This window comes from Mus musculus, chromosome X, assembly GCF_000001635.26.
Source record: "Mus musculus strain C57BL/6J chromosome X, GRCm38.p6 C57BL/6J".
NCBI lineage: Eukaryota > Metazoa > Chordata > Mammalia > Rodentia > Muridae > Mus > Mus musculus.
The window spans coordinates 141,688,399-141,760,487 of NC_000086.7; the positions used below are offsets into that span (position 1 = coordinate 141,688,399).

The 72,089-nt window shown below is 38.9% G+C and overlaps 2 protein-coding genes and 1 long non-coding RNA gene across 8 annotated transcripts in view; 2 read left to right on the plus strand and 1 right to left on the minus strand.

Annotated features, from left to right (window-relative positions):
• Col4a5 (collagen, type IV, alpha 5) overlaps nt 1-838 on the plus strand; it is a 213,867-nt gene extending 213,029 nt beyond the window's left edge. For 3 of the 5 annotated variants that reach the window (XM_006528696.3, XM_006528697.4, XM_017318372.2), the window contains one exon: nt 1-838. This exon is cut by the window's left edge and continues 356 nt beyond it. The gene's annotated coding sequence lies outside the window, so the exon portion shown is untranslated. The other 2 variants (NM_001163155.1, NM_007736.4) reach the window with 1 other exon arrangement.
• A 21,761-nt stretch (nt 839-22,599) lies between these two features.
• On the minus strand, nt 22,600-36,819 carry Irs4 (insulin receptor substrate 4). The gene is made up of 2 exons (NM_010572.2): nt 33,133-36,819; nt 22,600-25,160 (listed from the first exon to the last, which is right to left on the minus strand). Exon 1 carries the CDS (start codon nt 36,798-36,800, stop codon nt 33,150-33,152), a length of 3,651 nt encoding a protein of 1,216 aa, NP_034702.2. The 5' UTR covers nt 36,801-36,819; the 3' UTR covers nt 22,600-25,160; nt 33,133-33,149.
• Gm15295 lies at nt 34,472-39,746 on the plus strand. Of its 2 annotated transcripts, none has more exons than XR_003953074.1 (4): nt 34,472-34,544; nt 35,051-35,128; nt 35,408-37,050; nt 37,661-39,746. It is a non-coding gene; the product is annotated as a predicted gene 15295 (long non-coding RNA). The 2 variants fall into 2 exon arrangements; XR_003953073.1 differs by lacking the exon at nt 34,472-34,544 and adding an exon at nt 34,732-34,823.
• The last annotated feature ends 32,343 nt before the right edge of the window (nt 39,747-72,089 follow it).

The following is a 72,089-nucleotide window of genomic DNA, read 5'->3' on the forward strand; positions in this document are numbered from 1 at the left end:
AATTCCTTCAAGGATTGTAAGGCGAAGTTCATATGCTTTGCCTAGTTACTGAAATGGCACATCAAAAATTCAATGAAGAGAAGAGTTATACTGAGTAAAAGTACTGAGTGCGGTTTGAGGAAGTATTCTTTTTCATGGTGCTACTAATCCTAATGTACCACAGGATTTTAATAAAAGAGTGTTCATCTTACTTTGCTTTGTAAGTAAAAGAAATGTGTATATGCTGTAAACAACCTCTTAGTTCAAAATGTTGAGTCATTTAGATGTGATCTGGCATAAACCCTACTTTACTGAAAAATCTATGAAATCTTACTCTATAGACAGCAAGATATACATGTGAGAAAATGTATCCTTTCATCGAGTTATTACTGAAAGCAAATTAATTGGGAGTTTTTAAAAAAAAATTTAAGTAACTTTGACCAGAATTTTAGTGGTTCATATAAAACTTATCAAATTATCATATCCAATGAAGCAATCTCTTATTTTATGTCTTGTTTTACTTAATCCTGACAGTTTTGAGAAAAAAAATACCAAATTAATTAATAATTCTTATTATTCTGGTGCTATGCAAGAATTATTCTCCTGTGGGCTCATTTGTGTAAGAAGACAGTATTTGCTTAGTCTTCTCCCTTCAATTAGAAAAAGCCAATGGACTTTTAAAACCTTTATATTTTAAACATTTTTATTAAGAATAGTCATAGGATACCTTATTTTCTTAACTGTCATCTTCTCACTGAATTTTTTTTAATTTACCAGTATCAACTTAATTAAAGATATATGTTATAATTATGGTTCATTGTCTCTTTCTTTAGCATAAGAATAAAACCATGTTCATTTACATTGGTACATCAATTATTTCTTTCTCAGGCAATTGGTTCCTGTGTCTTTGTTCATTATAAAGCAGAAAACATATAGTAAGGGAAACTTTTTCCCACGGGGAAAAATAAACTAATGGAAGATGCTCTTGAAGTACAAAATTTCTTGATAATGTGGTATCGGTGGATATTAAAGAACAAGTTTGTGTTTAGGAAAGAGTTCATTAATAATGCTTAAATTAAATTAGTGAGCTAATATCCCTAATAAATAAGAATGAACCACATGTAGCTCCCAAAAACAAACACGGACTTGCTAAAAAATCAAAGGATTTTTAAAGCTTTTATAATAAAGTTTGTGTAATAGCAAAAAATACAGCAACTGAAACAATTTTTAAAATTTTATATCCCGATATGAACCTATGGGCAATCTGAAGCTTAGAGATTATAGTGGTAATTTTTAGAATCTAAGCAATAAGAACTATTTTAGTTTTATTTTTTTCATGTAGATCAACCCATGCAAACACTGACACGTAATTCTTTTTGTTTTATTATTAGCTATTTTCCCCGTTTACATTTTCAATGCTATCCCAAAGGTCCCCCATACCCACCCCCCAATCCCCTACCCACCCACTCCCCCTTTTTGGCCCTGGCGTTCCCCTGTACTGGGGCATATAAAGTTTGCAAGTCCAATGGGCCTCTCTTTGCAGTGATGGCCGACTAGGCCATCTTTTGATACATATGCAGCTAGAGATAAGAGCTCCGGGGTACTGGTTAGTTCATAATGTTGTTCCACCTATAGGGTTGCAGATCCCTTTAGCTCCTTGAGTACTTTCTCTAGCTCCTCCATTGGGGGCCCTGTGATCCATCCAATAGCTGACTGTGAGCATCCACTTCTGTGTTTGCTAGGCCCCGGCATAGTCTCACAAGAGAGAGCTATATCTGGGTCCTTTCAGCAAAATCTTATTAGTGTATGCAATGGTGTCAGCATTTGGAAGCTGATTATGGGATGGATCCCTGCATATGGCAATCACTAGATGGTCCATCCTTTCGTCACAGCTCCAAATTTTGACACGTAATTCTTACTGGACCCCTAAATCCATCCCCAAGATGATTTTCAACATGGGATACATTTCAAGGTTGTTCCTTGAGTTGCAAGAACAAATGTGGATTATATTCTTCACTCATATATGCTCCATGAACAGATAACATTTGTGTTTCTTAAAGCCTCTCCTGTTCTCCAGCCCTGTCGAGTTGAGCACACAAACCCATCCCAGTAAAGGACTCTGATGTTGTTCACTGTTCCTTGACAGTGATTACTCAAAAACTTTTATGCATCTAGGAATTATCTTTGCTAAGTGTTACAATTCATGGTTTTCCGATATGGGCCAAGAGTGAAAACATGGTTCTGCTGAACTGGCTCATTACTACCAAACATGTTTATGTACCAAATAGGGTTTTAAAAGTTACTAAATTTGTTTAATGATTCAAGTAGAGAAGGAGCAAGTCCAAATGTTCTACTGCTGTATGGAAGAATTGTTCCATGGATATCTCTAACTTTTGGAAGACTAGATAGTCAGAGACAGACAGTGTCAGAGAAGACAGTTGTCCCCCTTTCTTAGCTTGATCAGACCTAATATGCTGGTGTAGTATTCTTTGCATCCAACAGGTTTTTTTGTTTGTTTGTTTGGGTTTTTTTTTTTTTGACAGTTTGTGCTTCCAGAGTGTTTTCCCCTACCAATGAAATTTGAAAACCACTTTCCAGTTTTATGGTGCCAATGAGGTTCTTTGCCTCAATTAGCATGGTTAATTGAAAACTAAACTAGTCACTCCAAGCTAAGTTACCAGTTTATACAGAGGTTAACACAAGATGGCACTGTTGCCTGTCAAAATGCACCCGTGTGTGTAAAGAGGAGTTGAGCCCATTGTTTTGTTTGTTTGGTTGGTTGGTTGGTTTGTTTTGTTTTTATTACGTATTTTCCTCAATTACATTTCCAATGCTATCCCAAAAGTCCCCCATACCCTCCCCCCCCACTTCCCTACCCACCCATTCCCATTTTTTTGGCCCTGGCGTTCCCCTGTACTGAGGCATATAAAGTTTGTGTGTCCAATGGGCCTCTCTTTCCAGTGATGGCCAACTAGGCCATCTTTTGATACATATGTAGCTAGAGTCAAGAGCTCCGGGGTACTGCTTAGTTCATAATGTTGTTGCACCTACAGGGTTGCAGATCTCTTTAGCTCCTTGGATACTTTCTCTAGCTCCTCCATTGGGGACCCTGTGATCCATCCAATAGCTGACTGTGAGCATCCACTTCTGTGTTTGCTAGGCCCCGGCATAGTCTCACAAGAGACAGTTATATCTGGGTCCTTTCAGCAAAATCTTGCTAGCAAAATATGCAATGGTGTCAGCGTTTGTAAGCTGATTATGTGGTGGATCCCTAGATATGGCAGTCTCTAGATGGTCCATCATTTTGTCACAGCTCCAAACTTTGTCTCTGTAACTCCTTGCATGGGTGTTTTGTTCCCAATTCTAAGAAGGGGCACAGTGTCCACACTTTGGTCTTCATTCTTCTAGAGTTTCATGCATTTGGCAAATTGTATCTTTTTTTTCTTTTCTTTTTCCATTTTTTATTAGGTATTTAGCTCATTTACATTTCCAATGCTACACCAATTGTATCTTATATCTTGTGTATCCTAAGTTTTGGGCTAATATCCACTTATCAGTGAGTACATATTGTGTGAGTTCCTTTGTGATTGGGTTACCTCACTCAGGATGATGCCCTCCAGGTCCATCCATTTGCCTAGGAATTTCATAAATTCATTCTTTTTAATAGCTGAGTACTTACTTACTCCATTGTGTAAATATACCACATTTTCTGTATCCATTCCTCTGTTGAGGGGCATCTGGGTTCTTTCCAGCTTCTGGCTATTATAAATAAGGCTGCTATGAACATAGTGGAGCATGTGTCCTTCATACCAGTTGGGACATCTTCTGGATATATGCCCAGAAGAGGTATTGCTGGATCCTCCGGTAGTACTATGTCCAATTATCTGAGGAACCACCAGACTGATTTCCAGAGTGGTTGTACAAGCTTGCAATCCCACCAGCAATGGAGGAGTGTTCCTCTTTCTCCACATCCTCGCCAGCATCTGCTGTCACCTGAATTTTTTATCTTAGCCATTCTGAGTGGTGTGAGGTGGAATCTCAGGGTTGTTTTGATTTGCATTTCCCTGATGATTAAGGATGTTGAACATTTTTTCAGGTGCTTCTCTGCCATTCGGTATTCCTCAGGTGAGAATTCTTTGTTCAAATCTGAGCCCCATTTTTTAATGGGGTTATTTGATTTTCTGGAGTCCACCCTCTTCCGTTCTTTATATATATTGGATATTAATCCCCTATCTGATTTAGGATAGGTAAAGATCCTTTCCCAATCTGTTGGTGGTCTTTTTGTCTTATTGACAGTATCCTTTGCCTTGCAGTTTCATGAGGTCCCATTTGTCAATTCTCGATCTTACAGCGCAAGCCATTGCTGTTCTATTCAGGAATTTTCCCCCTATGCCCATATTTTTGAGGCTTTTACCCACTTTCTCCTCTATAAGTTTCATTGTCTCTGATTTTATATGAAGTTCCTTGATCCACTTAGATTTGACCTTAGTACAAGGAGATAGGAATGGATCGATTCGCATTCTTCTACATGATAACAACCAGTTGTGCCAGCTGTCCACTCTCTCCATACCTATTCAACATTGTACTTGAAGTCCTAGCCAGAGCAATTCGACAACAAAAGGAGATCAAGGGGATACAAATTGGAAAAGAGGAGCCCATTGTTAAAGATGGCAATGGGTTTGTATGAACCTCTATCTTCTTATCCCATGTTTTAAGCTTCATGTACTCTTTCATTGTCACAAAAATCAGTAGAAAATAGTTCTAAATATGTCTCAGTTTCTCACTATCTACATTTAAAATAAAAAAGGCATCTTCAATGTCAAAGGTTGCACTTCCTTAGCCTCTCAACACACAAGTAAAGAAACCGTTTTTGTTTTTGTTGTTGGTTTTTTTTTTTTTTTTTTTTTTGGTATGGCCAAGACTCCAGTTGGCTTTAGTGGGCAGAGGATCTGTTTTTCTCAGGCTGTGTTATTCAACCCATATTCACCTCTAAACAGCTTCAAAAATAAGCTGAATAGTGTTTTTAAAAATCACATGCCATTGTTGATTTAAGTGCAGTACTTTCATGGGTTTTGTTTGTTTGAAGGTTTCTGTAGTAGTAATAATTCATGCATTGATACAGTAAAGGACTTGAATCTAGATACTCCTGTCTGCCAAAATGTGTGATAACAAACTATCATTGGATGCTTATTAGCCATAATATACCACAATAGATAGCAATCCAGTATAAATCTAACCCAATGATATGTGGCCATCAGGATATGTACTAGGTAAAATAGTCATGCTACCTAGTCTTGGATTACCATCTCTTCTTAACTCTAGTACAAATCTCAGGTATTTTCCTGCAGTGGATATTCAGAAGAAGCTTGTTTGCAAACTTCTTCAATATAAGAACAGACAAAATCCCATTAATGTAATCTTACCTCTCTATCTCTCTGAGAAGACACTTGCCAAACCCCTGAACCTAAAGACAAGCAAGTTGCTGGTAGTTTACCTTTATTCTTGTTATCATTATTCACTACTTCTCATTCACATTACAACCTTCCCCCTGCTTTTTGCACACAGAGGATTCGAAAGCCCTCTACTGGATACTCAAGTAGAACAGCTAAGGGACAGGTGAGTGACACTGCTGGGATTAAGATATTCATTTTCAAAGCTTCTTCTCTGTGAGGTCACTTCAGGTTGTATTGTGCCCCTGAATGGACTGTCCAGATAGCTCTTGGGGAGACATGCTCTTCTTATCTCCTGCCTCATCCCAGTCATCACCTTCTAATAATTGTTGATGGTCTAGGTGTGTCTATAAGTTGGCTCATGCTATTCTGGTAGCCATAGATTCATTAATTGCTGTTTTTCTAATTAAACTCTTACCTAATTATTATAAGCGTATTGTCTGAATGCTATTAAAAATGTACTTATTACAGCACTGACTCTAGTTTTCAAAATGTAGAGCTGGTACCTATTGATGGTTAATTGCAATTAATTTATAACAAATATGCATATTCATGATTAAGGATCTTCCACTTGAATGAAAAGATAAGTCCACCATTTATTTTAAAACCTGGCATGGAAAAATGTATTGGGACACATTTCTTAGGGGAAATGGGAAAAAATGTGTTCATTATGGTGCAAAATTACTTACTTTTCCTAAACATTGGATCTTTGAATAATGTACTTTGACTTCTTTCTGTTGGCCATTTGGCTTGGATGGTCCTACTCCAAATGCAAATCAAAACAAAACAAAATTCCCATGTCCCATGAGCAGACTGGATTCTGATCTTTGGATGCTTACTAGCTTCTGATCTTCCTTCCTCAAAAGAAACTCTTGATAGTGTTATTTCCAAGAGAAAATCTGCCAAGTTAGGTCTACAAGCCTGCAAGCCAAGAAAATTACCAAAAATGTTACTAGCTGAGAAATGGGGAGTTTACTCCTGCTTTTCTTGCTTCAAAAGCATCTGTCTAATTTAAGTGTCCAGAAGCTCTTCCAATCTGCTGTCCTTGTGTCCATCTAAGGTGCCAGAGAAAACACTCCTGGTAAAAAATATGGAAAAAAAAAAGACTGAAATTGGAAGCCACAGGTTGTCTGAGACTACCTCCTTATTTCACCCAGGGACAGACATGTAGAACCTACCAAAAATACCATGCTTCATTTTAAAGTGAAATTGTTTTTCTAGTTCATTTCCTCAGGGTCAGTAAGGCATTTGCTAATGCCAATTCTGCCATAAGACACAGTTGGAAGCCCAGATTTCACATTTCTGTGTCTTCATTTGACACAATAGTATGACTGTTGCTCAGCATCTCCTAAAGTGACTCGGCAGCCAGCAGGGAGAGTAGAGCTTAATGTCTATAAGACTTCATTAAAGCTCCATTCTTCCCATATCTCACTTGATATCACTTCCCATATCTCTCTGGTGTACTCAAGTGATGGATCTCTAACTTACAGATACATAAGATAAGCCTTGGAATAGTTAACTACACTTCCCCAAATCCAAGACAAATTTATTTTTCACTCAAGATTTAATTATCAACCTTTTGCACTGAAGTTAACCTATTTTACACAATTCAGAATCCAGGGATGGAGATACTGTTGAGTTAGCATCCTTCTTGCTTAATACATGCTCAACCTCAGGATCCATTGCCAACATTACAACACCACACAGACACACAGACACACAACAAACAAACAAACAAACAAAACAAAACATAAGAATTCTAAGTGTGGTAGAAATTAATAAGGGTCTACTACAGGGCTTTTCTGCCTCATGAGAAGTGTGTTTTGGGAGTCTTGGTTCCCAAGTAAGAATGAATGTATTTTCAGTTGCACTTGCAGTACATGGGACTCTTTCAAATTACTCCTTAGAAATAGAGAGCTTGTAATGAGTCCACTCTAGCAGAGGGGATTAATGTCCATCCACTCTATCTCCATAGACACAGAAAACTGTGAATCTGTCTTGATTTCCATCTTGTAGCTTTCTTGAGGCATTTGAGTACAGATAAGCTACTGGAGTTTGAATTTTCTGTCCTGCAAAATCTCCAGTGTTACTAGAGCACAGGTAAGGACCACTTGTATAATTCTGAAACCAGGTACTACTGACAAAGCAGAAACTATTCTTGACTTCCAACTGGACAGTTCATTATATTTTATTGACACGGCATAAACACAGAGAAGAAACTCTGCTTTCTTACCTATAACCTAACTCACCTGTACCTTGACTTCCTCTTTTGAATCTCCTCAGCAGAAAATGAGACTGGGAGTCTAGGGAACAAAACAAGCCAAGTAGGTCACATGGTACATAGTTTATGAGATTAGAGAAACAGAAAAGGGTTAAAGATGAATAGAGAATCCGCATCAAAATAAAGCCATGCTTAACTTATGACTTTTCACTTTGCAAATCTATCTGGTTTTACTTCATCTACTTTGAAACTCTTTTTGCTAAGTACATAAGTATGTCTTTGTATTCTGTCTTTTTCATTAGATAATCTCCTTTTCAGCATGCTATTGGTGATGTAGTAAACAAAAGTTAGTATTTTGTAATAAATATTTGTATCTTTATATATATTAATTGGTTGTTATATTTATTTACATTTCAAATGTTATCCCTCTCCCCAGTTCCTCTACAGAAAACCCTATCCCATCTTCCTTCCCCCTGCTTCTATAAGGGTATTCCCCCACCCACCCATGCACTCACCCCGTCCCATCCTTGAATTCCACTACACTGGGGCATCAAGCCTTCACACGACCAAAAAGGCCTCTCCTCCCATTGATGCCAGATGAGACCATCCTCTGCTACATATGCAGGTGGAGCTGTGAGTCCCTCTCTGTGTGTCCTTTGGTTGGAAGTTTAGTCCCTGGGAGCTTTGCGGGGGGGTGGGGGGGTTCTGCTTGGTTGATATTGTTGTTCTTCCTATGGGATTACAAACCCTTCAGCTCCTTCAGTCCTTCCCCTAACTCCTCCATTGGGGTACCTGTGATCAGTACAATGGTTGGCTGCGCGCATTCGCATTTGTATTGGTCAGGCTTATTAATTAATTGATGAGTTAATTAATTAATTATATATTATTATATTTTGAAAAATACATTACATTGATACCAATATAGTCACCCAGCTTCCTTTATGTTAATATGATCAAGAGACTTTTTTCCATCATTTTACTTAACACTTGTTTCTGTATACTTAAAGTACATATCTAAAGGGTGTGTATAGATGAAAACACATATTTGTAGAACTAGGCAATATTGCTATAGAGCTTGTGTCTTTGTATCCTGGGCTGGCCTTGAACTAAGAATCTTGCTGCCTCAATTTCCCAAAGAGTTGCATTGCAGCAATGTGCCACCATGCCTGGTTTAATGAAATTTGCTATTGATCTAAGTAGAATTTTTCAGTTTTTGTGCCTTGGTTCAAATTAAATATGTTTTCTGATTCCATTTAATCACCTTCATAACATATTAGTTACCTTTCTTAGACTACAGTCTATAGTATATACCTTTTTATTTTTATTTTTTATTTTATTTTTTGTTTTTTTCAAGAAAGGGTTCTCTGTATAGCCCTGGCCGTCCTGGAACTCACTTTATAGACCAGGCTGGCCTTGAACTCAGAAATCTGCCTGCCTTGGCCTCCCAAGTGCTATGATTAAAGGTGTGTGCCACCACAGTGTGGCCTTAATATACTCCTTTAACTTCTAACAGTTTATTCTCACATCATATAATACCATCTCACACATGTAAGAACATTACATTAGCATACTTTCAATTTTCTGATCTTGAGGTTTGGTTGATTATTTTAATATACTGTACTTTCTACATATTGTAAGTCTACATGTCCTTGATATTATTTTGCTTAAATAATGTATTACCTTGTCATTATATAGAACTCAAATTATATTATTTTCAAAGTATAATTTAATGGTTTTACCATATTCATAACTTCAATCACTATTGTATTCTAATTCCAGAACATTTTTATCACCTGCTGAAGAAACTCTATGCCCATTAGCTGTTACACCCTGTTTCTCCATCTTCCACTCCTTCAGCTTGAGGAAAACACTAATACATATACATCTTTACAGATTATCTATTCCAGACATTTCATAGAAATGCAATCATATTGTCTATGATCTTTTGCCAATGCCTTCTTAAATTTACTGTTGTGCCATGTGCCAATAGCGCAATTCTTTGGTTTTTAAAATTGAGGTGTAATACATACACAGCTAAGCATTTAAGGCAAAATTTTAAGCAGTGTTTACTACATCCACAAAGTTTTCCAACTATCTCCACCTACTTGCAAAACATTTTCCTCAGCCCAAAAGAGAGCCCTATATCCATTAAGCAGTCTTAAGTCCTCTCTAAAGACCCTAATAGCCACTAATCTTTCTGTTTCTATGGATATACTAATTTTGGATGTTGCATATGAAGAAAGTCATGGAATACTCAAAGTTTCTCACTTAGTTTCTTGCATTTAGCATGTCCTCAAGCTTCATTCACATTAGAATATGTTTGAGTTCCTCATTTTGTGTGTGTGTGTGTGTGTGTGTGTGTGTGTGTGTGTTGCATAAGAATCAATTGTATGGATAAACCACTGTTGTTTATCTGTGACATTTTAAATACAGCTGACAGCTGTGTTGTTTCTGCTTTTTGGTGGTTGTGAATATTGCTTTGAAATCCAGTGTGCAAATATTTGTTTCAAATTTTCTTTATCCTATCAGATATATAGTGAAGAATAGCATTCTCTATGTATGTTCTTGAGAAACTACCAAACCACTTTCCCAGTAGCTACATTATTTTATATTCCTACTTACAATACCCTAGGGTTCCAGTTTTTCTACATTCTTACCCAAAATTACATCTTTCTTCTCTTCTCTCCTCTCCTCTCCTCTCCTCTCCTCTCCTCTCCTCTCCTCTCCTCTCCTCTCCTCTCCTCTCCTCTCCTCTCCTCTCCTCTCCTCTCCTCTCCTCTCCTCTCCTCTCCTCTCCTCCCTTCCCTTCCCTTCCCTTCCCTTCCCTTCCCTTCCCTTCCCTTCCCTTCCCTTCCCTTCCCTTCCCTTCCCTTCCCTTCCCTTCCCTTCCCTTCCCTTCCTCCTCCCTCACTCTCTTTTGAGTCTTATTATGTACTTCAGATTAGCCACAAAATTTGCCTCTATTCTTTTCTCTATTTTTTAAAGAATTTTAAAATATTTTACTTTGCATTCCACTCACTGCTCCCCTCCCAGTCACCCCCTCCCTCAATACTTCCCCATCCCCCCTTTCCTTCTCCACTTAGCAGGTGAGGCCCCTCTTGTGTATCCCCACTCACCCTTAGCCACAAACTTTAATTTTCTAATGACTTATCACATTTGTTGACAATTTGCATGTCTTCTTTAAAGAAATATGTAGTGAGATGCTCTACGGACTTTTAAATTGGGTTATTGGTCTACTGTTGGATGTAAGATTGCTTGTGATATGATATAGTCAAGTGCCATATAAGATAGGCAATTTCTATCTTCCTGCCTCATTCAGTGTCCTAAGTACAGAGACTGGGGTTCTGTGCTGCCATACCTTGTTTTGTTGGTGGTACTTTTAAAACCCAAGAGATTCACAGGACCAAAGACCTCTCCTACCAATGGGTGAGCAGGGGGAGGAGGAGGGTATAGGGGTTTTCAGAGGGGAAACCAGGAAAGGGGATAGCATTTGAAATGTAAATAAAGAAAACATCTAATAATAAAGAGACAATTTTTTTAAAAAGTTAAAAAAAAACAAGATATTTGAAATTTGTGGAAATCTTATTCAGCTATTTTTCTTCTTGTTTCTTTTCAATTGCTGTTATATCCGATCAATCCTTTCTTGGTCTTAGGGTATACATTCTTCTAAGAATTATATGAGTGTACATATTTTTTATTTTTTAATTTATTTTTTTAATTAGGTATTTTCTTCATTTACATTTCAAATGCTATCCCAAAAGTCCCCCAGATGCCCCCCACCCACTCCCCTCCCCACCCACTCCTACTTCTTGGCTCTGGTGTTACCCCATACTGAGGCATATAAAGTTTGCTAGACCAAGGGCTTCTCTTCCCAATGATGGCTGACTAGGCCATCTTCTGATACATATGCAGCTAGAGTCACGAGCTCTGGGGATACTGGTTAGTTCATATTGTTGTTCCACCTATAGGGTTGCAGATCCCTTTAGCTCCTTGGGTACTTTCTCTAGCTCCTCCATTGGGGGCCCTGTGATCCATCCAATAGCTGACTGTGAGCATCCACTTCTGTGTTTGCCAGGCCCCAGCAAACACAGCTGTATCACACACAAACACAGCTCAAAAGAGACAGCTGTATCGGGGTCCTTTCAGCAAAATCTTGTTGGTGTATGCAATGGTGTCTACATTTGGAGGCTGATTATGGGATGGATTCTCCGGGTATGGCAGTCTCTAGATGGTCCATCCTTTCGTCTCAGCTCCAAACTTTGTCTCTGTAACTCCTTCCATGGGTGTTTTGTTCCCAATTCTAAGAAGGGGCAAAGTGTCCACACTTTGGTCTTCGTTCCTCTTGAGTTTCATGTGTTTTGCAAATTGTATCTTGTATCTTGGGTATTCTAAGTTTCTGGGGTAATATCCACTTATCAATGAGTACATATCATGTGTGTTCTTTTGTGATTGGGTTACTTCACTCAGGATGATGCCCTCCAGGTCCATCCATTTGCCTAGGAATTTCATAAATTCATTCTTTTTAATAGTTGAGTAGTACTCCATTGTGTGAATGTACCACATTTTTCTGTATCCATTCCTCTGTTGAGGGACATTCCAGCTTCTGGCTATTATAAATAAGGCTGCTATGAACATAGTGGAGCACTAGAAAGGGCAATTTGCAAATTCATCTGGAATAACAAAAAAACCTAGGATAGCAAAAACTCTTCTCAAGGATAAAAGAACCTCTGGTGGAATCACCATGCCTGACCTAAAGTTGTACTACAGAGCAATTGTGATAAAAACTGCATGGTATTGGTATAGTGACAGACAAATATACCAAAGGAATAGAATTGAAGACCAAGAAATGAACCCACACACCTATGGTCACTTGATCTTTGACAAGGGAGCTAAAACTATCCAGTGGAAAAAAAGACAGCATTTTCAACAAATGGTCTTAGCACAACTGGCGGTTATCATGTAGAAGAATGCGAATTGCATTCCTATCTCCTTGTACTAAGGTCAAATCTAAGTGGATCAGAGAACTCCACATAAAACCAGAGACAGTGAAACTTATAGAGGAGAAAGTGGGGAAAAGCCTCGAAGATATGGGCAGAGGGGGGAAATTCCTGAATAGAACAGCAATGGCTTGTGCTGTAAGATCAAGAATCGACAAATGGGACCTCATAAAATTACAAAGCTTCTGCAAGGCAAAAGACACCATCAACAAGACAAAAAGACCACCAACAGATTGGGAAAGGATCTTTACCTATCCTAAATCAGATAGGGGACTAATATCCAATATATATATATAAAGAACTCAAGAAGGTGGACTCCAGAAAATCAAATAACCCCATTAAAAATGGGGCTCAGAGCTAAACAAAGAATTCTCACCTGAGGAATACCAAATGGCTGAGAAGCACCTGAAAAAATGTTCAGCATGCTTAATCATCAGAGAAGTGCAAATCAAAACAACCCTGAGAATCCACCTCACACCACTCAGAATGGCTAAGATAAAAAATTCAGGTGACAGCAGATGCTGGCGAGGATGTGGAGAAAGAGGAACACTCCTCCATTGTTGGTGGGATTGCAAGCTTGTACAACCACTCTGGAAATAAGTCTGGCGGTTCCTCAGAAAATCGGACATAGTACTACTGGAGGATCCCGCAATACCTCTCCTGGGCATATATCCAGAAGATGTTCCAACTGGTAAGAAGGACACATGAGTGTAACTCTTACACTTAGTTATTTACACTTAATTACACTTAGCTCAATTTTGCATTATTTTTTATGCATAGCATGAGATAAAGGTCTAACTTCTTTTACATTAACTATCTAGCCATCTCAATTGCAATTGTAGAAAAGGAGATTCTTCATCTAATTGTATCAGTGGCTATATAAAACTCAATTATTCATTGATACATGCATTTATCTCTGAACATGTATACCGTCTGATTTATCTACACATCTGCTTTGTGACAGGATCGTTCCATCTTGATTAGTGCAACTTTTTAGTCAGTTTTAGAACAATATATTGTAAATTTTCCAACTTTGTTTTTCATTTTCAAGACTTTTTGATGTTCAAGCCTCCTTGCAATTCTATATGAATGTTAGGCCTGGCTTATCAATTACTGAAAAAAAAAAAGAAAAAACAGAAGACAACTATAATTCTGATAGATCGCATTGAACCTGTTTATCACTTTGAGAAATGATGTCTTTTAACACTATTAAGTCTTTTGACCTCTGAACCTGTATTTTTCCATTTCTATAGTTTCTTTCATTTCCTAAATGACATTTTGTAGTTTTCACAGTCTTATTTGTGTATCAGTTTGTTCATAAGTATTTTATCCTTTTTGATGTTACTATAAATTGGATAGTTACCAATATCTTTTACAGATTTTTTTTCATTGCTACTGTTTAAGAATACAAGTTTGTTTGTCTGTCTGTCTCTCATATATTAGCAATGTATTCTGAAACTTTAGTCAACACGTTTATTAGCTCTAGCATTATTTTTTTATTTTTTGTGGTTTTCTTTATATAAGATTGTGTTATATGCAAATGGATCAATTTTTCTTCTTTTACATATATTATATTATATTATATTATATTTCCTTGATTGGACAGGCTGTAAAATCCAGTACACTATTAAATTGAAATGATGAGGACTGGAGATGTAATGTACTTGTCTGTCATGCCAAAGGATCCTGCTTTGATCCCTTATACCTCAGAGACATTGACACATTTTGCCTACTTTTTCATTTATTTCTATGGGTGAGACTCTTGTGAAGAACCACTGTTAATTGTCCTTTAGATGTAATATGACTTACCACTCAAACTATCTCTCTTGACCTATTAAGTATTGATCTGTCTTGTTATTTATTATGTTTGTACAGTTTCCATTTATTTGCATCAATTTTGGCAGTTCATATCCTTCTGTAATTTGGTCTATTTTATCCAATGCATTTAACTGATTAGCATACAATCTTTCATAGTGTTCTTTAGTAGCCATTATTATATCTTTAATATTAATAATATTACATTCATTCCTAATTTAAACAGAGATGTAACACTTGTTGACTTTTTTTTCAAGATCCAACTTTCAATGTTGTTAATTCTCTGTTATCTACATTGGTTTTTGCTCTATGTTTTATTATTTTCTTCAGCTTATTGCAGCTAAGTTGGTTTTTTCTTTACTAATTCTGTCTTTGTTTTTCAATTCTTCTATATCTTTAATTTCTTTTTTTATTTTTCTCTCCACCAGATCAACCCCCATCCTCCTCCCTTCAGAAAAGAGCAGAACACCCAGAGATATCAACCAAACATGGCATAAGAAGTTACAATAAGACTAGGCACAAACCCTCACATGGAAGCTGGACAGGGCAAGTCAGTAGGAGGAAAGGGGTCACACAAATAGGCAAAAGAGTCAGGGACAGTCTCTGCTCCACTGTTAGGAATCCTATAAGAACATGAAGTTACCCAGCCATAACATATATGCAGAGGACCTAGGTCATGCTCCTACAGCCTCTCTGAACTCTGTGAGTTCCGATGAGCTCCAGTTGGTTGATTCTGTGGACATTATTATTATTATTATTACTATTATTATTACTATTATGATCATTTCTTTTTTTACAGTCCAGTCGTTATCCCCTCCCAGTCTGCCCTTTGACTGTTCCTCAGCCCATACCTCCTCATCCCTCAGATTCCACCCTACCCGCCACCCCTCACCAGACCACCTCACTCCCTGGGGCCTCAAGTGTCTTGAGAGTTAGGTGCATCATCTCTGACTGAACCCAGACCCAGCAGTCCTCTGATGTATATGTGTCAGGGGCCTCATATTAGCAAGTGTATGCTGCCTGGTTGGTGGCTCAGTGGCTGAGAGATTAGATTAATTGAGACTACAGGGTCGCCCTTCTCCTCAGCTTCTTTCAGCCTTCCCTAATTCAACAGGGGTCAGCTGCTTCTGTCTATTGGTTGGATGTATATATCTGCATCTGACTCTTTCAGCTGCTTGTTGGGTCTTTTGAAGGGCAATCATGATAGATCCCTTTTTGTGAACACTCCAAAACAGTAACAGTGTCAGGCCTTGGGGCCTCCCCTTGAGCTGGATCCCACTTTGGGTCTGTCACTGGACCTTCTTTTCCTCAGGCTCCTTTCCTTTTCCATCCCCGTAATTCTTTCAGGCAGGAACAATTATGGATCAGAGTTTTGACTGTGGGATGGCAACCCTATCCCTCACTTTATGCCGTCTTTCTGCTGGAGTTGGGCCCTACAAATTCCCTCTCCCCACTGTAGGGCATTTAAGGTCCCTCCCTTTGAGTCCTGAAAGTCTCTCACCTCCCTGAAAGTCTCTTCAGTACACTCTAGAGGGTTCTTCCACCTCCTACCTCCCAAGGTTGCCTATTTCCATTCTTTCTGCTGGTCCCCAGGGCTTCAGTCCTATTCCCCTCCCCCAATACTTAATCATGTTCCCCTTTTCCCCTCCCTGTCCCCTCATGTACCCCCTCTCTCTGCCCCCACCCCCACCCCATGATTGCTTTCTTCTTTGTCCTAAGTGGGATTGAAGAATCTTCACTTGGGCCCTTCATCTTGTTAACCTTGAATTCTGTGGATTGTATCCTGGGTATTCTGTTTTGTTGTGTTGTTGTTGTTGTTTTTGTTTTTGTTTTTGTTTTTGGCTAATATCCACTTATTAGTGAGTACATAGCATGCATGCCCTTTTGGGTCTGTCTTACCTCACTCAGGATGATATTTTCTAGTTCCATCCATTTGCCTGCAAAACTCATGAGTAGTATGTCATTATGCAAATGAATCACCTTTTCTGTATCCATTCTTCTGACATGGGATATCTGGGTTGTTTCCAGCTTCTGGCTATAACAAATAAGGCAGCTATGAACATAGTGGTACATGTGCCCCTGTGGCCTGGTAGGGCATCTTTTGGGTATATGTATGGAGCCTATTTTTACAGTGTGTCCCTTACCCCTCTGGTTCCTCTGATCCTTCTTCCTCTTTCTCCTTCTTCTCCTCTTCTTTCTCCTCCTTTTCCTTCTGCTCCTCCTCAGGACTCCCCAAGCTCTGCATTGCTTCTAGGCCTTTTGGCTAAGATCAAGTGTAGTGTTCGTTCTTTACTAATTCTTTTTTTATTGGTTATTTTATTTATTTCAACTTCAAATGTTATCCCTCTTTCTGGTCACCATCCCATCCTCCCTCCCCCTGATTCTATGACAGTGCTCCTCCATCCGCCCACCACTGCCTCACAACCTTAGCATTCTATGCTGGGGCATCAATCCTCCACAGGACCAAAGGATTCTTCTCCCATTGATGTCCAACAAGGTCATCCTCTGCTACATATGCAGTTGGAGCCATGGGTCCCTCCATGTATACTCTTTGGTTGGTGGTTTAGTCCCTCGGAGCTCTGGGAAGTCTGGTTGGTTGATATTGTTGTCCCTCCTATGGGGTCTTTACTAATTCTTTAAAGTAAAATTTAGGTTTTTGATTTGAGTGCTTTCTGTCTTTACAGCATTTTAAAAGGTTTAGCATTATTATTATTATTATTATTATTATTATTATTATTATTATGCATATGAATATATGCCACTTGTATACATTCTCACAGAGGCCAGGGGAAGGTGTCAGATCTCTTGAAATTGGAGTTATAGGAGTTATGGGCAGTTGTGAGCCACCAGACATGTGTGCTGGGAACTGAACTCAGGTCCTCTGGAAGAAACCATTAAGGAACCTCTCTACCCACCTCTTGTTGCCTCAAAAATTTATGTCATTATTTGTGGTTGAGGGAGCATATGAGCATCACGGTTCACATGTGGAAATCAGAGGCCAGCTTATAGAAGTCTGATTTCTCCTTCCACCATGTGGGCCACAGGTGATGGAGTTTAAAATCGTCAGGCTTGGCAGCAAGTGCTATTACCACCTGAGCCCTTGCCTCATCTGTTCTTTCTGATTTTCAATTCAGACATTTATTTGTAAGTAATTCCCTCTAAATCATGGCTACTGGTACCTGTAAGCATTGGTCAGCTTTATTTGTATTTATTTACTTTAACGTGGAAACTTATTTTTTTCCTCATTTAAAAAAAACTCGTTGAGAATTTATTCTAATGTGTTTTTGTCATATTCACCCCTCCCCCAACTTATCCCAGATCCAATTGCCCTTCTTTATCCACCAACTTTATGTCCTCTTTAAAATATCAAGTCTAATTTGTATATATACTCTTGTATGTATGGTATTCCAACGGTAGAGAATAAGAGATGGTAGAATGCTCAGACTTAATTGGAACATTTATATCACTCCCCCACAAAAAAAGGTTCAGGGGTCATTGTAGAAAGGGGGACTGACAAAATCATTCTAAGAGTGAGATAGGGTATTACTAAAATAAAGCTGTTTTCCACACACAGCATGGCAGTTTCATGGCTGAAATCATATAAATTTTGATGGCATTCACAAGACCTGTGCAAACTCAAGCCAAACAAAATCCCAGCACTGAGACAGGGCACAAAGCTCCACCTCTAAGATTGGAGCTATTGGCAAATGACAGATGTTGGGGGAAGGAGAGTCAGTTTTCTTTAATGGCATGGCCCTTCATAGGGCAACAGATATTCTTATCCATTTGCAGGGAGGAAAGGAAAGGGAAATAATGTTATATTATAACAAAAAATAAAAGACGTAATTTTTTAGAACTCTATTGGGTCTCATTTGAACACAGTGTCGTTGAAATCTTCTGCTGTCTTTTTTAAACGATGCATTATTTTTAATTTTGTGTGAAAGTGTTTTGACTGCATGTATGTCTGTATGTATATCACCCATGTTCTTGGTCCCCTTGGCAACCAGAAGAAGATAACTGAACCCCTGGAGCTGGGGAGGGGGGTTGAGATGATGTTTTTTTTTTTTTTTTTTTTTTTAGCTACTATGTATGTGTTGGGAATTGAACGAAGGTCCTCTGCAAGTGCATCCAGTGCTCTTAACTCCTGAGCAGCTCTGCAGCCCCTCTTCTACTTTCTTGTTGATCTCTTCCCAGATGTTTTATCCATTACTGAAAGGTGGGTATTAAGTTCTTTAACTCTTATTGTTCAGTTGCATGTGTGTGTGTGTGTTATATTTTTATGGTTCAAAATACTTTTCTGTTTCTGTAGTAGCAACTTTTTCTCCAAAATCCCGGTTTTTGTTTGTTTACTCTTTGTCTTGTTTTTAGATTAAATACCACTCTGGGTATCTTGTTGGCTTGTGTTCATGACTTACTTTCTACTGTACTGTGACTATCCCTATGTTTAGGTTCTAAATGTATCTCTGCTAGATAACATATGATTAGATTGTTTTGTATACATTCTGCCTTTAAAATTAATTGTTCAAACCTTTCTAATGTAAAACTGGTGATTGCTTCATGTCCAACCTCTTTTGCACAGCTTTGATCCATATTTTCATCTCCTTGTTGAGGCAGGAGAATGAATATTCTCCAACTTTGCCAGAGTTGGAAGCCTTTTGAAAGCTTTTTATTTCTCAATCTTTTATCTCAGTTGCACTTTTAAAATTGGAGTTTCAATTAAGGCACTTTCCCAATTAACTATAGCAACACGGGGTATAGTTTCACTTTTTCCATCCATGTGAAAGGTAGAATTTTTTCTTTTTGATTGTTAAAAAATTACTTTTTAAACTAGTGTGCAAAATACTGGATTTCCTTGTGCCCTTTCATACATATATGCTGTTAGACTTGGATTTTACTCCTCCCCTATTCTACTCCCAGATTCCTCAGAACCCCTCCCGTTTTACACTTTCTCCCTACCCCTAGTATGTACCCTCTTTTTCTTGTTTTAAATTCTTTGAGTTTACAACTAAGAATGTCCTGAGTAACATATTTTTGTTCGGGTTCAGAGTCGTCAATGAAGAGAGGGAGAGAAAAACATCATTTTAGTTCCTATATGATGCTGGACATGGTGATTGATTACATCAAAGCCACACCTCCATAAAAAGATCTGGCTGGCTCGTAAAACAAGCTGTTTTTGGGTGACATGGGCTATATGTATTATGCCTAATACGTTTAGTTGTGACTCTAACTGAATACAACCTTCAACACTTTTGGTCTTAATATAAGAGGGAAGAGACAGAGCACAAAAGCAAGCTCATTCATATGTTTTCTAATTCACTGGTGAAAAGATGAAAACAGCAAAGACAGAATTCCAAACTAATATTTAAAGGTTGTGCACACACGTGTTCCCTGAAAATGAGATACACAATGCAAAATGTTGAAAATTTTCTTGGGGGTTGCTAGTTTTGAAATATAGAAAGAATTATATGCCTCTTTTTTTTTTCTGGTGACATCTAAGAATCTGCTTTCCATTTTAATATTTCCTTGGTCCCTTTGTTAGTTGAAATGCTAATCCAGAATGCTGCCAGTGACATAGAAGACACTTTAATTGATATTCTGAGATTGTAAACTCAGGGAGGTGATTGCTTCTAGTTCAGTTGTACGAACCCAAATGCTTAATATTAAGTGAAGTCAGTGGTTTCCTCCTAAATTCTGAAGACTTTGTGTAAGTTTACCCCATTTACATAGCACAGCACTGTGTGTTGCTGACAAATTCCAATGTAGCATGCAACAGTGGTTCCTAATTGCTTTAGCATTTATCATGCACAAGAGACGGAAGGGAAGTTGTCTCATTTTATACAGCTCAGTTGCATTCCTTATCTCTGAAGTACACTTAAGCAGCAAGCTGGGACTTAAGGTAGCTGCGTGAAAGCCAGCATCTATTAACATGCATATCTTGGAGGGAAAATGAATTGGATTTTCTAAAACAGAATTCAGCCCAACCTCATTCCATGCATTAATTTTGCATAATTTCACTTTTGCACATTTTGTAAATGAGGGGCCATGTTCTGACTTACCCGCATACATTCTCATGCTCACATTTATTTTCAGGTTATGACTTATGTCAGCTTTGTTTGCAAAACATTTCTTAAGCGCATTTTGGTGCTTTTCCAAGATGTCTTCTGAGGTCAATTAGCACCTATTAATGTTTTTCCAAACAGTCACTGGATGTGCTTAACCAGTGTGTACTTAGTCATCTTTTATCCGACAAGTGTTCTGAAAGGTTTTATGTTTTAAAGAAACAGTACTCATTTTCCTGGAAATGACACCTTTTGTTATGTTTTACAGCTGAATAAAACTCCATCGTGTAAGCATATCCCATGTTCTTATGTAATGCTCTATTAGTTGGTACCTGGGCTGACTCCATAACTTGTCAGTGTGAATAGGATGTGAAAGTAGAAGGAAAACCATCTGGGGGGATGAATGAGAATAAGAGGGTGCAGGAAACATAAGGTGAGGTAAATAGGGTCAAGGTACATGATACACATGTATGAGAATGCCTCTTAAAAGCCCATCACTACATCCAATGAATATATGTTCCCCAATTTTTATATTAAAAGTGCAAGAACCCCTTGACATCTCACAAAAACTATTTGGTTAGCACACATGAGACAAGAAGAGTGTGGAAGTTGAAGTTTTGTGCACTCTTATATACAGGTGCTTCCTGCAACAGAGTTGTGCTGATCGTCAGTAGTCTGTCCCTACTGTTTCAGGACTTCCAGTTGTTAAGAATTAACCCCTAAATGGGAATACAATAATCATGTAGGCTGAAAAGCACCAGTATGTGCATTTGTCTTTAAAAGTCCATTGGAGATGCATAATATATTTATATATAATATATAAAATTGTATGTATATAATCCCATGAAATGAAGATCACAAAACTATATATGTATGTATAGATATACATGCACACACGTATAAAAGTGTGTAAATTAGTATTTATACATGAAATTAGAGTAACTAACATTCTGTTATGGAGTCTGTAATGACAAAGGTACTTTTTATCTTTCCACCACAATATTTTTTTCATATATATCATCTGAGATGTACCCAGAAAGCACAAGCTGTAAAATCAACTTAATGGTTTGCCCATGGACTTGAGCTCCGCCTTTTTACCCTGTGACCCATTTGACCTGTGTGCAACCACTGGTCCCAGATTTGCTCTCATTGTTCTATGTGGCAAAGGTAACTTGGGAAAGACCAAATAGGTAAAGGGGTGGCCATTTTTTAATGTTTCTAAAAGCCTGAGGATTCAAAAAAGCCTGACATAATTTAAAATGAATTTATGATATCCAATCTATTCTTCCTTTTATAGTCCATCAGTGTGAAAATATTACCTGTTTATTGGTATATTTTTCATATACTAAAATTTTCTTTTTCCATGGTTAACAATAAGGCAATGAAAGGGAAGTCCTTCAAAGGAAAGTGTTAAGTGGCAAGTGAAGGAGAGAAAGCTGAATTATAAACAATCAGTTCACCCTTCTGGAGTAGGTGATTAGTAGTAGTCACCCATTGTTGAGATCAACATGTAAACTCTGGGCAGACATTCTGTAGATTTTTTTTATACTGCTCATTTTTATTAGATATTTTCTTTATTTGCATTTCAAATGTTATCCCCTTTCCTAGTTTCCCCTCTGAAAATCCTCTATCCTCTCCACCTCCCCCTGCTCCCCAACCCACCCACTCCCATTCCTGGTCCTGGCATTCCCCTACACTGGGGCATAGAACCTTCACAGGACCAAGGACCTCTCCTCCCATTGATGACTGGCTAGGCCATCCTTTGCTACAAATATAGCTAGAGCCACAAGTTCTACCATGTGTTTTCTTTGATTGGTGGTATAGTTCCAAGGGGCTCTGAGGGTACTGTAGATTGTTTTAAGCTAGTATCACCTCTACATTTGTAGACTTGAGAGTGAGTTGATTCCATTAACTCTATCAAAAAGCTTCATGTTTGTAGCCAATGTAACTGGCATGTTTTAATTACTCCAGCTGCTCCACTCTGGGAAATGGCTGGCAGTCAACTGTACAGGAGCAGTGAAATATACTTGTAATGAAGGTGAGACAACTAAGAAAAAATAAGACTTCACACAAATAACTTACATGAACACATTTATTGCAAGTAGCTCTAAGGAAAAAGCAAGTCAGATATATATATAAACACTATACAGAGTTGCACGGTCGTCTCCCAAAACTGCAAACCAGATGCTTACAAACAAGAAGGTTTAAGGGTATTTACAAAGGAAGACAAACACAGAGCAACTCAAAGCAGGTCTGTGAAGCAGAAGTAGCAAATGTAATGAACTGTTGGAACTGTAAAGCTCTAGTTGTTTTACTGACCAAGTAACTATGTATGACACCAAACTAATGTAGTGCTCACACACACAAATCGTTCCATCGGTATTTTTCTCAGCAGCATAAACTGACCACTGGAAGGCAAGTGATATGTCGGTACACATATTCCATAGATTCTTCCAGCACAATACTGAATAAATTAATTATATCTGTAAACTAAGAAGTTGTGTTTAAGAGATTGCATATGTGTTATGCAGTACCTGTGACTATTTGTACCTGTGACTAATTGTGTGTCCGGCTGTGTATGAGATTTCCATTCATTTATTCAGCAAGTGTGCTATCTCTGTGCTCTACCTTCTGTACCCTGTCTATTGGCAGCCTTCAAACTGAATGAATACATGAACAAAATAACACAGCATTTTCCCTCAAATCTTTTCTTGCTTCAATTCTGAACGATTATGACAACTTACTTGAATATAAAATGGTAATAGAAGGCCTGAAGAAAGGCTGCCTAAAGAGTACACTGTTACAATGAACAAAAGCCACACACTGCAGTACTGAATTAGGTAAGAACAAGAGAGGAGCCTGAAGGGACTGATGAAAGCAAGTGATACCCTAGCAATGACCAGAAACTGGTTCAGTGACTGGCACTGAAGCCACATCCTCTCCTCAGCACAATTCACGTGGGGGAAAAGGAGCACACACACACCCCACCCCATCCCTTTGCTTAGTAGGCAGGGAGAAACAATAGAAATCAACTCGGTCCTTTGGAAAGTTAGTTTAGCCACATGTACTAGAAGCCTGCTCAACGATAGAAGCACACGTTCAAAGATGTAGGAACCGAGTGGCAAAGAACTTCAGGTAAGTTTCACACTAGTTGAAAGTTGCACGTTAAATGCGAAGCAATTTTTTTTAAACACAGTTACACACAATAGGTACGTCTATAATCACATGTTCACAGGTACACAAAGGTGTACATACACACAAATGTGTGCACACACACACTAGCACTCACACACTTTTGCAGACACTTGCTCAAACACTCACACCCATCTGTGAGATGAGAGTTTTGCCAGTGATGGTACGAGATCCAAGAGCTGGGTGCCACCACATAACAAAGCTCTAAGCAAGCTTCAAGACCTTTGTACCTATCCTGTGTGGTCACAACCTGCTGTTATCATATTCTCAAAGGTCCAGGTTCCAAAAATCTTAATTCAGTTTCCATCAGAAGCAAGCAAAACTGGGGGGGGGGGCTTGCTCTGATTTTTCTTTATTTTAAATTTTGTACATCTTATATTGGCTCCATTGTCCAGAAGGAAACAGGGCCTTATAAGAGGTTCCTTTTGGCTTGAGTTTTAGGCATCAGTTGATTGGTTGATTAATCTTATAGGTATACACCAATTTCTGAAAATGGGTAAGCAATGTCATTATAGGCACCCTGGGCATCCTGGACATGGGAGGGAGAATGGTTACTGTGGGAAAGCCAGAAAGAGGGGGAGGCAGTTTAAAGAGCTGGAAAGAGGAGGCCCCAGAGAGCCAGAAAGGGTCTTGTGAAATGGATACTTGCCTCTTTGCAGGGATAAATGTAGATTTCAAAATAAAATAAAAACAATAGGCTTGGATATGTTCAATTCGATAGCAGAACATCACCAGGTTCTACACATAGAAGTAGACAACCTGCTCCTTGGTTCTGCCTTTAAAATGCTAGAACAACTCTGTCAAGATATCACTTTAGTTGATGGTTAGTGTTGATAGAATGTTGTAGTCTTGTTAATGAGCAAACTCTGAGATAATTTGCCCTTTAGTCTTGTCTTTAAAATACTGAAAATGTCCTGTCAAGATAGAGGTTCAATTCACATTAATTCCTTGATCAAGAAATGTTTTAAGTATGTGAATGTTCAGCAAAAAGATTCTCCAGATCATACCTACCTTCTCATTTACATAGATGTCTCTTTGTCTACCATTGTTTAAAGATATTCTCATTGAAAATCCTCCCAAGTATTATATGCTGGCTATATTTACATATTTTTTATAGAGGAAAGGGGAAGTGTTATGAGACACTAACTTATAGCATCTCATTCCTTTTAAACAGACACATCAGGGAACCTAGGAAGCAAAGCAAACGTACAGTGTGCACATATTTAAGTCAATCAATGGATGCAGGAGGCAGTCCTAAGAATAAACTCCATTAGCATGCTCATTCAGCCGCCACAGTCTGCTCGTTGACTGGTAGAAATCAAGGCTGCTTTCTATTCAGAAGTTTCAGAATTTTCTTTCTTTTAGGCAGATCTGGAGTAGACAAAGATGAAGTTCTGTGTCACTTTTCTTCTAAAATGTGTTTGGTTTTGGTGGCAGTGTAATAACTCTAAAAAAAAAAAGATGACAAGACAAAAGTTATTTTAAAAATTAGTGCAAAGAGCTGTCACCCACTCCTTGTTCATAAACAAAAGAAAACAAAACTTGAAGAGGTAGCTGAGAGACCCACTGAGGATGCTGCCTTGGCATAGACACAGATATTTAATACCAAGGGCTGCCTGTACACAGAAAACAAGCTAAAAGACTGTGGCAAACTTTCTCCAGAGTAGGCTTCAAGTAAAAGATCTTCAATTAACTAGAAGTACCATTTTTCCCCCGATGGATATTTTGATAAATGCAACAGGATTGAGCATCAGAGTTACCACCCCTCCTGACTTATTGTAGTTGTTAGTTACGTTCATTGTAGGGATCTTTCCTTTAAATTAAAAAGCCTAAAAAGAAGTGCACTAACTTAGAAAGTATTAAGTCTTCCTGTGAACACTGCCTTTGTGAAGTATTAGGTTTTGTTAGGATAGAGGGTAGGGGGTGTGCATATTAGCAACTCATTTACTTGTGGCTAAATTGAACTAGGTAGGTATCCTGGAATTTTATTTAAATATTATCTACATTTTTTGACAGAAATGTGATGTTAAAACGGTATATCACAAATTTAGCTTAATATATATATATATATATATATATATCAATGGAATTGTTTCAAATGAGGATTTCTAAGTACTAAGTATCATGTACTATGCACTTCATTTCATGCAACTTTGCAGGAATGTATAAATTAAGCTGCCAAGCTACCCAAGAGACAATGCTTGGAATTAGAACCATTTATTGCTATTGGAGTAATTTTTCTCTGCTTCCAAAATATAATAGCAGTTCTTCCAAAAATTGTATTCATATTTCCATGCCTTCCTATAACACTTGCATCAACACTGGGTGAAGAACGAAAAACCTACTAAGACCCAGCAAATGGCCACGTAGTTTCATGTTTACAAATCTGTTTGTCAATTCCTGTTCATCTAGGTTAGTAGACGGTAACGATGCTTTCCAAACAAGGATAATCCCCAAATAATTTACCTTGCTTTTACAATGCATTATGGGAACCAAAGCCACAGATTTGCTTTTATAATTCTGTTTCTCTTAGGCCCATATTAAAATGAACACATTCCAAAGAACACCAAAAAGAAGCAATTCACAAGGCTGCTGAGAAGAGGAAGAACGCAATTCAGGGTTAAACCTAAACCTGACAAAGTCTACAAAAGGAATATTAAAGAGCTGACAACCACACCATGTGTTCAGTTCCTATTTATTTTTAATAACATCTCACCAACAGAAAAATGAATGGTGATGCTCTCGAGAGTTATCTGACTTGGATCTATTTTTCCATTTGGTCAAATAAATGCACCAAGCAAAGAGCCAAAGTGAATGATGGATATATGAAGGATATAAAAATTCAGGCATGCTATTTAGCTTAGCAGTCACTGGGTTATATGCAGGTTTCATCTCTTCAATAAGAACAGTTCCCTGTATGAGTTGATAAATAGGAAGTACTGTCCCTACAGTGTGAAAATTAACAGGGAATGCTGCTGGTCTTTACAGTGCCACTCATAGTATGTCTTTCTTAGATCTAATGATAAAATATGCTTTTCCCCACAGTGGCAGTGATTTCCCAAAAGAACTTGTCAAAAGAATCTGGAATAAAAACATGTCACTTGTAAAACTCCATGCTTTATTTTTCATCCTAGGTTGGTTTCTCTACTACATCCCAACACACACTTGGACTCTTTCACTCTGCTGCCTAGTTACTGCTGATGTGAAGAATGCAAGTTAGTAGAATTTTAATATGTTCAGTCTTCAATTTACAAAAGACATATAGTCCCAGGCTCATTGTTAGTTGAAACTCAGAATAAATTACCTCATAGAAACACTGCTCTGAAAAATGGTCTACACAAGACTCTATTTAACCTCTTCATTTCCTGAACTAACAGAGGAATTGTTTTATCCAATCATTTCTGTGAGATGCACTGGAAGTTTCAATTGGGAACTCCAGGAAAATAGGTCTTCTAGTCATGATGGATGATAGAAATAATAAGGTCTCCTATAGTCAAAAGGTTAAAATAACATTCCCTAGTCACTCATTCAAGGGCATGGTGGATGCACATGTGAGTGATTTTCAAGATCACCTGTGGGTATTGTCTTGACTGACATTCTACATTTCAAGTCTTCAAGGAGGAAAACAGTAATCAAATTGAGGCAAATTATAGAACTTTCGAGATCTAAAATTAGATCTAGCTAGGGTGATCACAATTTAAGGGGAATAGGATATTCAGCAAATCTTTAAAAGTCTGAAGAGTACCACACATATTGCGGTCAATCTAAGCATGGAAATATCAGCCTGGTTACCTGTGTGCCAACAAATGGTAATGAACCAGGCAACACATCCTCAGAAGTGTACAACAGGAATTCCTACAAGGAAAACTGTTGCTTTTAGCTGAATGCAAACAAGCTGAGGCTGGGGACATCTAGAACAGTAGTTCTACATAGGTCTTATAGGATTTCTAGACGGTCCCCACCTTTTCTGTTAGAGAGAAACCAGGTAAGCTCATTTTTTTTCCTGAAATGAAGGACTCAAGTCTGGTAAAGGGCATCTTAACAGTACAAGTCATAGATACAAGCATTGGTAACTTTTACATTATAAAGAGAGTATATTAGCGTGTAGGGGAAAACAGTGATCACTTTCTCATTTCTATAAATAAATACTTATGCAGCCATTTTCTATTCTAAAAGGAATTCATTTATCAGTCTGAAATAGAGAAAAAATTCTTTAAATCAACGCAAATCAAAACCAGTATATTTGTTAATATTAAAAGCTCCTAAAATTTTCCCAAATCTTAAATGTCAACCCTATGATTCCACATCTGTGTGCGCAATAATCAATGCAGAGTAGCTGGAGAACAGCTTGTGTCTGTAAAGCAAGGATAAAATACTCACAATGTTATCAACAGGTTTACAGTTTGCATTTCAATAGTTGTGCCAAAAAACCCAAGTGGATTGCAGTATCTTCACTTCATTGTTCTAAAAATTAATTGCTTGCATTTCCATTTTTCATTCAGGAAATGATCCTCATGGTTTAAGAGGTTGCCAGCCCTCCAATACCACATACTACCAGTTTTAACTTAGCATTTCACAAAATGTATTTCCCAAGACGACCAATAAAATGATATTTGTACATAGTCTTAAAGCCTTTAAAATGGTGCTAAAGAAAATGAATTTAATTTAAAACAAGATTTAATGTCCCACATAGGATCTGATTCTCAAGACTTCTGAAAACTACCTGCCTGAAGACCCAAAGCACCTCCATATGTGCACGGACACACACACACACACACACACACACACACCAGCATACATGTCTATAGCACCTTTTTCCCCCTGTTTTATTTTATCCTGTTATGCTCACTGTGGTAGTTTAGATTGAAATATGAGATTTATACAGAAAGAAAAATTAAATTAAAAGGCTTGTAATAGCTGACAAATGCCACTATTAGCAAAGACACAGAAATCTAAATTCAGTTAAGGAAATGACTATTAGTTGGAATTTACTGACTACACCCTCAATTCACATTCTTTCCTTTCCAATGCTTCCATTTGATATAAATACTCATCACATACACACACACACACACACACACACACATATACACATATACATGCTCACACAATTTGTGTTTGGGAAGTAAGAACAGCTAACTCTTCTCTAAGTACAATTTAAAACATTAAGTTCCAGTTGAGGTCAGTAATGAAGATCACCTGAGCCCTGACTGATGGTCAACTTAGAACGCTCTGAGAGAGTTCTAACAAAATTTGCTACCATCAAATTAATGTGTACTAGTGCTTGTGCTCCCAAAGCTTTCCTATATAATAACTTTCATTAATATAAATATGGCAAACTAAAACTTGCTTGAAGGTTAGTGTCGTGTGCCAGATGGAGCAGGAGACTGGAAAACAGCTCTGAGTTACATTTTCAGTTCTGCCACTTACCTTCATGAACACAGGAAAATTCTTAACTCCAGCGTCACTTTCAGTACTTACCAGCAGTAAAATAATGAATGTGAAAGCACTTTGAAAAATATAAGGCAATCAATCTGTAACTGGAAAGCATTCCCTCGATCAACAAGTTGACAATTGAAAAACAATCCATTTACATTCACACACAGTAATCCTTACATTTTTCCTGCAAGGGCCAGCCATATCTGTTCAAATATAAAGGGGTTTTTGTTTGTTTGTTTGTTTGTTTGTTGTTCGTACTTCATAAACCTGAGATTGTACCCCAAGATAAATGCCTGCCAATGACTCGGAAGAATTTTGGTTCATGTTTGGCGATTAGAGACAGGGAAAGAAAGCTAAAGACCCTAGTTGAGTATTTATGAACGTATAATAGTCTGGTGTGCTTAATTAAAGACCTGGCACTGGTTTCAAAGAGATGTTTTGCTCCTAGCTGACATTTTTATCCTGGAAGCATCAGTCTTAAAATAGAACAAATGCAAATGAATAATGATTGCCAACAACTTTAGCTAACTTTAACTGGGTGAGGTCCTTTTTAATTGTTTAAGTCAAATACTTTATTACTCCAAAGAATTATCTAGATTTGGTGGGGATGGATGATGAATGCTGCATAAAATAAGTAAACCATCAATTATAGCTGGAAATTGTCTGCTATCTGGAGATTATATTCTAGTTATTTACATTAAATAAGTCTAGTACAGTAAAAATGATTTGCCTTCAGCACCTATAATTTATAGCACTGGGACTTGGCAGCAGGACAACGGCAAAATGCTTGGGCTTCCCATGTTGTGATAATAGGAACTAAATTGTCAGAGGCTAATTACTAGTTTTAGCCTTTTAATACTATCATAATATAACTAATTTGAATGACCAATCATTTCATATAATCTACAGCTGCTCATTTCATGCTCCTATGTCTTGAATTAAAATACCAGGGAAATTTACATCCAAAATCACTTCAACCTATCAATTTTATATCAGGTAAAGCATTAAAAGAAGCAAAAAGGCACACAACGGTTTAGGAATAGATGAAATCATATGGGAAATGACACTCTTCTAAATGCTAATGTGTTCAAAGGCTTGATCATGAAGGAATTGCTTTAAAAATATTTCATGTATCAAAAGAATACATACTCAAGTTATACTCTGGGTGTATCTAATTGGTTTAAGCAAGCAACTACAAAATACATGAAGCTTGACTATAGACAAATAAGGCTATATATTCATCATTTTTATACTTCACAATAGAAGTGGTCTTAATGAATTATAATCTCACTTACATCATAAATAGATCTCAATATAAAGATCCCAACTGTGAATAATCATGTGGGACATTTTCAATGAAAGAAAAGACACAAAAAGTGACACAGAATTTTAACTTAGTTTTGGATTTTAAATGTAGTAGTTAACAGTCACAACCAGAATACTAATCCTAACTACATAATAATACACACACAATACTGCTCTATGCTAGTTCTAAACACATTCCGTAGATGGAAATTAACTTATTGAGCTTTGTGACTCCTAACATTGTGCCTTTGAGCCTTGTTTACAACACTGTTTCCTAATATGCTGTATTCAATTTTTAAATCCTAGGTAAGAAAATAAAGAGAGAACAGAAGTAACTGGCTGTCCATCTATAGATTTAGAGAAAAACATGATCAGATTCATTTGACCTGTTTTGAACATTTCACAGACAACACTTTATCAATCCACATTAAAATGCTACCTAAAGTCATTTTCTGCAATAGGTTTTTATAATACCATACCTCCTCCTGTGCCCTTCCATATGATATATTGTAGTAAACTACATGTCAAATATCTCTTTAGCATCAAGAAATTTGCTAGTTTTCAGAAAAACTAAATCATTAGTTTAAATGCTTGAATTTTCACTTCAGTATTAAACCATCGACCAAAAACACTTTTGATTTATAAAGTGATTTCATGCTCCAAAATGCTTCCATTCACTTATCTCAATGTAAGCTCCTGCCTGTCTGTAAGTTACAACCTCAGTGGTATAGAACCACAATAAAGGTGGGAATTTCCTCAATAAACAATACAGTCAGCGCATATTAAATCTCCAGTATAGCTACAAGGTCACTAATCAGTAACTTTTATAAATATAATGGGCATTGAATCTCAATAATCCTCAGAAGTCAGAGTTCATCTGAATATTTGAAGAACAGTATGATTTCACTATTTTTATTTGTGTGTGTGTGTGTGTGTGTGTGTGTGTGTACAAAGACCAGAATATTGGAAAGTGTAGGCATCATTTCAAAAAAAATAATCACAGGGTCACAAGCAGCTACTCTTTTGATGTGGAATTTGATGTCAGAGTTGTACACAGTACCTTGAGCAGTTAGACTTCCGCATAAGATCTGACTATATTCTTGGAAATTGAATTATGACTTTTAAATATATATACCTATGATAGTAGTGCTCTGTGTGTGTCCCCCACCCGTGTGTATGTGTTTGGGGGGTTGGTGGGTGGGTGTCTGTGTTGGGGGGGAGCTCACAATTAAAAGGACTTTTGAATGAAGTCCTTCAGCAAGCCAAATCGGCCTTTTGTTGTTTTAATGATCACTCCTTTGTAGTGTCTGTGCTGCGATGTGAGGTTTTGTATGGCAAGTTTTCTATAGCAAGGAGAGAAAGAGGAGGTAGGGGGCTACACCTGCGCTAAATGGGGAGCTTGTAAGGGGATGGTTGTGATCAACCCCAGCTTGTTCTGCTTGATCAAGCACAGTGGGCAAAGATCCAATCACAAAAGCATTCCAGAGAGCAAGCAAAGCAAAACTCTTCAGCAAACTGACTAGTGGACTGAAAACTGCTGGGGACCAACCCCTCACAGGGAAAGCGCGCTGTTCTAAAGAGAGAAGGCAGGGCAGACCACAAGGGTATCATCAGCAAACATTACTTGAGACTCTGTCCAGACAGAGTTGGGCAATTCTGTTCACAGATTCACTAAGCTTTGTTCTTACAACTCCTTCTCTTCCTTCAGAAAATTAGGCCTTGAAAGTCTCCCACTGCTCCAGGGTTAGCCACCCTGGGTGGGAGCTAGGGGGTCCGTCTTCTTCCACCAGCCCTTTCATCTTGCTTTTTTCCATTTTCCAGAAGACACACCAATGAAATGTTTTATATGCCCTTTAAACCCTTGAAACAATATTCATATCCATAATCAAGATACCACTCCACCCTCTCCAGAGAGGTGGAGGAGGGGAGGTTAAAAAAAAAAAAGAAGAAACTGAAGCACAGCAAAAGTAACTTGTCTTTCCCTACCAATGACAAAAAAGGAACACTCATGGTTTCTTTCAATTCTGTGTAAAAACAAAATCAGATCAGCACAGAAACACTTTCCAGAGCAAAGAGTATCTCTTAATCATCTGGGATTTTATGCATCCACTCCCGATTCAGCTGACAACCAAGTGTTAACCTTTTAGACAAACCACAGCAAACTAGCCAAACAGTGACTACCTTTTAGAAAGTAAATCTGTCAATAGTTGGCTTGTTAACTGCTGAACTCTCTGTGTTCTCTTTCAACCACGGCACTTCGGTTGAGCACACATAGAACACACATAGAGCACACATAGTAGCTTTTAGTTGTAGGCTGGAAAGTGAGGCCATAGAACTCAGTATGTGGAGAAGCCAGGGAAGGGGAAGTACTTCTGAAAGCATCCTCCCGCTGGGGTTGCTATGGATCTTTACTTTGAACCACTCTTAAGAAGTTACTGCAATGTTTAACAATTGGCTCTGTCAGATAAATATATGGGTTATGTAAAAGCTAATGTTTTCGCAAAGGCCAAAATATACATCATGTGAAAAATTAAAAACAGCATTCTACTCTCCCCAATAACACTAGGAAATGAACTAGCAGGTCACTTATGCTAACAGCATACCAACTAACGCATCAACTCACTTATTAATCGATTTCCGATAACTAAAGGAATTTTCATTATAAATTCACCAACCTCATTTCGGAGAGTGGTCACTTCCTGTAGTCTCGTCTGGCAAAGTCCATTCTCACGTAAATGTCGTCGTCATCATCGTCGTCGTCCTCAGAATCCGCTCTCTCTTGGGGTCTCAGCACCCAAATCTGGCGAGGTGGCGGCGGGGGAGCCGCTGCGCCGGCGGCCAGGTCCTCACCTCGGGCCCTGTGGTTAAGGGCTCCAGGATTCCAGCCTGCGGCAAGGTCCTGGAATTCTCTTACAGCCTGGGCACCCGCAACAGGTTGGAACCCGCGAGCGGAGGCGGAGTCAACTCCTGCCGCAGCGCGGAAGCCTGCAAAGACGTCGCCTATGCTGGGGGCCGCTGCGAGCGCAGAGACCACGGCTAAAGCCCGGCTCACTGCCAAGAGAGGCGCCTCAGCTGGAGCAGCAATCACCGCAGAAGCGGCGGGAAAGTCTCTGTCCAAGCTGTCAGTCGGGAAAGCCGAGACCGCGGCTCGAGTGCTGGCAAATAAACTTTGGGAGCGGCTTTGTGGGCGTCTTCTCTCCTGCGCTTCCTCCCGCCGCAGCCTAGCTACAGGTGGCGGTTCAGAGCATCGACCAGGAGAGAGAGAAACGTCCATACAGCACTCAGAAAATGGGTCGACGACATAGATTTGACCTGTTTGAGCATCATAGCAAATGGCACTGTCAGCAAAAGACATGGCTGGTGTCATAGCCGGGTTGAAAATAACTTCAATGTATTCTCCCGCTTCCACAATGCTACCTATAGCACTGCCTGGGAAGGGCCACCTAGTACCGGCCAGAGGGATGGAGTTGGCACCTGGTAGAACTCTTAAAAGATCTGAGAGGCGGATTGTTGGATTTGGGAAGGGCACCCCGAATTCAACATTCAGGTAGCCAGAAAAAGCTGTGGGTGCGGGGTCAGTAACTACGCCCCGCATGTCTGGCAGTCCTTGAGCAGAGGAAGGTAGCACAAGGCGCTCTCTCTTAATAAAGTCAATGTTGATATAGTCACGGGAGCCAGCAGCTTCTCTCCGCTCCTGTGTGGGGTTTAGCGGTTTGGGCTTTACTTGAGTTCCTTTTGCAATAAAAGAAAGGTGGTTAGGTTCCTTAGCCTTGTTCATTGGGGGCACATCATCTGAAGGCTTTGCAGATGACCCTTTATCTTCGGGTTTTGAGAATGACGCCTCAGTTGAAGGCTTTGAAGACACATTTTTGGTGCCCTGGCTAAAGGAGGCTTCTTTGTGTAGACCGCTCCCCAGGAATTTTCCAGGTAACATAGGAACATACTCACTGTGGTCACTCTGTCCCAAAGGTGAACTCTGAAAAGGACTTGGCAGAGAGAAATACGAGCTCCAGCTTTTGGAGGAAGAGCCTCCCTGCGCATTGGGAGGATTTTTAGGAATCGCACCTGCTCCGGGAGCCATAAACATGTAATCACTGTCACTGTCATTGTCCTTTGAGTCATCCCCTTTATTGGTGTCCGGTGCTTTCGGAGCACTTGGCACAGGTGGTGGGGGGCTCACTCTGGGAAACATCATCATGTACCCTCTGGAGTCTTCAAAGGGTGACCTAGAGTGGCGTTTTGTTGAAGCAGAGGAATTTTGAGGAGCCATTGGCATATAATCACTGGAACACGCAAGAGGGGCAGCCACCCCTGGTCTCATTGGCACATACGGGTCATCCTCATCTTCATCGAAAGCTCTGGCTCTGTAAGGCCCCCGGGTAGCACCTCCTGAGGTCTCCATATCTCTTACCTCTTTGGCTTCTTTGCGTTCTTTTGTGCCTCTGTCTGCGCAAAAATAAAGTCGGAATCTTCCTCCAGACTTCCCTTTGCCACCAGTTGCTCCAGCTGCTGGCGGTGGCGGTGGGGGTGGAGGCAGTGTTTGCTGCTGCTTGCTTTGAGTGAATTTACCAAAGTAGGATCTTTTCTTCACAGATTTTCCACGGTCACCATCGTCAGAATTTTTCCCACTTCCTGAGTTCTTGCCACCACCTGAGCCATGACCATCTCCAGGTCTCTGGCCACCGCCTGAGCCATGGCCACCTCCACCTGAGCCATGGCCACCTGCTGTGCCCTGGCCATTTCCTGAACACTGGTTTCCTCCGGCACCCTGGCCTCCTGAGCCCTGGCCACCTCCAGATCCCTGTCTCCCACCTGAGCCCTGGCTACTGGAACCTTGGCCACTTGAGCCCCGTCCACCTCCTGAGCCCCGGCCATTTCCTGAGCCCCAGTTGTTCATAGGTATGCAATCACCTCGGTTTCCTTCCTCACCCTCCTTGTCTTTTTCTTCAGTGTTGCCAGAGCTGGAACCGGAGGCTTCACGGGCTCTGTCGTTGGGGACATCTTCAGGCTGTGGGATCCTTCCCGGGCTAGGTGCTGAGCGTCGGAAAAGGCTGGGTGGTACTGACGCGGCTCTCCTGGACCTGCGGGCTCTGGGCAGGTGCCCTCTTCCTCGCCTAAAGGGAGGCGGAGGCTCTCTGGGTGAGATGAAGCGCCTGGTGAATAGCATCTCTTCCCTCTCACGGATAGCTCTGAGGCGGCAAAACTGCTCCAAGCCGTATCTTCTGAGCCAGCCACCAGGCTCCAGCGGGAGCAAGCCCAGGTGCCTCCTAGTGGACAGCAGGGTTAACAGGTGGGCGCCAATACTGATGCTGTAGCTGCGGCATCGGGCTCTGTATTCATCTGCGCACAAGGCTCTCATCTTCTCCAGAAACAGCTCATGCATATTTTGGGCCACCACGGAGTCATCCACTTGCATCCACAGCTCCCCCGGACCTATGACAGTGGATCTGCCGACTTCCAAGAAGAAGTACTGCTCCGAGTGCCCACAGCGACGAATGCTCAGCAGCTGGACGACCACACTGGCCACTTCGGTATTGAGCCTTACAAACACTACCTCTTCGTCGGTAAGACACAGCCGGAACACGCCGCTCAGCTCTTTTCTGTGCCCCAGCCCCCTGGGTTTCACTACTACCTGCCACACATCTTTGTAGAAGGGTGGCTCCGCCGCCGCTGCGGCCGCCAGGGCTGCCGGCTCTCCGTCCGGCAGTGCGCCTAGCGTGCCGCAGCGGCGGCGCTTGCTCTCGAGGATGAGGCGGCTGAGGAGCAAGTACCAGCTTTCTTGTTCCGACTCGTTCTCGGCCACCATCGCGAAGTATTCGTCCTGGGTAAAAAGGGCAATGAGGTGTCGGTACCTGGCATCGGCGCGCTGGCTCACGGAGAAGCATTGGTACAGGATGATCACGCGCCGTGGTGGGATGAGCGCGGGGACCGCAGCACCGGAGGCGGCCGCCTCTGCTGCAGCCGCCGCGGCGCGGACACTGTGCCGGAACTTCCTGGCATTTCGGTAGTATTCGAGTCGAGCTGGAGCGTCTGCGGTCTCGAGTTTGAGCACGAAGTAACGCCTATGCCCATGCTTCTGCTTCCTCAGGTAGCCGCGTTTGCAGACTTCATCCCCGACGGGGAGGTCCTCCTCTTCGGATTCCGAGTCTGACCGGGAGCCAGTGGCTGTGGAGAGCCACATGGCTCCCGGACAGGACGACCCGGTCCCAATGAGTGCGGTCCGGGTTCCCGAGGAAAGGAGCGGGGTGGTCGCCACTGCTGCTAGAGCTGCGGAGGCTGCTGCTGCTGCTGAGGCTCTCAGTCTCCTAAGCGCTTGGTGGCCAGAGAAGGAGCAACTCGCCATGGTGATGCACCGTGGTTTTAAGGTGAGCGGAGGGGAGGGGGGGCTCGAGAAGGGAGGGCTTTGGGGGGAGAAGAGGCAGTCTCCCCCTGTCTGCCCGCCCCAGACCCCTCCCGCCTAGGCCCGCGTCCCCGCCCACTTCACTGGGCTCAAGGCAGTGGGCAAAACAACACGTGACCGTCGCCTCACGCGGCAGCTCGCACCACAGGCAGCTACCCCAGCGGTGGAGGGGCGCAAGCGGCCACCAGTAAAGGTGTGCGTGGGATGGGGACCTGGAGCCAGGGAAGCAGGGCCATCTTCAAAGCGCCAGAGACCCTTTGGGAGAATCTAAGGGCGTTTGGTTCAAGGCAAAACCGACGGGAGGAGGCGGGGCTCTCTAACCACACCAAGCCTAGTCCTGAGTACCAGAAGGATGGGGTGGAGGGTAGACGTGAGAGGTGGAGGACACAGCGGCCAGCCATCGTGACAAGATGGGTTGCCGCAGCCCCACACCCATTTGGCCGGAGGGGGATAGAGGTGTTGGGAGGGGAGGGGGCAGGCAGAGCACCGGATGGTTTGTTTGTTTATTTAGGAAGCCGGGGGACCAGGTGAAATCGCTGCAAGGCTCTGATTGGTTAGGATACGAGCCAATGGGAGGGTCCAACAAGGGGGTGGCCCTGAATACATTAGTTTAGTGGAAGGGGGAGTTGGGGGATGAGGGGGCGTGGTTGGGGTCCCAGAGAGGGGCTTCTCAATCTGCTTGTCTCTGGATCAGGCTGTAAACAACCCTCGGAAAATAGCTGTTAATGGTGGTGATAAATTCCTGCAAATCCCAGAGCCGCGGTGACCCCTCTGCCAGGAGCCCTTTCTCTTTTTCCCTACAGCTCACATTTTCCCTTCCGATCGCAGTTTGCTCTAGTTCCACCCGCCTCTCACTTTGAGCTGTGCTTCTTAGCAGAAAATGTCAGTTATCTCTGGAAACGCGGCAAGGACCTGGGTCCTCAGACCTGCTACACACCAGGCTGCACACCAGGCTGCACACGCCTCCTCGCCCTCTCCACCCCTGACAAAAGCCAGGGACTCCAAAGACTCGGGAATTACGGCGATGCCTTCAAAATTAACGCTATCTGTACACAGAGTGTATTTCTAGTCCACGAAAACACAGGTTTGCTAGATGTGATGTTTCTATTTGATTGATGACGACTATAAAAGTACAAATTTGGGGGCCTGCGAAGTATACAGCCATGTTGGAAAAAGCCGGACTTGATTCTTTTCTGAAAACCAATATTGAGCTGTCAAGATATTCCCCCCACATCCCAGGGCAGTACTTTGAACTGTACCCTTAAGGAATTAACAAATAGTAACTTTCTTTGTCCTTGAAGGAGACCGAGAAACTTTATGAAAAAGAAAAGCTCTTATCTAGAACAAAGGACTGTATGAATATATACCCTTGAATATATTTTGCATCCTTTACTTCAGGAAGGTCTTTGCTTCATTTCAGTTTACAAATGATATCACAAAAATAATGAATCTACTGCCTCCCTTCTTGGAGAAAGTGCCGGAGTGTAAGGTGTAAGTGCAACCTTCTAAAAACTGTCCTCTTCTCTTCTCTCCTCTCCTCTCCTCTCCTCTCCTCTCCTCTCCTCTCCTCTCCTCTCAGTCTCTGCCTTGTCTCTGGCTCTCTCATCTCAGATAGCGACAGGTTGAGATGTTATTAAAGTATCAAAGAAGCGACTGCATTTGAAAAGAGGGATAGAGGAACGCATAGCATTTCTCTTTCAGAGAGAGAGAGGAATGTCAATTTACCTTTCCTATCGTAGATACTGCAAAGGGGAAATAGTTATAAATCCAACAGCAAAATAGGCAGGGATACATTATAAAAATAGACTCCATCTCCTTTTTTCTTAAGAATTCTCTTTGTTAGCAACAGAAGAACTACATTCAAATAGATGGCACTTTCCTGATGGTCAGGTTTAGAGTGGGGGAAGTGGTTTTATTTGGGCCCCAAAGATTAGGAACAGTCATTAACATGTCTTTTGCCTCCAGCCAGTGTATTCACAGGTGCTAGAAACAACTGTGCTTTTGGAAATGGGCTGGAGGCAGGATGAATAAGGGGCTGAAAGCAGCATGAATGTGAATGAACTGGGGTCTCTACCTACAGGTTTCAACTGCTTCGTTACATATGTACAAGGTTAAATGCACTTAAATTCAAAACGATCATGGATACATTAATTTGAAGTTATAACATTTTACAACTTTATAAATTCACGGTTTTGCTTCTGATAGAATTGTTAAAAAAAAGACAATGCATTTGAAAATACTGTAACTTAACATTTAAAAATATATCAAATACATTAAGGCTCTTGTTAAATAGAATTTGGAAAATAATGAACAAATTCAAGAATCCTTGTGTCTCTACCACCTGTGTATAAACAGTTTCTACATGGAGCAATATAGACTTACATGTAATTTTGATACCTTATTCTTTTCAATCAGCACTATAAGGTAATACTTTCCCATATTTCTATGATACCTATACAGTTGTGGTAAAACAATATATTGTCTGTTCTAAGGTATGTTGCTATAATTAATCATTTACAGTATTGTAAATAACACTCCAATTAATATCTTGAATCTACTTTAAAATGTTTAAATAATTACCTTTGCAGACTGGAGACTAGAATTACTGGAGTAAAATAGCAATATTTCATACATAATTTAAAAAGTATTTTATTACTTTATTCTTCTACTACATTATTTGTTGTTATATATTCTTCATTTTTAAAAAAAATCCTGATATACAAAATGCTATCCCACTGTTATAATTTTAATTTTGTTTGTCAGTAAGGTAAAATGCTTATTTGTGTGTCTACCCACTATGTTTTGCCTTCTATGAAGCATCTTTTTAAATCCTTGGATTTATCTATTGGATTCTTATTGTAATATTGATTTGCTTATATAATAAATATTTTAAAAATTGTCATATTTATTTCAAGTTTTGTTCCTCAGCTGGTGATTTGTTTAAAATCACATTAAACTTGATTCCCTTCCATTCAAAGAGAGTTGTCAGTTTTAGTCACCATGTTTTGTAGTGCAGGCTAACAGAGAGCTAGCTATCAGAACCCCTTCTTATCATCTCTTTAAGAGATCATATATCTGACCTTGTATGCTTTTTTAAAGGAAAAGCCACATTAGTTTTCATGTCAGTTAATTAGTAGAGAGAATCTATGCTACACTTTATATTTCATTCTGAAATAATATGACAGTAGGCTCCGGTGTAGATGGAACCGGCATATTAAAAAAAAAAAGAGTAGAAATAATTTAAACAACCACAGAGCAAGGTTAACTGTGCTGATCACTTTGTGCCCAAGGTATATTATTTGACTATAGCAAAGTGAAATTAGAGCTATAGTGAGATGTTTCATGCAGGGCTTTCTTTTGTATGTTTCTTACAATAGAAGCAGTTCTGAAAGCATGAGTCCTGGTGAGCAGAAAGAATATTTGACTCGAAGAGCATCATTTTCTTCCCATAGGTCAAGAAAAGCTCCCATGTCCTAGAGTTGTTCCAGCACAGAAGCTTTTGGGAGAGACCACCATTACTGAAACGCAGCAGATGCTGCAGCTTGTCCGGCATATATTTAAACTTTCATCTTCCTGGACAACTTAATGATATAGAATAGTTGTTTAGTTTAGGTCAGGTTTCCATAGGCAAAATAAAGCACAGGCTTGGCACAGATATCTCAGTGGTCCAGAGGAAAGGTGTTTAGCCTGAACTTCCACTAATGTTCTCCTCTCCTTTGACTGTATGTTGTATATTAGGGTTTTTTTTCCTTCTTCTTCTTCTTTGACATGTTGCTAAAGAAAGCCAAAGTTGCCTTGCATGTCAATTCATCAATACCTTTAAATTTGGCATCTAAACTGAGTTTGATACACATCTTCTAAAAGTAATAGATAAGATATAATAATATTTACAATAGTTCATATTTCATTAACTAGCTTAGGGAACCACACAAGCAGCTAGTATTTTACATCTAGAAAGCAAAGGAAATGGATAAGCCATTGTGGTATATTTATCCTTCCAGTAAAAAATTTACATTTAATGGGATTTGCTTTTTTAAATGATTTGCTAGTTATCTCGTTATAAAAACGTGATCATTCAACTGACTTGTCACCATAGTAAAAGTTCACTCTTCTCTTATCCACATGATTATCAGCATTCAAATTCTAAGTTGTACTAAAATAAAAGTAGCTGATTAAAATGTGAATTTACTTAGCTGAAAATTTAAACTGTTACATCAAATATGAACAGCTTCAAGAGACATTATTCAAGAGAATAAAGCATAAGAAATTACCAGCATAATAGAGCTATTATTCTTGCCCAATGTACAAATTATCCTGTAATTATTAACTCTCATCTTTGTGAGCTAATGTCCAATTATGTAGATCAAAATGTGGTAGGACTCTTGATGCTCAAAAATGATGCTAGTGATAATGATTAATTTCACTATGTTTGAACATAAATAAAGCCATGCGTGATGAACATGCTTTCTCCACTAAGCAGAGATAAGGGCTCTCGCCTCTCTTTGCAGATGATGGCTCTGCCGCTCAGTGTTTTTTTTCCCTCTCAAAACCTCTACTGAAGAAAACAACAGTGAAAAAGCCTGCCTGCTACACACAGCACAGGCCTGTTTTCTGCTTTTGTTTCCTAGCAGTCTGCGGCTAAAGTAATTAGAGCAAATACGTAGTTTAATTAGGCTCCTAAAGCTGCCCTGTTATCTTAGGAGTCAACTGAAAATTAACTCTGTTCACAATTAGGCATTCCTTTCCACTTCTAAAAGGGAAAAAGTTTTATTTGTAAATTATTTAAGTGCATTAAATGTCAGAACAATGAAATAGGATAAATTTCACATAAATTTAGATGATTTCACACTACATACTTTGTGATCTTGATACAAATAACAAACAGCACCGGTCCCTGCTGTTATAATGTGTCACAAAACATGAATTCATAATTCTCCATTTGTCTTCAGAAGTTCTATTTCTTCAGCAAATACGATCGCCTATTGGCGAATGTGTTTTTTTCTTTAAGATTCATGATTAAATGGATGGATTCTAAGTTTCATTTTCATTTTGATAAACATGTTGCTTTGTTGTCCAGGCTGCTGTTAAATTCCTGGTCTCGAGTTGTCCTCCTGTTCAGCCTTCTAAGTGACTGAAACTACATTTGGGAACCCAGTGTGAGCAGTTCAAATTTGCTAAGCAAATATCACAGACCTGAATTTTCTTTTAAATATTAAGGGAAATATATGAAGAGAATATGCATTAGGTTTAATGTGGATTGCTCTTTCTCACAGGATCCTGTATCTACTAGGATTTTCCCTTCCATTCTCTCTTCAATCCAACTATGACCATCTCCTAATCTTCTTAAGCATTGGATATTGATAATGTTAAGGATTTAGTTGATATCCATAGATATAGTCTAATCATTATTAATGACAGTATTAAATGACAGAAATACCTTTCTGCCACTCAGTAAGTATATGTTCTCTCAAAATGTTTCCCTCCTTACCCACCTAATTGACCTGGTACTCCAGCCCTTCCTTGTTCTCTTCCATCTCTCCATTATCCAGCATCTGCAAGGGTGACTATTAGCACTATTACTTCTGACACTATAGGGCACTTGAAAGCCTCCTGAACTCAAAATTTGACAGCATAAATTCTGGTAGGTTGACTAACGTTTTGCAGCTTGACAGGTGGTCAAAATGACCTCACCTGATTGTACACTAAGCCTTGAAATTGAAGCATTGGTGTGGACCATCAACTTTTTGAAGACTAAAACTATGTCATTGTTGAGTAGATCTATGTATCTCTACTATCTAAAGAATGACTGACAACATGATTTCTTTAGGGATGGTAAGAAACCAATGAGTACGGAAAGGGTGGGGTAAAGGTCCAGGAAACAGAAAGAAATGAAGGGAGAAGAGGAGAGGAAGGAAAGAAACGCCACAGATGGTTTAGATGGCCAAGTCATTTTTTAATACTTCCCAGGCTCTCAGTGACTCAAACTTTACTTTCCAATCTCTTCCTCCACAAAGAAATCAACCCCACTTTCTTCTTTCATCTATCTGGAGAAGTGAGCATTTTTTTCACACATATATTTCTTTCCTATATTGAGATTTTTGTCAGAAACCTCAAAAAGTATTTGTACTCCTATATTTTATTTCTTGTCTAAAGGTCCACTGTGGAACAAAGAGAAATCCCAAACCCAACATTACAAGTCGATAAATATAAAATTAATACTGGTCATAAGCCCCCATCAAGAAGAATCACTTATACAGTCTCAACATTATATTTCTTTCCCATTTTCTCACTAAACTGTGAACTCCCCATCTTCCCACATATTCTCAATGTATGCTCCTTTTGCATTCCTATTGCTAACACCTGCCCAAGCACACAGTTGAGATCCTCAGAAAATAATTATCGCATGAGTAAATGAAAGTGAAAATGATGTATGTGGAAGTTCAGAGAAGCTTCAAGGACTGACGTTTTCTAGGAAGTGATCCATTTCAAACGCTCAACTGCAATATCCCTCAGTGTGTTTTAATCAAGTCTGTTCTTGCTAAGCAAGACCATTCAAAAATGTTTCCATATATCTATTCTAAACCTATTTCATAATCATGTTATCTTTGTGTGCCTTGTTCCTACTACATTTTATGGCAATTATGCAGACAAAATTTCCAAATATTATGACTTCTATGAGTTTCACTTTGCAAACCCATATACTCAGCAATTATTTATAATGTTTCTGACAGTAAAATGTGTTCCACCTATGAAATAATATCTTAAGAACTATTTTTGATCACCAACCAAAGAGTACACACAAAGGGATGCATGTCTCCAGCCACATATCTAACAGAGGACAGCCTTGTCGGACATTAATGGGAGAAGTGGCCTTTGGTCCTGTGAAGGCTCAATGCCCCAGTGTAGGGGAATGAGAGAGCAGTGAGGTGAGATCCTGGAATTATAGACAGCTGTGAGCTGCCATGTGGGTGCTGGGAGTTGAACTTGAGTCCTCTTATCTACTAAGGCATCTCTCCAGCCCCAGAAATAATTTTTAAAATTTATGTTACAAATCAGTTTTGAAAGTTTTCAGACATCTAAGTTGAATTTTTGGTCAGAGAGTCACTCTGCAGGCTCTTGCTAAAAATGAAAGCAAGACTCAATGGCCAATATTTAAGAAATGTCTTTAGTTAAGAAATGTATTAGTTTTTATTAAAATATATTATAAATTATTTTATGAGGATCAATCTCAATGTGAATTGAATGCCTAAAATGTTAAAATGTAATCATTTATGACATTTGGAAAAAAATATAGATATTTTGGGCCACTGTATTTCAATGTGCCTCTTAACTTTTGCCTGTCTTCCTTCAGCTACGGCTACTGTTTCATGAGGATTGTACACGTATGATTTATCTTTGTTTTATGGGTTTGAGTACTCACGTGTTATTATCCTTTATACACAAGGATTAGTGCTCCTATCAACCTTCATCAAAGAAAACTCTTTTTGCAGTAGGCGGTAATCAATACAGAGATGCATAACTGGTCAACATGCATAGAGTTAGAGACCATGGAAAGCCTCCCTCCAAACCTAACAAAATGAAGCAAACTAAAATTCCATCATAAATGAGGAGGGGTCATGAGAAACTAGAGAATGACTTCTAGGGGATAGAGAGGCAGTTTCTTTCAGGCAGACAGCCACAGAGAGGCTATGCATGCTTCAACAGATAACCCCACACCCATGAACATCCAGGTAGCAATAAGTAGACTCGGGTGGGGGCTAATAAATGAAAACAAAAAATTGGGAGTTGCAGGGAGGGATAAGGGAAAGTGGAGGAGGAAGTATGGATTTGATCCAAACACAATGTGTGAATATATAAAATTCTCAAACTGTGTGTGTGTGTGTGTGTGTGAGAGAGAGAGAGAGAGAGAGAGAGAGAGAGAGAGTAGTCACGTACCTTCAAATGTTTCTGACACAGATAGAAATAACTGAATAGTTTCCCGGTTCTGTATATTCAAATTGTTCCACATTTTGCATGACTGGCTCTGGGAAAGTCTTGTTAGGACATCTGAGCCAAACTTTTAACATTTTAAAATTTAATTTATTTGTTATTATTCTTTGAAATTATAATTATAATTGCATCACTTTCACCTCCCTGTTACTTCCTCCAAACCTTCCTTCTTGCTCTCTCTCAAATTCATGGCTATTTTTACTTTTGTATATATATATATATATATATATATATATATATGTGTGTGTGTGTGTGTGTGTGTGTATGTGTGTGTGTATTTCTGTGTAAATATGTGTGTATGAATATTCCTCATTATAGAAATGCAACCTGTTCACTTTTTATAATGTTACTCATATGTGTATCTCTAAGGCTGACCATTTCGTGTTTGGATAACAAATTGATGTACTCTTTCTTGGGGTAGACTATTTCTCCATATTCAGCTTTCATTCCTTAGGTGCCTGTAGGGTTTTTTGTTTGTTTGTTTTCTGCACCACACCTGGCTGCCTGTAGTTCTTTGTGTAGGGTTGAGGCCTCCTGGGCTTTCTCTCTTCCATGTTAACAAGTCTATTGTTGTTGTCCTACTTGTTCAGCTTATATTTAGGCATCCATATTGGTGAGGCTTCATGGGTGTAACTTCTGATATTTCTAGTAAATAACATTCCACTGCAACCAAATCAAACTTGTAATACTTGGAGACCTGGTCATAAGAAAGAATCTGAAGTACACCAGGGAAAGTGTCGGGATGTGAAAGAAAATAAATATGGAGAAACTAAAGCTGAAACACAAAGGACTTGGCAGGATTAATAAGAATCCACTGGAGGGAATGATTGATTGATTTATTTATTTATTTATTACAAAAGGTTACTTTCTAAAACTCTGTTTGCTGTAATCATAATGGATACAATTTTTAGGAGTGCTTGAAAGCTTCCCAGTCCTGTCCGCATCTATTATTTCTCCACATCCTGTTATACATACCATTTTCTCCATTAAGTAGAAAGAAAAGTTCACAAAATGTTGAATTTACTGAGGTCATGCAGTCAAGAGGCACAAGCAGAACTTTCTCTGGGTTGACCTGACTCCAAACCATATCCTCTCTATTCTTCCTCTTTGTACAGCAATCATTTCTCTGGTATTCAACTGTCCACTTCATGTTCTAATCAACCTTTGAAGCTTTCATCTCAAGAAGAAAGGACAAAAGAACTCTCTAGGATGCACTTAATCTTTTCTTCGCAGAAAAAAAAAGAGTCTCATGGATCTAGAGAAAATGTTGAGTGTTCCACTTAGGGGAAATCAGATTCACAATAGTTTTTTTTTTTTTTTTTTTTTTTTTTTTTTTTTTTTTTGGTACAAGTTGAGGTGCATTCAGTGTAGCTAATGCTGTTTTCCAGAACTTTGATTATTGGTCATGAAAAATATAATACAACAAAGTAGAAAAAGGTTAAGGTAGATGCACACCAAAATAGAGTACAATACTTAATACAAGAAAACATTGCAAAATGGAAAGCTCTTTCCAGTAAGTCTAATGTAACCAATTACCAGGGAACGCTTTCCATAGAAATAGTATTAATAATAGATATAGCTAAACAAAAAGACATGTCTTCAAGAACAGACACAAAAACATGGAGCATGATTTGGGAACATACAAGAGTACTATTTCCCAGCAAGGCTGCATCTAAGTATAAGTGCCCAATGAATTGAAACTCTAACCAAATCCATTTGCTTTGTGATCCTCATGATTGATGTGGGAAATCAAATGACTGATGGAAATATAACAATCAGCATCTATCTTGACAATAACCAAGCAAGTACTCTTGTGGCTCTGGCTAGATCCTCTAAAATGCTGTAATTGCTGAAGATCAGCGAGCCTACAGAAAGTTGGAAGACACAACCTATGCCACACAATCTTGTTCCAAGTATACAAACTATTAGAAACCATATAAATACAAGTGTAACATACACTGTCCTCATATCTTCAATATGGATTCAGAGACTGGTATGAGTCATGAGAAGAAAAATTCCCTCGGCTATAAAATAATTCTAAGTGTTGAAGAGAAAGAGGGGATAGCTGTAGCACATGTTTCCTATGGATTTATCAAAGGAAAATGAGATGACCTTGCATTTTTTTCTTTGATTTTTTTTTCAAATGACAACAACAGTCATCTCTTAGTTTTGAAATCATTATATCCACAAGTCTGAGCCACATGATTTCAGCAGAGACAGCTCCAGCTCCAGCTCCAGGTGTGCATCATAATTGTCTGAAGTCAATCAGGATATTCTATCCTCCTGGCATTAGTGACTGACTTAAGAGTGGGCGTGTAACCCAAGCCTAAGCCAATTACTACATCTTACTCCTCAGGGCCCAGTAATTAATTTGGAGTAGATAAAAGATTCGGTCAGAGTAAACTACTGCACACTCTCTCAAAATGCATAGACTGGTGTATTCTAGCTGGTAGAGTAGTACGAGGAGTTAAAGCTTTATAACCATTTTAAGCAAATCACATTTGTGGTGAAACAAACTTGGATCAATGCTATGTGTTCTTTGGGATTAGCATGGGCACCACTGACTGGGACTAGAGTTGAGATTCAGAGTAAATCTGGATCCTTGTTAACACCACTAAAACACTAGACCAAGCCTTGCCTAAAGCTATTATCTGGCATTTTTCAGTTCAATAAGCTAATACATTTTGTTTATTGTTGTAGGCAACTTAATGTTATTTTTTAATTGCTTAGAGCAGATGAAATCCTATGTGATGGACGAACACTCCAAGAGCTCGTAATAAAATAAAGGTAAGAAATCAGATCAGATTTTGACCAACCATTCACCTGACTAAGGCAAAGGATTTGTGTTGATAAACACTGGACAATCATATCAGATAACCAGCAGAGGTCAGATTTCAGAGAAACTTGAGTAAAAGGGCCAGGATTTGATGAGCAATTTGGAGTAATGACTTGTTCCTGAAGAAAAGCTAATGACATGAGTGAAGTGGTCATCTAGCATGGTCGACTAGACTGAGGTGTGCATTGATTGTAGAGGAAAGAACAAGGAAATCCTCCAGAAGAACTTTAAGAGGTAGGCTTATGAGAGCAATGATGGAAAAAGAGGGAAAGAGAGGTGAGAAGCCCTGGATAACAAAGTACTACTTAGTACCCATCAACTCTGAAGGGAGATTGCTTGAGCTCGCAGCTGGCTCCTGGTATTGCTAATTTTTCTCCCCAATACTATATTTTAGGCGCTAATAATAATAATCATATCTCAACTATTCATACCATCTTCTCATCATTTTCCAACATTCAACTTCTCATAAGGGAAGTAAAATAGGATCTATTCCTTGAGGTCATGCAGTGATTAAATATGGAAATACTTAAAAATGTTCAGAAGAGTATGTAGGACTAGTGACCGACTGGAATAACAAAATACTGAAAGCAGCAGGGGGTAGATTAGAACACGTGTGTGCTAGCTGCAGCTTTACTTCACTAGCTGGAGAGAAGTCCAACAACTTTGAAGGAGACTGTGATGAGTCATCTTTAAAAACCTATATTTGAATTTGACAGTCTGTATGGCTGTCTTAAGAACTAATAGTTTATGAGTTTATAAAATCTAAGTGAAGTTCTAGAGGAAAAGTGTTAAGCGACTTGGTCACGTCAATCTTTTTCCTAACAATTGCAAGGTGCATAGACTATTAAACCATTTAAATGACTTTTTTTCAAAACAATATAATTAAATGAAGCACTTGAAGATAAGAGTTGCAACTTTGAACACCACTAATTATTATGGCCTGCTATCTTCGAGCTAAAAGTTCAGCCATAGCTTTTGGCTTATCTGGACTAAGTCATGTTTCTGTCAATGAGAAATGGAAATTGCAGATACAACACAGTATCCAACATAATGCATTGTACATTACTAAGGACTATTCCCATCTTCATGAAGACAGTGATTGTGGTGCTGAGAAGAAAATGATACTTTTCAAACAGTGGGCTAGCTTAGGAAAAGTTGTTTTTATGAGATCAGAGCATTGGTATGATGTGATAGGGTCCTACAGAGAGTAAATATATTACTGAGATACATTAGTGAGAAGTTATACTGGTAGATTAGACATTAGCGGGTGCACCTGTCCAGTGCAGACAACAATATATATGATAAAAATGAAACCTAAAACTATAGAGTGACCATTTTTTTGACTGCTGGGTCAGCCTAAAGTAATAACATTTAAAAGGTTAAGCCATTGCACATTTAAAAAAGAAGACTTAAGACGAGACAATTGAAGTGGCCCATTGTAATGCTCCACATAGAAACTGAAGGCCCAACTTTGTGAGCTAATATTTTCTAGCATATTATTTATTTCATGCAAAGGAAAGGGTGGACACTCCAAATTCCCCAGAATCCGAAGAACTTTTACAACTGAAGTGACATAGAAAGGCTAGGCCTCTCTTGAACAAAATGTCACCAGGAATCTTCTATTTATTAAAAAAAATTAGAAAATCAATAAAGCAATCTAGTAGAAAAGGCAGGCTAGTATAGATCCCACAAGAGTCAAAGAAACTAAAGAAAAGCATGGAAAGTGGGCCAGGGCCATGACAGAGGTACAAAGAAAATTGGGGGCAATCTAGGATGACAATTTTTAAAATGAACAATTGACATATATAGGGAGCTAAAAATAAGTAAGAATGCAATATAAATACACAGTTTTGTGATTTTTCTAGAAGTTTTAAAGCTGATTCAAAATGTAGGCCAGCATGTAGGGAAGGATGCGTACCAAGCTCTTAAGTAGCCTAGTAGGAGAAAACCTAGCTACTTAAAGTGCCAGGCCCCTTAAACATTCCATAAAGGCCCAACCTAGATGCATGGAGAAATAATAGACCAAGTGTATCCTGAATACCATGATCTGTGAATGTTCAAGTCACTTACATAAAATGTTATAGTATTTGCATATTACTCATGTACATTCTTCTAATGAGTTCTAGATTTTTTTTTTTTTTACAACACCTCACACAGTGAAAATTCTTTGTCAGTAATCATTGTGGTGATCAGGAAAAAAAACTCTACATATTCACTAGCATTACAATCTTATTCATTCTGAAGTCAGTTGAGGCCAAATGGAGCAGATACAGAGGCATGTTTTTATTTTGTTGTTTGTATGCAGTTATGCTATTAGCATAAAATTAGACAAGAAAAGGGCAACAGAAATTCTGAATGGAAAGGAATAATTTTTTTAATGTAAGGTATACAAATTAAGTTAGTAGCTCATAGTTACTAATAACACTTCACAAGCATAAAATAATTTTCAGAGTATATAATCCCATCAGTATTAATATTTGGAAAACTTAAGTTACTCATAAATGTACAAGTCAAATATTTTAACAGGAAGACAATTACAATTAAAGTTTGCATAAAACAGCAACTTTGATATAATGAGATTTTTAAAATTTGAAAACACGTGAAACTCAAGAAGAAAGAAGACCAAAGTGTGAACAGACTGATCCTTCTTAGAAGGGGGAGCAAAACACCCATGGAAGGAGTTACAGAGACTAAGTGTGGAGCAGAGACTGAAGGAATGACCATCCAGAGACTGCCCCACCTGGGGATCCATCCCATAAACAACCACAAAACCCAGACACTATTGTGGATGTCAACAAGTGCTTGCCGTCAGGAGCCTGATATATCTGTCTCCTGAGAGGCTCTGCCAGCACCTGACTAATGCAGAGGTGGATGCACACAATCATCCATTGGATGTAACACGGGGCCTCCAATGGAGGAGCTAGAGAAAGGATGCAAGGAACTGAAGGGGTTTGCAGCCCCATAGGAGGAACAAAAATATGAACTAACCAGTACCCCTTAGCTCTGTGGGACTAAACCACCAACCAAAGAGTACACATGGAGGGACCCATGGCTCTAGCTGCATATATAGCAGAAGATGGCCTAGTCAGTCATCAATGAGAAGAGAGGTCCTTGGTCCTGTGAAGGCTCTATGCCCCAGCACAGTGGAATGCCAAGGCCAGGAAGCTCGAGTGGGTGGGTTGGGGAACAGGGGAAAGGGGGAGAGGATAGGGGGTTTTCAGAGGGGAAACCAGCAGCCATTGCTCCCCCCCCAGTCCCTGCTCCCACAGATCCTCTCCCCCACCCATTAGTCCTCCCCCATTCCTGGGGCCTCAAGTCTCTCCAGGATTAGGCATATCTACTCCCACTGCTGCCAGACCAGGGAGTCCTCTGCTATATATGGGGGGGGGGAGGCTCCAACCAGACCCTGTTTGCTGCCTGGTTGGTAGCTCAGTCTCTGGGAGCTCCCCTGGGGTCTGCGTTAGTTGAGATGGCTGTTCTTCCCATGGGGTTGCCTTCCCATCCAGCTTCATCAGTCCTTCTCCTATTTCAAACATAGGGACCCTGACTTCAGTCCAATGGTTGGGTGTCAGTATCTGCATCTGTCTCAGTCAGCTGCTGGTAGAGCCTCTAAGAGAACAGCCATGCTAGGTGCCTGTCTTCAGTCTCTTCTCCATTCTGTTCCTGCAGTTCTTTTAGACAGGAACAGTACTGCATCAGAAATTTTTACTGTGGGTTAATAACCCAGTCCCTTCACTTGAGGCCCTATGTATCTACTGGAGGTGGACTCTTCACATTCCCTCTCCCCACAGTAGGTCATTTTGACTAAGGTACCCCCATTGAGTTCTGAGAGTGTCTCACCTCCCAAGTTGGGTCTCGGGTACTTTCTAGAGAGCCCCCCGCTACTCCCTGAGGCTGCATATTTCTACTCATTCTCCCAGTCCTCTGGGCCTCTATCTTGTCTACCCCACCCTATATCTGATCCTGTTTCCCTTTTCCCCTCCCACCTCCCCTCTTCCACCCAGGTCCCCCCTTCCTCTGTCTCTTGTTATTATTTTCTTCCCCCTTCTAAGTGAAATTGGTCAGTTCTGCTTGTTACACTTCTTATGGTCTGTGGGTTGTATCCTAGGTATTCTGTGCTTTTGGGCTAATATCCACTTATCAGTGAGTACATGCCATGCATGTCCTTGTGGGTCTGAGTTACCTCACTCAGGATCATATTTTCTAGTTTCATCCATTTGCCTGTGAAATTTATGGTGTCTTCATTTTTAATAGCTGTATAGTATTCCATTGTGTAAAGGGAACACATTTTCTGTTTCCATTTTTCCATTGAGAGACATTTGGGTTGTTTTCAGCTTCTGGCTATCACAAATAAGGGTACTATGAACATAGTGGAACATGTGTCCCTGTGGCATGGTGGGGCATCTTTTGGGTATAGGTCCAAGAGTGTTATAGCTTCAGGTAGATCTATTTCCAATATTCCGAGGAACCTCCAGATTGATTTCCAAAGTGGTTGCACCAGTTTGCAATCCCACCAGCAATGGAGGAATGTTCTTTCTCCACATCCTTGCCAGCATCTGCTGTCATCTGAGGTTTTGATCTTAGCCATTCTGATTGGTGTGAAGTGGAATCTCAGGGTCATTTTGGTTTGCATTTCCCTGATTACTAAGGATTTTGAGCATTTCTTTAAGTGCTTCTCAGCCATTTGGTATTCCTCAGTTGAGAATTCTGTTTAGGTTTTTTTTTTAACTTATTTTTTTTAATGAGGTATTTTCTCCATTTACATTTCCAATGCTATCACAAAAGTCCCACATACTCCCCTCCACTCCCCTACCCACCGACTCCCACTTCTTGGCCCTGGTATTCCCCTGTACTGGGACATACAAAGTTTGCAAGACCAATGGGCCTCTCTTCCCAATGATCCAATGATGGCCGACTAGGCCATCTTCTGCTACATATGCAGCTAGAGACACGAGCTCCGGGGGGTACTAGTTAGTTCCTATTGTTGTTCCCCATTTTTTGATTAAGTTGTTTGGTTTCTTAGTGGTTAGCTTCTTGAGGTTTTTTTTTTTAATATATTTTGGATATTAGCCCTCTCTTGGCTGTCAGGTTAGTGAAGATTTTTTCCCAATCTGTAGGTTGCTGATTTGTCTTATTGACTATATCTTTTGCCTTACAGAAGCTTTCCAGTTTCAAGAGGTCCCACTTATCAATTGTTGATCTTAGAGCCCGAGTCATTAGCGCTATGTTCAGGAAATTTCTCACTGTTCCAATGAGTTCAAGGCTCTTTCCCACTTTCTTTTCTTTTCTTTTTTTTTTTTTTTTTTTTTCCCATTTTTTATTAGGTATTTAGCTCATTTACATTTCCAATGCTATACCAAAAGTCCCCCTTACCCACCCACCCCCACTCCCCTACCCACCCACTCCCCCCCTTTGGCCCTGGCGTTCCCCTGTACCGGGGCACACAAAGTCTGCGTGTCCAATGGGCCTCTCTTTCCAGTGATGGCCGACTAGGCCATCTTTTGATACATATGCAGCTAGAGTCAAGAGCTCAGGGGTACTGGTTAGTTCATAATGTTGTTCCACCTATAGGGTTGAAGATCCCTTTAGCTCCTTGGGTACTTTCTCTAGCTCCTCCATTGGGAGCCCTGTGATCCATCCATTAGCTGACTGTGAGCATCCACTTCTGTGTTTGCTAGGCTCCGGCATAGTCTCACAAGAGACAGCTACATCTGGGTCCTTTCGATAAAATCTTGCTAGTATATGCAATGGTGTCAGCGTTTGGATGCTGATTATGGGGTGGATCCCTGGATATGGCAGTCTCTACATGGTCCATCCTTTCATCTCAGCTCCAAACTTTGTTTCTGTAACTCCTTCCATGGGTGTTTTGTTCCCACTTCTAAGGAGGGGCATAGTGTCCACACTTCAGTCTTCATTTTTCTTGAGTTTCATGTGTTTAGGAAATTGTATCTTATATCGTGGGTATCCTAGGTTTTGGGCTAGTATCCACTTATCAGTGAGTACATATTGTGTGAGTTCCTTTGTGATTGTGTTACCTCACTCAGGATGATGCTCTCCAGGTCCATCCATTTGGCTAGGAATTTCATAAATTCATTCTTTTTAATAGCTGAGTAGTACTCCATTGCGTAGATGTACCACATTTTCTGTATCCATTCCTCTGTTGAGGGGCATCTGGGTTCTTTCCAGTTTCTGGCTATTATAAATAAGGCTGCTATGAACATAGTGGAGCATGTGTCCTTCTTACCAGTTGGGGCTTCTTCTGGATATATGCCCAGGAGAGGTATTGCTGGATCCTCCGGTAGTACTATGTCCAATTTTCTGAGGAACCGCCAGACTGATTTCCAGAGTGGTTGTACAAGCCTGCAATTCCACCAACAATGGAGGAGTGTTCCTCTTTCTCCACATCCTCGCCAGCATCTGCTGTCACCTGAATTTTTGATCTTAGCCATTCTCACTGGTGTGAGGTGGAATCTCAGGGTTGTTTTGATTTGCATTTCCCTGATGATTAAGGATGTTGAACATTTTTTCAGGTGCTTCTCTGCCATTCGGTATTCCTCAGGTGAGAATTCTTTGTTCAGTTCTGAGCCCCATTTTTTAAGGGGGTTATTTGATTTTCTGAGGTCCACCTTCTTGAGTTCTTTATATATGTTGGATATTAGTCCCCTATCTGATTTAGGATAGGTAAAGATCCTTTCCCAGTCTGTTGGTGGTCTTTTTGTCTTATAGACAGTGTCTTTTGCCTTGCAGAAACTTTGGAGTTTCATTAGGTCCCATTTGTCAATTCTCGATCTTACAGCACAAGCCATTGCTGTTCTGTTCAGGAATTTTTCCCCTGTGCCCATATCTTCAAGGCTTTTCCCCACTTTCTCCTCTATAAGTTTCAGTGTCTCTGGTTTTATGTGAAGTTCCTTGATCCACTTAGATTTGACCTTAGTACAAGGAGATAAGTATGGATCGATTCGCATTCTTCTACATGATAACAACCAGTTGTGCCAGCACCAATTGTTGAAAATGCTGTCTTTCTTCCACTGGATGGTTTTGGCTCCCTTGTCGAAGATCAAGTGACCATAGGTGTGTGGGTTCATTTCTGGGTCTTCAATTCTATTCCATTGGTCCACTTGTCTGTCTCTATACCAGTACCATGCAGTTTTTATCACAATTGCTCTGTAGTAAAGCTTTAGGTCAGGCATGGTGATTCCACCAGAGGTTCTTTTATCCTTGAGAAGAGTTTTTGCTATCCTCGGTTTTTTGTTATTCCAGATGAATTTGCAAATTGCTCCTTCTAATTCGTTGAAGAATTGAGTTGGAATTTTAATGGGGATTGCATTGAATCTGTAGATTGCTTTTGGCAAGATAGCCATTTTTACAATGTTGGTCCTGCCAATCCATGAGCATGGGAGATCTTTCCATCTTCTGATATCTTCTTTAATTTCTTTCTTCAGGGACTTGAAGTTTTTATCATACAGATCTTTCACTTCCTTCGTTAGAGTCACGCCGAGATATTTTATATTATTTGTGGCTATTGAGAAGGGTGTTGTTTCCCTAATTTCTTTCTCAGCCTGTTTATTCTTTGTGTAGAGAAAGGCCATTGACTTGTTTGAGTTAATTTTATATCCAGCTACTTCACCGAAGCTGTTTATCAGGTTTAGGAGTTCTCTGTTGGAATTTTTAGGGTCACTTATATATACTATCATATCATCTGCAAAAAGTGATATTTTGACTTCCTCTTTTCCAATTTGTATCCCCTTGATCTCCTTTTGTTGTCGAATTGCTCTGGCTAATACTTCAAGTACTATGTTGAAAAGGTAGGGAGAAAGTGGGCAGCCTTGTCTAGTCCCTGATTTTAGTGGGATTGCTTCCAGCTTCTCTCCATTTACTTTGATGTTGGCTACTGGTTTGCTGTAGATTGCTTTTATCATGTTTAGGTATTGGCCTTGAATTCCTGATCTTTCCAGAACTTTTATCATGAATGGGTGTTGGATCTTGTCAAATGCTTTTTCTGCATCTAACGAGATGATCATGTGGTTTTTGTCTTTGAGTTTGTTTATATAATGGATTACATTGATGGATTTTCGTATATTAAACCATCCCTGCATCCCTGGAATAAAACCTACTTGGTCAGGATGGATGATTGCTTTAATGTGTTCTTGGATTCGGTTAGCAAGAATTTTATTAAGAATTTTTGCATCGATGTTCATAAGAGAAATTGGTCTGAAGTTCTCTATCTTTGTTGGATCTTTCTGTGGTTTAGGTATCAGAGTAATAGTGGCTTCATAAAATGAGTTGGGTAGAATACCTTCTACTTCTATCTTGTGAAAAAGTTTGTGCAGAACTGGAGTTAGATCTTCTTTGAAGGTCTGATAGAACTCTGCACTAAACCCGTCTGGTCCTGGGCTTTTTTTGGCTGGGAGACTATTAATAACTGCTTCTATTTCTTTAGGGGATATGGGACTGTTTAGAAGGTCAACTTGATCCTGATTCAACTTTGGTACCTGGTATCTGTCCAGAAATTTGTCCATTTCGTCCAGGTTTTCCAGTTTTGTTGAGTATAGCCTTTTGTAGAAGGATCTGATGGTGTTTTGGATTTCTTCAGGATCTGTTGTTATGTCTCCCTTTTCATTTCTGATTTTGTTAATTAGGATTTTGTCCCTGTGCCCTTTAGTGAGTGTAGCTAAGGGTTTATCTATCTTGTTGATTTTCTCAAAGAACCAACTCCTCGTTTGGTTAATTCTTTGAATAGTTCTTCTTGTTTCCACTTGGTTGATTTCACCCCTGAGTTTGATTATTTCCTGCCGTCTACTCCTCTTGGGTGAATTTGCTTCCTTTTTTTCTAGAGCTTTTAGATGTGTTGTCAAGCTGCTAGTATGTGCTCTCTCCCGTTTTTTCTTGAAGGCACTCATAGCTATGAGTTTCCCTCTTAGAAATGCTTTCATTGTGTCCCAAAGGTTTGGGTACGTTGTGGCTTCATTTTCATTAAACTCTAAAAAGTCTTTAATTTCTTTCTTTATTCCTTCCTTGACCAAGGTATCATTGAGAAGAGTGTTGTTCAGTTTCCATGTGAATGTTGGCTTTCTGTTATTTATTTTGTTATTGAAGATCAGCCTTAGTGCATGGTGATCTGATAGGATACATGGGACAATTTCAATATTTTTGAATCTGTTGAGGCCTGATTTGTGACCTATTATGTGGTCAATTTTGGAGAAGGTACCATGAGGTGCTGAGAAGAAGGTATATCCTTTTGTTTTAGGGAAAAATGTTCTGTAGATATCTGTCAGATCCATTTGTTTCATCACTTCTGTTAGTTTCAGTGTGTCCCTGTTTAGTTTCTGTTTCCATGATCTGTCCATTGGTGAAAGTGGTGTGTTGAAGTCTCCCACTATTATTGTGTGAGGCGCAATGTGTGCTTTGAGCTTTACTAAAGTTTCTTTAGTGAATGTGGCTGCTCTTGTATTTGGAGCATAGATATTCAGAATTGAGAGTTCCTCTTGGAGGATTTTACCTTTGATGAGAATGAAGTGTCCCTCCTTGTCTTTTTTGATGACTTTGGGTTGGAAGTCAATCTTATCAGATATTAGGATGGCTACTCCTGCTTGTTTCTTCATACCATTTGCTTGGAAAATTGTTTTCCAGCCTTTCATTCTGAGGTAGTGTCTATCTTTTTCTCTGAGATGAGTTTCCTGTAAGCAGCAAAATGTTGGGTCTTGTTTGTGTAGCCAGTTTGTTAGTCTATGTCTTTTTATTGGCGAGTTGAGACCATTGATGTTAAGAGATATTAAGGAAAAGTAATTGTTGCTTCCTGTTATTTTAGTTGTTAAAGGTGGCATTCTGTTCTTGTGGCTGTCTTCTTTTAGGTTTGTTGAGGGATTACCTTCTTGTTTTTTCTAGGGCGTTGTTCCCGTTCTTGTATTGGTTTTTTTCTGTTATTATCCTTTGAAGGGCTGGATTCGTGGAGAGATAATGCGTGAATTTGGTTTTGTCGTGGAATACTTTGGTTTCTCCCTCTATGATAATTGAGAGTTTGGCTGGGTATAGTAGCCTGGGCTGCAGTTTGTGTTCTCTTAGTGTCTGTATAACATCTGTCCAGGCTCTTCTGGCTTTCATAGTCTCTGGTGAAAAATCTGGTGTAATTCTGATAGGCTTGCCTTTATATGTTACTTGACCTTTTTCCCTTACTGCTTTTAGTATTCTATCTTTATTTAGTGCATTTGATGTTCTGATTATTATGTGTCGGGAGGAATTTCTTTTCTGGTCCAGTCTATTTGGAGTTCTGTAGGCTTCTTGTATGTTCATATGCATCTCATTCTTTAGATTTGGGAAGTTTTCTTCAATAATTTTGTTGAAGATGTTTGCTGGACCTTTGAGTTGAAAATCTTCATTCTCATCCACTCCTATTATCCGTACGTTTGGTCTTCTTATTGTGTCCTGGATTTCCTGGATATTTTGAGTTAGGATCTTTTTGCATTTTCCATTTTCTTTGATTGTTGTGCCGATGTTCTCTATGGAATCTTCTGCACCTGAGATTCTCTCTTCCATCTCTTGTATTCTGTTGCTGATGCTCAAATCTATGGTTCCAGATTTCTTTCCTAGGGTTTCTATCTCTAGTGTTGCCTCGCTTTGAGTTTTCTTTATTGTGTCTACTTCCCTTTTTAGGTCTAGTATGGTTTTGTTCATTTCCATCACCTGTTTGTATGTTTTTTCCTCTTTTTCTGTAAGGACTTCTACCTGTTTGATTGTGTTTTCCTGTTTTTCTTTAAGGACTTGTAACTCTTTAGCAGTGTTCTCCTGTATTTCTTTAAGTGATTTATTAAAGTCCTTCTTGATGTCCTCTACCATCATCATGAGATATGCTTTTAAATCTAGGTCTAGGTTCTCAGGTGTGTTGGGGTTCCCTGGACTGGGCGAAGTGGGTGTGCTGGGTTCTGGTGATGGTGAGTGGTCTTGGTTCCTGTTAGTAAGATTCCTCCGTTTACCTTTCGCCATCTGGTAATCTCTGGAGTTAGTAGTTATAGTTGACTCTGTTTAGAGATTGTTCTTCTGGTGATTCTGTTACCGTCTATCAGCAGACCTGGGAGACAGATTCTCTCCTCTGAGTTTCAGTGCTCAGAGCACTCTCTGCTGGCAAGCTCTCTTACAGGGAAGGTGCGCAGATATCTTGTATTTGGACCTCCTCCTGGCCGAAGAAGAAGGCCCAAAACAGGACCTTTCTCAGACACTGTGTTGCTTTGGCAGTTCCCAGGTGGTACAGACTCTCACCTAAGCAGACTAAATTCCTAAGTTCCTTGGAGTCCCGGGACCAAGATGGCGACCGCTGCTGCTGTGGCTTAGGCCGCCTCCCCAGCCGGGTGGGCACCTGTCCTCTGGTCCGGAAGGTGGCCGGCTGTCCCCGGCCCACGCAGGGTGCTGCCTCAGCGCCTCTGTGCTTCCGCCTGTTCCAGAAGCTGTCAGGTTCTCTGGCGCACCCTCTCACCTGTTCAGACTAATTTCCTAAGTTCCTTGGAGTCCCGGGACCAAGATGGCGACCGCTGCTGCTGTGGCTTAGGTCGCCTCCCCAGCCGGGCGGGCACCTGTCCTCTGGTCCGGAAGGTGGCCGACTGTCCCCGGCCCACACAGGGTGCTGCCTCAGCGCCTCTGTGCTTCTGCCTGTTCCAGAAGCTGTCAGGTTCTCTGGCGCACCCTCTCACCTGTTCAGACTAATTTCCTAAGTTCGGCGGGTCCCGGACCAAGATGGCGACCGCTGCTGCTGTGGCTTAGGCCGCCTCCCCAGCCGGGTGGGCACCTGTCCTCTCCCCACTTTCTTTTCTATTAAAATCAGTGTATCTGGTTTTATGTTGAAGTCCTTGATCCACGTGGACTTGTTTTTTACTCAAAATAAACAATATGGTATTGAGAGGTTCAGAAATACCTATAGAGAACACTAAAGAAGACAAATTTACTTTTTCAAAGAAAACCAGCAATACCTATCATTTCATCTTTCTATTGTAGGATACTATGATAAAGTATGGCTGTTGCTAATTTTTAAAAACATACTTCAATAAAGTTCAGCCCCACAAGAATGCTTTATAAAGCCACTTCAGAAAGACTAAGATTATAGGCAATATATAAGAAATGATTTAACAAACAAAACCTGAGCTCTCCTTGTATGCAAACAAAACAGGTCTGATAAAGTGGCAGAGCTAGGAGCATTTTTTTTCAAAAGTGAAAAGAAATTGTAAATACATAGATACATAAAATGTAATCTATTTCAAGAATCAGTCTAAGTCGGGCGGTGGTGGTACATACCTTTAATCCCAGCACTTGAGAGGCAGAGGCAGGTGGATTTCTGAGTTCGAGGCCAGCCTGGTCTACAAAGTCAGTTCCAGGACATCGAGGGCTACGCAGAGAAACCCTTTCTCAAAAAACACCAAACACCAAAAACCAAAAACCAAAAACCAAAAACCAAAAACCAAAAACCAAAAACCAAAAACCAAAAACCAAAAAAAAAAAACCAAAAACCAAAAACCAAAAACCAAAAACCAAAAAAAAAAAAAAAGAATCAGTCTAACTAGGTTTTCCTAGTTGGATGGTGATAATGAAATATTTTAAAAGAAACCATCTGTGACAAGACAATTATTATGAGTTTGGGGCCAATCTGGGCTATAAAATGCAAAAAAAAAAATGACAATATCAGGAACTGCCATAGAGAATCACTGGGGCCACTATATAATTATGCCATATGAAAGATGCAGCATGTGTGAGTGTGTGTGGCAATATAAAGACCCATTAAAACATGGTGGTTCCTTGTCCCTCACTGAAGAAGCTACTAAAGAGAATTGATAATAAAACTGATATTTGCAATAACAAATTACAGACACCCAAATTCCAGGAGTTAAGGTAGCAAGGTCTAGTTAGGTGGCATTTATTCAAATGTCTCAAAAGCCATGAAAGTTTAGCAAGAACAAGACTGACCATTTTCCCAGATAATCCTATCTAGGATTTTAACAAAATGCACTAAAAATTCCTTTAAGGATTTACTTCCATAACTAGTTCGTTAACAAAATGAATCACATGAAGATGAATGCTGGAATATATGTTGAAGAGTAAGAAGTAAGTGGGTAGAAAGCAACTATGTCTCCCTTCTCTTCCCCAAGTCCTCTACCACTTCCTTATATGCATGGGTGCCCCCGTAGAAAGAAGTTCATCTAAGAAAATTGACATTCTGTGACATATTTCTATACATAAACATTCTAAAAACCTTGTTTTTCAGTATTTGTTTATGACAGAAGTTTCCTAAAGATTAATAAGCCTCTGTATCTATACAGATGTTTCTGATCAGGTAGGTTTCATTACCATACTACCAAAATCTTGTCAATAGAAACTGAAATCTATTTGGAACCCGTCACCTTTTCTGGTACTTTATCCCCGTATTTCATCACAGAAGTAGAACAGCCAAATGTCAGGAGGAATGTGTAATATAACTTTATCAAAGCTACTTCCAAAGGAGATAAGAACATGCCATTCTCATCAGTGTTCACAGTTCTGTTTTCCCTTGAATACACTTGACCTTTAGAGTTCCTTTCCATAAAACTTTTTTTTTAAATATAATTTTGCTGCCATGCCGGCTAACAAAAATGTCACTTTTTAGATAATATCCTTTAGTTGAATCAAAATCATTTCTTATATACTTAACCTTTAACTGTTTCTGCACTGGTACAAGGTTTTTTGCTTTTTGTTTGTTTTAAAGTGAATATGTATTATAACCCCACGACCAGGTGCAGATGGATAGCTCTAAGTGGAGACAGTGAAGAGAGATCACAGCACAGGTAGAATTGGAGAAAGATGCAAAGAGGGAATAAGGGATGAATATGATAAAGAGACTTTGTGTACATGAGAAGCCTTTGAAAAATACATTTAAAATACAGAGCTATCTTTAAACTTCACCCAGCTTCCTTCAATAGTGTCTCACCATGTAAAACATATTACAAACCAGTAATTAATGCACTCTTACTATATTGCTCAGATTTGACCAGTTTTACTCTCATTACAAAAGACAGGAGTGTGTTGGAACCACACCCGCTTCTCTTGTACACCTGTAACAACCACTGTTATTTGTCCTCTATGCTTACAGCTTTATCTTTTCAATCATATTATACAAATATAAATACATAGTATAGAACATTTTGAGTCTGGCCTTTTTGATTAAGCATACTTTCTTGGATATGCATGAGTTTGTGTTTTGTATTATTTTCTGATGTTTCATGTTTTTTCACTTAATTTTTTAATTAGGTATTTATTTCATTTACATTTCCAAAGCTATTCCAAAAGTCCCCCACATGCTCCCCCACCCACTCCCCCACCCACCTTAATTTTAAAACAAGCAAAAAAAAAAACTAATGTGTTTCTGCATAGCATTTTCATACTGCTTTCTTGTGGTTGCTGTTCTTCCCCTATTCCTCAACCTCTCTCTCTGCCCCAATCTCTGCTCCTCCTTCCCACCCCAGTATTTCCCCCGTCATTTTCATACAACATGTGTTCTACTACTTTCTCCCCATCCTTAAAGCCTCCTTCTGCTTTCTAGTTTCATCAAGTCACCGTCAGAAAAGTTGAGGTTTTTTCCACTAATTATGAAGACAAGCAAATTTCCAAAGTGGTATTAAAAAAAAATAGATTCAAAGGCAGCTGGTGACTCCTGCAAAGAAGGAGTAGTCAGCCTTGACAGTATTTATACAAAATAGAACAAAAAAAAAGCTCAAATAAAGAAGAAGATATCAGGAGAGAGCTATATCAGCTATCAAATTGAGAGTCAGGGAGACAGGGAAGGTGCAAAGCACAGTAGCTGGGAGTGGCTGGAAGGGAGAAAACCTTTATACTTTGAAAATTAAGCCCTGTAATGTATAGAAACTATCATTACTTGTTTATTAAGGCACTTCTAATTTCCCTCAGCCATGCAGAAAAATAACTCGACAAGGTTCAATAACAGTTTAAGTATACTCTAGTAAGCAGACCCATACTTATAGAGTTTTCCTCATAAAATATGAAGCAATTAATAATGTCAAAACTTTCAAAATTGTCACATGTAATCTAATATTAAACAAGAAAGGAAATGAAGTTGATAGTACAGATTTTCAGAAAATTGTTATTTTCCACTAATGATACTTGTCTCTATCCACTCCAGTCTAGATTAATTTTTATGATTAGTCATAGCCACTCCAAAATTAAAATGTGGCTTTAAAGAAAAATATAAACCATGAGATCATTTTTAATGCAAACAAAATACAGGAAAAAAGAAGCCACTTTATTCATTAGCCCCTTGGAATTACATCACATTGCATTTTTAACAACTGTAACGCTGTATGTTCAAACTTATCCTCTGTCTGAATAAAGCAATAATGTTTCAAGCCAAACATTTAAAAATGTCTTAGTTCTTTTAATGATTTAACCAGAGTGAGGTTATGTTAACAATTTAAGAAGTTGATAACCTAGAATGAACTGGAATATTGAAACTCTGAAGCTGGTGACACATGCCAAACTAGATGAATTTAGAAGTTTGTTTTTGGAGAATGGACAGGGAACAGAAAGTCAGGCTCTAGAGATTATCAAAGAGGAATCAGTTAGAATCCCCAAACATAAATCTGGAACTTCAGATGTTTGAGCATAATTTAATATAAATCTGACTTCTCAACACCCGCCAAAAGGAAAATTGACTGTCTTGAGCATACATCTTGAATGTGATTGAAAAAAATATTATCTCTGAAATTTATACGAAGAAAACTTTAATATGAGAAGCTTTAATATCAATACATACTGAATATCTTCTACCAAAAATATCTAAGACTTCAAACAAAAAGTTAATAAAGTTATTTCAAACAACTGGTATTTCCTGATACCTTTAACATGGAAGCAAAACCATTCTTTTCTGTGGTCACCTATATACCACTCAATAAGCTTTTACTGACCAAGTTTTAAAACAATCAATCAATAATTGAGACTCACTATATTCAGATTGTATATGGAGATTGTGTACTCAGCACTATAAGTAAGAGCAGAAACAAAATTTAACAGAATTAAATAAAACTATACTAAAGCTCAAACCTTGGGAATGTAAAACACAACCCTGTCTACAAGAAGATATAGCAGAAAATCTAGATGGTCATTAGTTTGACAACTCCTTAGATATAACAGCAAAAGAGAATATATAAAAGAAAACATGGTATTTGAACTTCATTAAAGTGAAAACTTTCTGTTCGGCAGCTGATATTGCAGCTGACTATGTGGCTATCCACAGCGATCTGGAGGGAAGGCTCAGCAGAGGACCAGAGGTCAGAAGACTCACAACCACCTGTCACTCTAGCTCAAAGGGAATCTGATACCCTTTCCTGCCCTCACCCACACTCAAACGTACAATTCCCCCCCCCCCACATATAACTTTCTACAAAAATCCATAGACTAGGAAAAATAATCTTACAAAAATGCATCAAAGTACTATTAAACAAAAATACAGAAGGAAAACTTAAAGTGCAACAACAACAACAAAAAGCTCAGAACTGCTGAGTACTCAGTCCCAAAGAGATGACTATCTAAGCTCGTCTTTCGGACATAATATGGCAATAACATTCATGAACCAATTACCACTATGGTACCCTGCATAAGACCTGTACAAGGTGCAGCCAAATACGATCAATCAACATTTCAGCTGGTGGCACTCATTAGACTAAGTGGGTAACAAAGGAATATTAAAGGAGAGAGTATACATAAAGGTGGGAGAGGGATGATTTGAGAAAGTGGTAGGGGCCCAAGAAGCTTCATTCATATATATATACATGCATATGTATGAAGTTGATGTATAATCGAATATACTCTAAATATAAATAGATAAAAATTACACAAGACACCAAACTATACAAAATAAAAAAGTATTAGCTTTAATTTTACACTTAATTTATATGTGTGTGTGTGTGTATATATATATACTGGGATGGAGAAATAGCTCAGTGGTTAAGCTTCTTGATAATGCAGAACATCAAGGTTCATTTCCCAGCACCCATGTACTGGTTCACAACCATCAGTAACTCTTAGTTCAGGGGAATCTGACTCCCTCTTCTGATATTTGTGGGTACCACTCTTCTGATGTTTGTGGGCACCATGCACATACATGGTGCACATATATACCTTTAGGCAAACACTTGGACACACAAAAATAAAATAAATCTCAAAATTGTATACATCTATTTAATATTATCACATTAAGTTTAAAAATATTTGTAGCATTTTGTAAGACTTGATATGTCCCTACATATCTCTCAAAGGATGCTACCATTCTAATATTAGTTATTAGTTGATAATTTTTAAATCCACATAAGATGCAGTCATGCAGTGTGCTGGTTTTGAAATATACCCTGTTGCTTTCTTTTTAATTTCTCTGATGCTAGGGACTTAACCTAGGGCTTCATGGATGTCCTATTACTGAATGCTACAGACAGGCCTGGAATTTGTCTTCTTTTGATCACTAAATTATTTGTGGAATTCACTGTTACTGTACTGTAATTTGCATGGTCCTTATTATTAATTTCAATTCTTCATTATGTAAAAGTGCCCTATATGAATAGATTTCTATTCGCTTGTCAGATTTAGGTAGATGCATATGTGTTCATTTTATATGCACATGTGTGATTTGAGTGCACGTAGAGGTCAGAGGTTGGCATGAGGTATTTTCTATTATCCTCCATGTTCTCTTTGAGATGCAAACTCTAACTGAACACAATGGTTATTTTAAAAATATGTATTAGTATTAGTTATTTTATTTATTTACACTAAAAATGCTATCCCCCTTACTGGTCTCCCTTCCATGAACTCCCTCCCCACCTCATCCCCATCCCCTTGGCTCTAAGAGAGTGCTCCTCCACCCACTTCACATCTCTACCATCCCCCTTCTCTGGGGCATAAACCTTCACAGGACCAAGTACCTCCTCTCTCACTAATGCAAGATAAGGCAGTCATTTGTTACAAATATGTAGCAGGAGCCATGGACCCACCCAAGCATACTCTTTGGTTGGTGGTTTAGTCCCTGAGAGATCTGAGGGGTCTGGCTGGTTGATATTGTTGTTCCTCCTATAATATGTATTGATGCTGTTAGTCAGGCTGGTCAACAACTCCTGGGGCTCTGTATATCTCTACTTTCTCAGCACAAGAATCAAAACATCATGCTAGCACATCTGACTTTTTTTTGTCAGCTCTGGGGATTCAAACCCAAGTTCTAATACTTGCATAGCAAACACTTTACTGCCTGATCCCCATTGCCTATTTGTCAATATTTTATGTTGAATATTTATGTTACAGTTTAGTGTCATTATAAATATTATATCAGTATAATAACATAAGGAAAGATGTTATAAGTAGTACTTGTATATTACATAGTCACTTATTAGGATATATATAGATATAGATATATAGATATACATATATATGTATATCTATATCTCTATATATACACACATACACACACACACACACACACACACACATATATATATATATATATATATAGTGCATGGGTCTGTGTGTGTGTTCAAGAGTGAAGTCATTCAGCTGGTTGGTATTGGTACACACCTGTAATGCCAGCACCCAGGAGGCAGAGGCAGGCAGATCTCTGTGAGTTTGACACCAGCCTGATGAACAAAGTGAATTCCAGGATATCCAGGGCTGTTACGCAGAGAAACCTTGTCCCAGAAAAAACAAAAACAAACAAACAAACAAAACAAAAAATAAAACAAAAATAGCACAAAACAATAAAATAAAAACTGAAGTGAACACATTATAAATTGTACGGTAGGCCTATGAGTAGCTATAATAAATACTTTCAATGTTTTCAAAGTGACCATATATTTTTACCTCTCCCAAATGTGTTCTAAGGAAGTTACTGGTCTTTCATATCTTTCTCAACAATTATTACTGTCAATATCTTTAATTAGATCCAATCCACTGGGTGCTTTCTCATACTTGGATTAATGTATACTTCACTGAGTCTACCAGTTGATAAGAACCTCTTCTCCATATACTGATGAAATTTCTTTTGTAAAACTCTCTTCATCCAGCCTTGGTGACTCTGGCTGGCATGTGCTTACCAGGGAGGCTGAAGAAGGAATATTACATTAAATTCATTGCCTACTTGGGCTATATTTTTTTATAGACAGACTGATCAATTTCGTGAGGTCTAGCCTCAAAAATCAAGACTAAAGAGGGGCTTGGAATATAGTTCAGTAGCAGATCACTAACATATGCAAGAACCTTAGTTCAATCCCCAAGTGTCACAAAAAGCCATTCTTCAATTTATGTGTTTTATTTTTATTTTTGTTACTAACCTGAAGGTTTTCTTTGTATATTTGATATACATATATACATTGCACATATATACATTGTATATATATATATATATATATCACATATATACATTGCAGCTATACTTCACATTCTTATCGCTTGCTTTATAATCAATGACTTATTTTTTAGAATAGCCTTATTGAGAAATAATTCATTTCCATCACAATTTGAAAATAACATTTAATATCTTTTTAAAGTTTAGTATCATTACTATAAATTTCATCATCACAGAGAAAAGAAAACCTTTCCCACTAGCAAATACTTCCATTATCTCCTAATGCTTACTAATCTCCTTCCTGTCTCTATTAATTTGCCTGTTGTGATAATTTTATATAAATACAATCATACCAAATTCAATCTTCTGACTCTGGTTTCTTTCACTTACAATAAACAAGACCTATTCATGTTACAGAGTTTGTCAGTATTTCATTACTTATTATGACTGACTAATATTCCTTTGGGTAAACATATCACTTTGGAATGTCAATCTCATGAAATCATGTTTCCTCTATTTAGTTTCTAGCATAATACTGCGATGAATATTCTTGTATGGGACACTTTATACATGTTTTAATTTCTCTTAAGAAAATATTTAGGACTTTCAGGATCATATTTTGATTCTGTGCTTAACACTATAAAGAACTGCCGTGCCAGATTATTTTCCAAAGTGGCTCTGGCATTTACATACTTACTCACAGTATATGAGGGTTCCAGTTTTTTCATCCTCCCACTAAAATGTTTTCTTTTCTTTTTTTATTTTCCTCCATATTTTGGTTTCAGCCATCATAGTGGGTGTGAAATAGTAAATCTTTGTGGTTTTGATTTTAGTTTCTCTTGAGGCTAACATTCTTTTGATTTTTTTTTTAAAGCTTGAGGACAATTTTATTAGAGTTTTAAAGAAAAGCTTTGGCGTGGCAAGCTATAAATCTCAGCATCTGCCCAGAGGAGGAAGGTAGAGAAGAAAAAGCATACAATCTGAGGCAAGCCAGCGTGGAGGTCAGCAACATTGTGGACAGACAACCAACCTGTTAGTGCTTAGTGAAGAGATAGAGGAAAAGGTAGTTACACATTTCTGAGTGCATTGTCTTACAAAGCTGTATGGCTGCAGCTCTGTAAATATTGGGCTAGGAATTCTTAGAAAGAAAGTCCCATGATCTTATTAAAAGGATGAATAGTTCTGTCTCTGTAGTGTGGCTTAAAGTGGGTTTGCCTCCCTAGGAATCACCCCTCCTTCCTAAGGGTAGTGCTGACTTCCAGGAGGTAGGGGGAGTTTGTTAGCCAGATGATTGACCTCCATAAATGTATTCATTATCTTATAATTGGATAACCTGGAACACTAGACCCCCCACCCAAACCAAAGAAATAATTGGCCTCCACAGATCAACTCAACTGCAACATACCCCCCATCACACACACACACACACACACACACACACACACACACACACACACACACACACACACACACTCCAAAGACGCAACCAGCAATCCTAACATTCTTTAGGATTGTTTTTTGTTTATTTTGTCCTGTTTTGAGGCAAGGTCTCTCTATATAGCCCTGGTGTCTTGGAATTCACAGAGATCTACCTGCCTCTGCTTCCTGAGTGCTGGGATTAAATGTATGCACCAACACACACAGCTCAAAATTTCAGGACAAGGTTCTGGTTCCCAAATACTTCTGGAATTTCTGGCCATCAGCCAGGACAGGATCAAAGACAGGTTTTGGCTTGTAACACAGGATAAGAGTCAATGGATTGATACCCTCCCCCTAAACTGCCTGACCCATTTCTATTCCTGTCCTCAACTGCCCATGATCTCAAGAGATAACCATAATTGTCACTTAGGAAACTGAGGGATGGATAAATATCAATTCTTATTGCTATTTGGGTCATTAGGTATGGCAGTTGGTGTATTCTTTCAGGGGACCTAGAAATTAGAAATTGTGTAAAGAGCCATTTGAATACTAGCCAGGTGTAGGGAGGAAAAGAAGTCCTTGACTAATGCCTGGATAGAGACAAAAAGGAGGAGAATTCCAAGGGAGAAGTCAAGGAGAAAAGAAAATCAAACTGGTTGAATGGAATAGGTCTGAGTTAATGCAAAGATTAGCATCACAAGTCCTAGGCAGAGTGCCAGGAGAAGCCAGTACAAAGAACATTTTTAAAGGTGAGAATTAAAGTTCATTGTATTTTTTAGATAGATCCACATGAGCCCCACACACCTTCTCTATTTTTTTTTATAGAAGCAGTGTTTTTCTGTGTAGATCTCTCTCTTCTAGAACTCATGTTGTACACCAGGATAGCTCAAGCTCACAAAGATCTGTCTGCCTTTGCCTCCTCCCAAGTGCTGGGATTAAAAGTGTATACCATCACTTCCTGGTAACATGGGTATCTCTTAATTAATCTCTTTCGTGGGGTTTTGCTTTGCTCTGAAGGCAGGATTCAAGAGCGACGAAACCAGGATTCATTTTTAGGCACTTTGAGAGCTGTTTGGGTGACTGTGAGATAAATCTTCAATGACTCCCAGAAAGGGAGAGAGAAAAGAGATGTCACCATCATTTGATGGCAGGGCAGGGGGAGATATCACAATAGTGAGCATGTTTCTCTTAGCTGCAAGGCCTGTGTAGGCACCGCAGTGTTGAACTGAACCAAGACCACGATGTTCTGTGTCTGGGTAATCATTTCTTTATCAAGAAGAAAATTATTAGTGAGAAGTGGTTTTTTATATAACATCTCGTGGGGATTTAAGTGAAGGCTAAAACTCCTGCACATATTATCCTGTACTTATGAGACAATTGTATGTAGAAATGCAAATTCAAACATGTTGCCCATAAATTGTTGAATTATTATTTTTCCTCCCTCCTCTTCCTTCTGAACCTTCTTCAGTTTAGAGAAAGGATGTCATACTGCAGCAAAGGCTGGCATGGGATTCTCATTGTAGCCCAGCTTGACCACAAACTAACAGTAATTTTCTACCTTAGCTTTTTGGGTACTGGGAATTATATCATGAAATAATAATAATAATAATAATAATAATAATAATAATAATAATGTCCCTATTGCATTTTTATTTTGATGGATTATTGTTTAATGTATTGTAAAAACTTCAGAAAATTGTTACTAACTTCAGAAAATTGTTTATACACTTCACATATCGCTCATTTATCAGATATATGAAACACGGCTATTTATTCTCACTTTGTTGCTTTTCAATTTTATGGCATCCTTTTTCACAATTTGATAACCTTAATGATGATATTTTGAACATTACTTTTTAATGTCAAAAGGTCAATAGTCATTTTAAAATTATTATTTATTTGTGTGTGTGTGTGTGTGTGTTGCATTTCAGAAATATTTATCTAGGGCCCATGAGATGATCAGTGGATAAAAGCTCTTGCCACACAAGTCTGATAACCTGAGTTCAGTCCCTAGAACCTATGTTTAAAAAAGGAACCAAGTGCCAAGGTCCCCACCTGTAATCCACAGGGAGATCGGAGGCAGAGATAGGAGACTCAACTGGATGCTCATGGGCCACATAGTGTAGGATGTGCAAGGAACAAGAGACATTGCTTTCAAAGCCAGGTGGAAAGACCCGACTCACAAAAGTTGTTTTCTGTCCTACAAAAATGGCGTGGGTACATATATGACACTCACACAGGTACACAAAACATTAATAAAAAGCATGAAATGTGTGTACCCAGTGGCCTTGCTGTCCTCTTATTATGTTTTCTACTAGAGCTTTCTGTTATTTCTGGATTCTATTTTCTTTCATTGTTCTTTGTCCTTCTAACAAATGACATTACCTCAATTACTAGAGCTTTGGGGTTTTGCAATATAATATGATATATATTCTCTAACTGCAGTTCTCCCTCAAGATTCTCTTGATTATACCAGATATTTTTCAGGTTTGTATGAATTTTATAGTTAGTGTATCATTTCCTATAACTGTATTTATTAGAAGTTGGTTTAGATTGCAAAAAGTTTCTCCTTTAATTTGATGAGAATTGGTGTATTACAATGTCTTCTGATCTGTAAATATAATACTCACATTATATATATCTTCAGCAATGTTTTATAGTTTTATCATAAAATATACATCATTCACTGAATTTAGCTCTATTTGAAATTTTGTTTTCTAGGGTGTCATTTTAATATTTATAGCATCTTGTTTCTGTACTATCTGAATGTAATTATTTTTATGAACAGATTCTGTTTCTGTCCCATTTGCTAAACTCTTTAGTGATTTCTCCACACTGATTGTGCATACTAGGGGTATCTTATATTACTGGAGAGACATGACAGCTATGCCTCTTCTTTCTGTTCCTTATGCATTTACAGTATTTTTTTTCAATTCAACATTGTATTTTATTCCTTTATTCAGGTTCAATACATTGAAGCATAGAAGTGGTAGTAATGGACAGCCTTGTCCTTCTGCATGATCTTTAGAAATATTTTCCATTTTTAATAAATATGTGAACTTCTGTATATAATGTTTTAGATACCTTATATCAGATAAGGAATTTCCTCATACTTTTAATTTTCTATTTTCCCATTTCCACTAAAGATATAGAAGCTACAGTTGTCTTCCATTGACTTATGTGTAATTCACAATTTTTATACAATATTTTCTGTAGTTCATTTCCATTTTCTAATTTACTTTTAATTTCTTCTTTGACTTCCAATTATTTGGCATTACATTCCTAATTTCCTTCATTTAGGAACTCTCTAGTAATAATTTCCTTTGATTCATTTCTAATTACTTGCAGTTTGGTCAAATAAAATCATATGATACAAGTAACTTGGTATCATATTGATACCTATACTACAACTGAATAGATAATTATTTACTTGGTTTTATATTCATACATATGTATACATGTGTGTGTATGTATGTGTGTGTGTGTATGTGTGAGAGAGAGTGTGTGTGTATATGTCTTTTAAAACTGGCTTTAGTGTTATATTTATACTTGTACATTTTATCAAACTTTATTTTATTAAATACTTCCATTTCTTTATGGAAATATTCCCTTGATTCATCCTTTTTATATGATCTTGCCG

Coding starts and splice junctions, on each gene's coding strand:
- Irs4 (NM_010572.2), bottom strand. CDS start 36,800: ATGGCGAGTTGCTCCTTCTCTGGCCACCAAGCGCTTAGGAGACTGAGA.